The sequence below is a fragment of the Ruditapes philippinarum genome, unplaced genomic scaffold, assembly GCF_026571515.1.
Source record: "Ruditapes philippinarum isolate M1 unplaced genomic scaffold, ASM2657151v2 ctg9287_1_1_1_1, whole genome shotgun sequence".
NCBI lineage: Eukaryota > Metazoa > Mollusca > Bivalvia > Venerida > Veneridae > Ruditapes > Ruditapes philippinarum.
In genome coordinates, this window is record NW_026855211.1 from 17,539 (window position 1) to 85,928 (window position 68,390).

At 32.0% G+C, this 68,390-nt stretch overlaps 2 protein-coding genes, 1 long non-coding RNA gene and 1 pseudogene across 3 annotated transcripts in view; 2 read left to right on the plus strand and 2 right to left on the minus strand.

Moving 5' to 3' along the window:
• Positions 1-17,953, plus strand: part of LOC132742508 (uncharacterized) — a 22,207-nt gene extending 4,254 nt beyond the window's left edge. The window contains exons 2-3 of the long non-coding RNA XR_009627436.1: positions 15,119-15,215; positions 17,804-17,953. This is a non-coding gene — a long non-coding RNA (uncharacterized LOC132742508). The remainder of the gene's footprint in view (positions 1-15,118; positions 15,216-17,803) is intronic.
• Positions 17,954-31,380: 13,427 nt separating this feature from the next.
• On the plus strand, positions 31,381-37,648 carry LOC132742509 (uncharacterized). Its single transcript, XM_060730947.1, has 4 exons — positions 31,381-31,584; positions 34,753-35,643; positions 36,127-36,268; positions 36,826-37,648. The coding sequence occupies exons 1-4, from the start codon at positions 31,381-31,383 to the stop codon at positions 37,086-37,088; spliced, it is 1,500 nt and encodes a 499-aa protein (XP_060586930.1). The 3' UTR covers positions 37,089-37,648.
• Positions 37,649-37,701: 53 nt separating this feature from the next.
• LOC132742511 (uncharacterized) lies at positions 37,702-39,302 on the minus strand (annotated as a pseudogene).
• Positions 39,303-39,433: 131 nt separating this feature from the next.
• On the minus strand, positions 39,434-44,222 carry LOC132742510 (uncharacterized). The gene is made up of 5 exons (XM_060730949.1): positions 43,988-44,222; positions 43,468-43,636; positions 43,030-43,081; positions 42,418-42,523; positions 39,434-41,595 (listed from the first exon to the last, which is right to left on the minus strand). Exons 1-5 carry the CDS (start codon positions 44,019-44,021, stop codon positions 41,156-41,158), a joined length of 801 nt encoding a protein of 266 aa, XP_060586932.1. The 5' UTR covers positions 44,022-44,222; the 3' UTR covers positions 39,434-41,155.
• Positions 44,223-68,390: the final 24,168 nt, after the last annotated feature.

Sequence of the window (68,390 nt, forward strand, 5' to 3'; positions counted from 1 at the left end):
TTAATTTCATACACAGTTTTAGGCAAGGCAATATTGTTAGAACCCAACCTTTGATAATTTTTCGGGATATGTGTGTATATAATTTTATATACATTTTTCAGAAATGTTTGCTTGCTTTGTATACAATTTTATGTTATATTATAACTTTCATATCAGCATTGTTTTATATGTTTATATGTCATTTATTATTAAATGGCCATTTCACAATTTTATGTTAGTTTGATAACTTTCATATCAACATTGTATTATATGTTTTTCCGTCATTTATTATTAAATGGCCATTTCAATTTCAAAGTGTAGTTGTTATTCTTGAAAATTATCAAACAGAGAAAACTTCTTCAGGCAAAGATACAACAAATTGAAATGTTGACATAAATAGATTTATTAATAGTTTACTGTGTTATTATGTTAATAAACAAATAAATATAAATAATTACTGTATTACTTTTAAAATGTTTTAAACCATTATATTACTGTTTCTGCACTTTGTTTTACATTACACTATTACAGTTAACTAGAGTATCTAGTTAACAAGTCCAGCACACTGAAAACATACAAAATGTTACTAAATGCCTATTTACTTAATGTTTTATTTTTGCAGGGTTATTTTCCTTTAATTTACAATATATAATGTTAAAAACACATTAAATTATAATAATTAATAGTTTACATATGATACTTATTATTAAGTGGTTTTAGTGGCTTTTTATTAACCCTTAACTATGATATTAAGTTACATTAAAATATTACAGCTACATTACATACATACAATAAATAATTAATTAAAAGTTACAGCAATAACTTACACATAATAATACAAAATTATAATATATAATGATGACTTACCAATTTGTGGAATTGTATGCTTTAAACAATATTAAACCATTTAATTAACTTTACTTTAATTAACAAACACTTTACTTACACAGTGACTGGGTGCTGCAAATTATTAGATAAAGAATGCATATTATTAAGAACAATGTGCATGACAGAAAAAGTTAAATGATGTTAAAAAGGAATGCTATTTTTGAACCATTTTAATATTTTACTTAATTTTAAATACATGAAAATTAGGTTTTTAATTTTGCTTTTTTAGTTTTATTTTTATAATTTTTTATAAAAGATATTAAGTTTTTTGTAGACTTTATTTTTGGCGTGAATTTTAATGAATGAAATGCCGCAAGTACGGAAACGTATACTGACTCCCCTTATATGTGTTGCTATTTAGTTGATGTTTTTATCATTTTATTTGTCGGCAAATATTTATCAAATAAATCAATAACGGTCATTAAATGAGTGTTAAGAAATGTAACAGTCTATGTTCAAGAAAATTTATATTTGACTTGATATTTATAATTCGTATTTGTCAGATTTATTTAAACCGATACAAATAAAAGTGTGTTTACAAGACTTTAAATATTTCGCACAATAGATAACTCTTCGTGATGATGCAGATTATAAATTCTTATTCGCGCGATTAGTGTAGTGAGGAGAATTGAAGAAAGTGGAAAAGGTTTTAAAGGTATTTTATTCATTTTTCATTATGTTATGGTTACATCATGTATGAGCAGAATGAAAACTGTAAGACAGATTTTTCAAAACGTTTTTTTAACAATTTCTAAAAATATGTATTATGATACTATAAAAATACAATCACGGAAAGGGGTCGTTTTCGAGTAATCTGCCATTTTTGTTCTTGTCTGTTAAAGGGCAGTAACTTAACCCTCATTTATACAATTAGTAGAGGATAAAGAGACTGACAATGACAATTCTTTAATAATGGGTATTTGAAAAAAAATGGCAAAGATAAGGATATTGAAGCAAACTACTTTTCACTAATTACTAAAATGTTGTACATTCGGTTGACAGGAAATCAGCTACATAAAAAGCAGAACAATAAGACAATATGATTATCTGTTTTTGTAATAAGCATTTTCTAAAACAAGCTCAATGATTCCCATTTCTCCTCTTTATATGTTTTTGATACTCTAAAAATATTTCAAATGTCCTGTAGGCTATTTTTCATTGATTAAATTTGCCTTTCGGAGAGCAACGTAAGTATAATCATGTAATATATGCATTGATAAATTTAATTTCAATAAAATTCCTTTCAGGTGCCCTTCAGTACTGACAGTTCAAGATGTCCCATCTGTGACGAGAGGAACAGAGGATATTTGTATATCACGTGGTCACATCCTCTGCAAATTATGAGATAAAACACAAAAATCTAGTGGCAATAATCTGTGATAGTGCCCTTTTCGTCGGACAACCATCTAGAGCATAGGAAACATTCACTATTAAAATATCAGACAACAAGACATAATCATCATTCTCAGTTGAATTTTCATTACGATGTGATGTTCTTTGCAAACATTCTATTCAGTGCATTGCTCACTTTTGTATAATTTTATTGCACTGTTTTCATTTTCAATTTGTGTCAAAAAGTTAAAAGAAATTTTACAGCCAGAATAAACTTATAAAGATGAAACGCACCATAACACTTTTATATATAGATTTTGAGTGATAACCCTCTGTGTAAAGTATTTTTTTATCTGGAACAAAACTGAAAAAAAGGTACTTGATATATCAAATTTAAACTTCAAAGATTTATAGATCTTTTTAAAGAAAGGAAACTTTTTCAAGAACAATAATTCTTTTATGCATAATTTTGGATTTATCGAACATTGTATTTGTTCATAAAAGTTAACATGTTCCGGCCATGATTATGGCAAGGGAAAATATAGTTTTAACCCTGTCCGTCTTTATGTGCGTGTTCGAAAACCTTGTCCATCCAGTAATGATGTCATGCATGAAGGGATTTTGAAATAACGTAGCATAATTGTGTAGCTTGGTGACTAGGTTTATCATTTGCAAGTCCTAGACCCATAGTTTCAAGATATAATTCACATAAGTCAAATGGTCAAAGGTCAACAGTGAGAAAATGTTGCCTGACCCTTATCGCTGTCATGAATCAGGGGATTTGAAAATAACTTTGCAACTTGATGATAACCTAGACCTAGACTAGCTCCAATGTAAAGGTCAGACTTAGAGGTCAAAGGTCAGTAGTCAAAACATCGTGTCCGGCCGAAACTCTGTCATGTAGCGAGAGAATTCGAAACAAATTTGCACAAATCATATTGAGACGGCATGTGACTTGTAAAAGCAATACTTCTACCTCCAAGGTCAAGGTTACACTTAATCTGGGGATTATAAATAAACTTAGCATGAGGAGTCGGTGTGTCATGCGTAAGACCTAGAACCTTTGATCCAATGTAAAAGTCACTCTTAGAGGTCAAAGGTCAGCTGTTAGAAAATCTTGTCCAGCCAATATTCTTGTCATGTATCAATGGATTTTGAAATATATCTTTGTAAATAGTACACATGTGTAGCATGATCAAGGGATTTTGAAAAATGTTAGCGCATTTGTTAAAGATGACGAGATAGTGTGACAATTGCATGACATAGACCCCTAGGTTCTAGGCCAAAGATCACACCTAAAGCTTAAAGGCTAGAAAATCTTATCCAGTCTAAATGTCAGATGGCAAATGTGTTAAGCATTATGAGTCCTTGTTAGCAATTGTGACATTCAATAATTTGACAATACTTTACTTTGTCTTATCATAAATTTGTTATCCTTACTTATAAAGCGGGAACATCCGTGTCTTTCAGACACATTACTAGTTTTACTTTGTAATTTATCATGTTTATTTTTTGTCTACAGCTAATAAAGTTAACACAATTTATCAGGAAATAGATATCACTTTTAAGACTCCAAGAACTGTTTTGTTCAATCTTTAATTAATTGATACATGAGGATATTTATCCCACAATCAATATATTGAAGTAAATCAGAGTTTATGTTGTAAACATTATGATTTTCCTGGTCTAATTACATTAACTGATGATTCAGTGAATTTGATAATATGAGCATAAAGATGATTTCATTGTATTTTTTGTATTTTGAGATTGTAATTGTAATAATACTTTAAATAACAAAAAATTGTTAAAAAAGTATGTTAATGTTATTATATCTAAAATGGATGACCTTTTGCTTGACTGGTTGGCTTTTATATCATTATAACACTCTGCTATACATAATACTAAGTAGCTTTTTTAGATTTTAGAGTATTTCTTGTAATTTTGTTTCTAGACATTATTTATGATTTTATTTTTTTACCATATACAATTTACAAAATGACTTTTAGAACAAATAGCTATCGGTATTTATGCTAACATTTTTTTAATCTTATATTAACGCATGAACGCTAAGTAGACTCCCTTTAATGACACATCCTTTTCAACACATTAAACTAATGTCTATGTGTTCTTTAAAAACATGTTCAAAGGTACATACATAACATGTAAAAGTATTGATCAAATATTTTATCGTCTATAACTTTTACTATAAACGTTTGACAAAAGTTTTTAACTTTTTACAGTTTCGTAATAACATGACTTTGTGATAATTTTTGTATTGTTTATATCATTATGTGATATACCGTAGATGATTAATCATAAATGATAATTGTGATCCTTATTTCAGAATTTGATTTCATTTCGATGTAAGTCTTGTTAAATATTTTAGATGTAATAAAGATGTTATAAAACAATGAAAGAATTTTATTCTATTTTCCACGTTTCCCATATTACAAAGCTAACATTCACGTCAGTCCCTCTAATCAAGCTGCATGTTATGAAAAGACAATGGGATTGAAAATTTGTGTTTGCAAGTGGTTGCCATTTTGTTTGATCATTACTAATATGCCATTGCTGTTAGTAATTTACATATGTTGTATCGTTTGGTTCGTGTCATGATAACATTATGGCCAAAGAAAAAAGGTTGCCTTAAAAATACTGGAATTAAATAATATAAACAGAAGATTTGAAATGCTAAGTGCAATAACATGCACTTCATTCTGTTTGCATGATTGAAACTTTACATCAAATACAGTATTAAAGGTTAATATTAACACAATCTACAACAGAAACAACATACAATCCTGTAATAATTTGTTGCCCTTTCACTATTGTATGGTATTTTGCACTTACTCTTTTGCAAAGTCCTGTTGTTGTTTGGTTTCACTTTTACGCTCTTTCCCAACAGGTATTTCAGCTCCAATAGGCGGGTAGTTGTTCCTAACCATCGTTCCTGGAAGTGTACACCACGTAACTAACTACCTTCCTCGCGCCTAAACTAACCAAAGCAATCTCCGAGGATCGAACTTCGGCCGTCGTAGTTAAGGAGCTTACATTATTTCAGAAACTAGGGAAACATTACAGCTTTTAAACTAGGCTTTCATGATAATAACATGTCGCATATGTTGCAGTTCGATTAAGATATCCGTTCGCGAGGTTACCCATTTCTTGGGCTTGCCGGTTTGCAGGTAAATGGGCAGCGGTATCAAAGAGGCAGATATTTTCGAATCTGAACCGAAATATCATGCCAGGTGTTTCCGTAAAAACTAATATGGGGGTGACAGATAAGTCGTGTGTTTTCAATGGCGTCATTTCAGCACACTTCAGAAATGACCTCTGGAAATACATAACAAGAATGACATATATGTAAAATGAAATATTTTTCGCAATGAATGAGCGTTTAACAAAGTAATTAAAGACGCTGTATGCTTTACTTTGCTTTTAGTTTATGTCTTTACCGCTCTTACTTTATTTCCCAAAGGTCTTTTATTTTTAGTATACTTGCGTTTCCAAATAGTTATTTATTTACCAATGGCCTGAACCATTTTTTTTGCTCTGTTGCTTTTTGCAAATTGTGCAGTTGTAGTGATTTAGTATTCTGTATGGAAGTCAAAATACTACTTTGTTTACATTTTGCTACCTGTATGACAAATCAACTCACATTTAGCTCTGCTTTTCTCAAGCAAAAAGAATCTAATAGTTTCACAACCATTATTTAAGCATTATTCAATTCATATACACGTACGTATGCCTTTTCTAAAGAAATAAGCATTTATTCTTTTTTGAGGCATAATGTGCCTTTAAACAAAATTACCAATAGCTTAATAAAGGTTAAACCTATACAGCAAATTGTTACATATCGTAAGAATATATTAACGTATAGTTTACTTATATGGCATGTTCTAACATGAAATAAGTACATATAACATACATATACGTTTTTTTCTCACTTCTACATTGGGCATTTTAAGCTCACCTTACTATAGTAGGTTGTTAATATGTTGATGACAGTAACTGAACTTAGAGATCATTGATCATACGTTGAGTGAGAACGGTGAAAATTTCTGAACATGCTTAAAATTTTGGTAACTAAAAATAATTTGATCTGAAAATAGTTTATGTAAAGAACATAATGTTTTTAGTTCAAATTTTTTTAACCTGATGCCAAGTTTTTTCTGTTCGACAGTAGTGCCGCTGCTTTTATTTTCATTATTACTTAAGGTTTCATTCTTCCTTGCGATGATATATCTAGACTATAATAATAATTTGCCGTTGCACCTAAATTTCGTTACGTCAGTTATTCACGGGCCTGTATATACGCACGTATAGGGGGTTCCCAGAGGTGACTAAAAGTTTCAATAGTGGAGCAATAGGTAACTTGTTAACCCTGAACCAACCAATCAAATGCCTATAGTTTGTACCACTGTGCTTTATTTTTATAGAAAGATAATAAATTATTTATTGCCCCATGCATCATTGTCATACATTGAGGTTAAAGAAGTATGGACAGGGATGATTCTATATATTGCACCATCAACAACAACACAATAAATTAACTGGCAACTGTTGCCGTAAAGTATGATTGTCTGAGCTATGCACGCGAGCAAGCACAATAATTATTTTATATGGAATTATTGGAAATTAATAACAATAAAAAAATAAACGTATCCCGGAATCTGCATCATAAGTAACCGAAGACGATAGCGTTGGCTCTAAATGAGCTGTTGAACGGTCATTTTAGTGAACCTCGTAATACACTAGTCAGTCTATTTGGCTGTATACTTTTATGATATGTATATGTATTGTATTTCGTTTTAAAACCGCAACAAGTTAAACAATCAGATAAATAATTATATTATTTATAAAACGCCTAATAAAATATGACCGATGAACTTTCAGCATTTGAACCATGTGATGTTCCAGTAAACATCAATATCGGATCTTATCTTATCACTTTAACCGCGTTCCCAATTTCAGAGTGTAAAAACTTCATCAAATCCATATTGAATCCCATACAGCATCGTTTTCATTTCAATGTCTAAAATATCTATATCAAATGCAAACAGTTATTTGTCTAGCCTTATTTTTACTTTTAGGGTCAACAATTCATTAATACCTTATTACATTTTAAGTAACAAAATTCCATAAAAATATATAAATGAAGAGCTCAAACTATATTATTGAGAACAACGCTTATTCTATTGGACTCGTACACAGCTACAAAAGCAATATCATACACGGCTAGCTCCTCGTCCAATATAGATCTGACAGCCGTGTACACGTCCGATAGAATTCAGCATTGAACACAACAGTGTATAATATCCTTGACATAAATATAAGATAGTTATGATTATAAGTATTATGCTAAAGGACACAAGTACATTGTTCTATATTGATATATATTGAAACAGACTTTAGTTACAGATAAGCTCCGCCTCCATAGCATGCTACATGTAACATCACTTGTGTATTAAATCTTGGAATATTAAGACGTACTCTTGTTGTCTCTTCTAGTTCAAATTATACAATAGTATATTTTACTAGACATCTCATTTAAGAAATAATATTCATAGCTAATTTCAATAATACTGATTGAACTGTTTATAAATTTTCTCTACGTGACATAGTTTAGTTCTTTATTTTTTCAGATAGTCAAGATATATTACTGTGATAACAAAATACTTTAAACTCATTATTTTCAATAACTGTTATTATCTAACCCATTCATTATTATCATACTTCGGATTGCCACGCAACAATCGTCCAGCACGCGAGTTCATCGGCGGGTCACTTTGTTCCTGAGATGAGTTATTTTCCTCGAGAGGTAATTCAGGGGTACTTGAATTTGAATCATGATATAAGACTTGCGCATGAAATGATTCAATATCGGTTGTATCTTCCGGACTTTTGCGTAATACTGACCGATTTCTCCGATATATGCTGCCGTCAGCAAGTTGTATATGATAGGAGCGGTCACTATGTACTTTTACTATTTTCCCGCGTTTCCAATTTTTTCCTTTTTTAATGCGTACTGATTGATTCAAGGACAAAGGTGGCAAATATTTTGCATTTTTGTCGTAATTGACCTTTTGTTTGTCTTTCGATTTTTTCATTAGACTGCGCACTTTTGAGTTATTTACTAAAATGGGTACCAGTGCTTTATTTGTAACTGGCACAACGTATTTAGTTCTCCGGCCGATTAACAGTTGACTGGGAGAATATCCGCATTCAAGAGGTGTATTACGATATTCTAATAATGCAATGTAAATGTTTGTGTTTGTATATTTAGCCTTTTGCAAAAGTTTTTTGGCGATACCTACGCCTTTTTCCGCAAGACCGTTCGACTGGGGGTATCCGGGGGATAAAGTTCTGTGCTCGAAACCCCACTCTTTAGCGAATTCTTTGAATTCGGAGCTTGAAAATTGAGTACCATTGTCTGAGACAAAGACTTCAAGTATTGACAGTCTCGACATGTGTTTCTGAAGTTTCAGAATGACTGTTTTTGATGTTGTGTTTTGTAAATGGTCTATTTCAAAAAATCTTGAATAATAATCAATAGTCAATAGATACTCTTTACCTCGAAAATGGAACAGGGGTGGTTGTCTCGAAAAATTCTCGTATCTTAAAGTTGTGACTAAACTTACGAGATTGCTAAGGTATAACTAAGATGTCCTTATTTCATTGTCTGGAAGGACACCTTAACGATCTCGTTTCTCAAACGTTATTTACGACATCGTATATGCAAAGGTGACTTTGCGTAGTTAACGCATGACCCACCTATATAATGCATTAACTCGACTTTGAAGAGGCTAGAACTACGGTCTAATCACAGGAACTTGAAATTCTATCACTATTAACGATAATATGCGAAATATACCCCCTATATACTATAAAGTTTTTTATAGTTTATAGGGGGTATATTTGGGTATTATAATTAATATTGGTTATTTGATAGAATTTCAAGTTCCTGTGGTCTAATGTAAAGAAACCGAGGGGCGTGGGTTCAAGCCCCAGATGAGGCAGATTTTTTTTATATCTTTTTTTTCTTAAAATATTATTTTGATGTCTCTGGTATCACTCTTGGTAAGAAAAAAGTGTTTTATTTTAATTATAAAATTATAATCGGTATTTATTGGCTAAGTTATGCCAAATTTATTATCAAATACCTGATATTTTCAAAGTCTAATAAATCAAACAATAGACGGTAAAAGTATTTATATTTGACAAGACCAACCAATTAACATGTACTTTTTAGAAAATTTAGGCAATCTTTGTAAACAGGCCTTCATTTTGGTAAATTTTAGGGATATTTTGAACACGGCATTCCAAGTAGGAAAATGGTCAAACAAATATTTAAAATGTGTGAGGTAGGGTAACATTTTTATACATATTTCAAACATTTTGAGTAGAAACAATAAAAGCATAGCCTGGTTTTGACATTGATGCATACATATTTTTGCAGTATTTTATATCATAGTTGAAATAAGTTTCAAAAAATGTCTGAGTCAAGAAAATTGAGGACAATTTTTTTCTACAAATGAACTTCAGGTACTTGCAAGAGAGGAAAAGGATGTCAGCAATTTTTCTGAAATAATCACAAATAAAAAGAAAACAAACAAAAAATGGGTCCAGATAATAGCAAAGGTGAATTCTGTTAAGAAGCTGCACAGAAGTAAGAAAGAAGTGGAGTGACGTGTGATATATGGCATTATCATGAACAACAAATAATTTCTTATTAAATCCGTTAAAGTGAATAAAACAGCAATTTACAACTGTTTTCAACGACGCAGGGGTAACATACGCACATAAAAAAGATGACGTCCGACGTTATAAGGGCTGCGGAAAAAAGTAAGTCAAGTTTATTGTCATCATTGCGGTGTAATTTTTAGTTGATATTTGAAGCGAGAAATATGCAAACCAAAAGCAAAAATTACTTAGTATGTAAACTAACAACTTTACTGAATTAGAAAATTAAAAGGTATGCCAAAGGTTCGACAAAGCTACTTCAGTCATAGTGTGAGTGATGGCCTGTGGGTGATATGGATTATATTTCATTATTACCTGATACCTTATATAAATGTAATTTGGTATTTTTAACTGTTTTCTGAAATTCTAAAAACGTCAACGTTCGCGAACTGTTGACCGGTCAATAGTTTCGACTGTTTCCCTCGCGTGCTCTGACCTCATTGACGTCATAGTGGATTCCCTTTTGAAGCGCCAATCGATATTGATCATAAACCAGACGTGGCGTGACATAGTTAAAGTATAAAGTTAAATTATTAATATATGTGCAAAACTATTTTCTTGTTCTTTTTTTCTTCTGCAAGTACTGTTAAAACACTAATTGATCAGGTAATAAAACAGTTATTTGATATGTGATTTGGGAACAGTCAAACAGTTGTCCCTCGGTGTCGGGGATAGTGTTTTGAACTGTTGCCCTCGGCCTACGGCCTTGGGCAACAGTTCAAAACATTACCCCTCCACCTCGGGCCAATAGTTTGACTGTTCCCAAATTACATATGAAATAACTGTATACTAATATAACTCAGTTTTCACTAGTTCGCATTAAATAGATAGAGGATATTCAAGTTTTTCTATAAATACAGGATTTATTTTCATCGAGTGGTATGTAAATAAATATTTCATAAGTGGCGGTAGCCACGAGTGAAATATGAAAATTTTCATACCACAAGATGCAAATAAATCCTGTATTTAATTGAAAAAAACTTGAATTATCTGTTTATTAAATACATTTTTCTTTTTGATATTACAATTTGAAAGATTTACTGTTAAATTCTGTTTATTGGCTGAATTTAGAAAAAGTAGTCCGGCAATACACCAGTGAAAATACAGAAAATATGTTTCACTGTAGTGAAAAAATAAATTTTTTTACAGTGAAAATACGGAAATTGAAAATACGCAGTTTATTGCATCAATATTTCATTTCATTTATAAGAACATAATAAATACAGCATATTTGTTAATTTCGAGCGAATATGCTATATATATCCCAATAAAATTGCAATGTTTTTTCAGGTCCATATTCACGAAAAACTAACTATTCAGCCAATGACGCGCAGAAACAGACTCACGTTCAAAGAAAACGTCAGACGCTCACTTGCTGCGTGGACGCTCCGTAAAGAAACGTTATTTAAAATGTATAGTCACGATCGCGGCGTAATTTTTAACTTTTATTAAACAAAGAAATAATGACATTTGAATCGAGAAATGTGCCATTTAGAACACAACACTACAATCACTCATAAAATTAAATTGTTCGCCAAATCAAGTTCAGCAATCTCCTACGCAATGATCTCCCCTTATCAGTACAATCTAGTCCCAGTGTGAGCGATATACTGTGCATGATATGGATTTTATTTTACTGATAATATGAGGTTATTATACGTTGTGTTAAATACTGAATTCTAGCGCCTCGTCAAATATAAGTGCAATAAAACAAGAGTATTTTCAATGACATCTTCATTTCACACCATCAATGTTTTGACACAACTTTGTTTATTTGCGTACAATATGGATTTGATATGTATTGTTTGGACTTGCAAAATAAAAATGAGGCTATCTTGAGTTCATATGCATTTGATACAGACTCTTTGGACTGTAAAAACGAAAAGAGGCTTGATTGAGTACGATATGCATTTGATATGGATTTTCTTTTACTCTAAAAATGAAAATGAGGCTAAATTGACAAGATGGAATCCAATTATATTCGTTATCGTAGACTTACGACGCTGCTATGGGGTCAATTTTTTTACCGTAACTTTACGAGATGTTTAAGATACATCGTAAATTACAAACTCTCCGAGACAACCAGAAAAAATGCAACGATGACCTTACGTCAGTGTTACGAACGTCGTAAGGGATACGAGGCTTTTGAGACATCCACCCCAGGTCTGCTGCCATTTTTTTGGTAAGGTCTGTCGGGGAATTCTGTAGTCATAAGCGGTTCTTTTGTGTTTGCGTCGCGGTATGTTAGACGTATGCTACATTTGCTTACATATATTCTTTAATTTGCTTGGACATGCCTGGCCAGAATATTGAATCTTTAGCACGTTCAAGTGTTTTTGTAATTCCCATGTGACCTGTATGAACTTTCTGTACAAGTTCATTTCTCAAGATTTTCGGTATAACAATCGTATGACCTCGAAATATCAGGTCATTTTCTATGCTTATTTCTTAAGCATGCAATATTATTTAATAAAATTCATGATTTAAAATAAAAGAAGGGAGATGTTCTATATTGATATATATTGAAACAGACTTTAGTTACTGATAAGCTCCGCCTCCATAGCATGCTACATGTAACATCACTTGTGTATTAAATCTTGGAATATTAAGACGTACTCTTGTTGTCTCTTCTAGTTCAAATTATACAAAAGTATATTTTACTGGAAATCTCATTTGAGATATAATATTCTTGATAATATACTAAAACAAAACATACAACATACATGGAAGTCTGGTTATCTTGGAAAAGACATATATACTATTCTTGGCATGTGTATTCTTTAAAGACTTCTTCTCATTAAATATATTAAGCTTCACAGAAACGCAATTGACAGTGCTAAGATGTTGCTCAATTGTCTACCTATACATTAAGTAAAATTCAAATGAGCACAATAAGAAGAACATCTGAACATATTCACGGTGCCTTTACCACGTGACTTTTTATGGCTAGCATAATACAAATAACGAGCAACATTTTATTTCATTTTTGAATATTTCATTTTTTATAGAATTCAATGTAGAGCACTCTTATTCTTGTGATCAACACATTCATTGATTTTTTATTTAAAAAGTTATCATGGCAAAAAATTCTGGACCGTTTTCTGTATTGGTTTTTGCCTCTTGCAGATCACAAAACGTCACGTTGTACAGGCACCATGATATTGAAAACATCCTATCTATATACAATCTGCCTGTAACTATATCTTTCTAACCAATAATGCTTTATTAAATATATATTCAATATATATAACTGTAATATCCAATAATTATATTTCGCAAATTTTAAATAATACGAAGTTGAATTTTACTTAATTTAGCACAAACAAAAATAAACGCTTGAAACACCGGACTTAAACCGTTTCAAAAAAGATAGTTCTACTTTCACGTGGGAGTTATAAATGAATTTTTATAAATATCTGATAGATTTAGTCATTTTATATATGTTTAACTATATAACTTACGTGCAATTACTGAAATTGTCTTCATTTTGATAAATATAAGGGGGGTCAGTATACGTTTCCGTACATAATACTTATTTTAAATCCGTAAAACAAATAAAACAAATCATAAGCCCAATTATTCTCTATTAAAAATACTTTTTAACTCCCGCAAAAATCATCAAACTAAACACATTTAAAAAAAAATACAAAGCAATTATCTAAATGGTTAAAAATACAATTAAAGATAATAATTCAAAAAAAGTAACTAAAATTAACCCAACTGTATTTAAAGCACAAAAAAATAACCCTGTTACACAACTAACGGAGTGTGTCCTTTTATATAATCTTTATCTTGTAACACTATCTGAAGCACAATTATTTTAACATTCCTTCATCTTTGGAATACAAAAAGCCTCAATCAAATGTTTCATATATAATCTTTAAAAAGGCTTTCTACTGTGCTAGATTTTTCTGTCCTCATTATCAAATAAAAATTGTAAAATATGTTACTAAAAAACCTAACTATAAATAACTAATACATATAAATGAACAGAAAAATGTCACATTAATTTGAATCCAGCAATATTAACAGCAGATTGAGTAAATGATATATATTCAAGATCAAATAACAATGTAAATATTGGTCAAATATATATATCGTGTGTTAAATAAATTGTCTTAAATTCTGTTTTTAGCAACATGCAGGGGCTGAAGATATTACTAGATAAATATTTCAGATAAAGTAAGTTTGTTAAAATTGATATGTATTAAATAAATTGTCAAAAGTTATGTTTAAGTAACATATAGGGGTGGTCGCTATACGTTTCCGTACAAAAGATATGTGTATTTTTACATTGATACTAAGCTTAGATCACGAGCCTGTTGTCGGTGTAAGAATTTTAAAACTAGTGAATATAAAATATCGCAACTAACTAGAAGTTTTTAAACGGTTTTGTTTATTAGCAAGATCGAGTTTACTCGCAATTCAGGAAAGACAATTCTTGGTTTTCATTCGATATTTTTGGTTATTTATCTACGTTGTTCAGGATTACCCAGATTTTATGTTGCATATACATGAACTGAGTTTTCAACATTTACATTTGATTTTTTATTGGACATATTAAAATTTGAATATTTTTTTCTTATTATAATCAAAACTCTTTGTTTAGTTTTTAAGATAAACATTACGCAAAAGGTGTTATCGCATGAGTCAGCCACAAACAAGCGCATGTTTGAGGAGACAGTTATTTAATATTTCGTTACACATAAAATTAAACTGTATTGAGCCTTTGTACATCACAAAATTTTCGACAATTCAATATTTTGACTTATATTTCACATAAAGCGATATTGTAACACACGCACGCACGCACGAACACACAAAAATACATAACTACACATGCACAAAAAAGTGAACACGTTTTTACAGTATTAACACTTTCGCACATGTGATCACTTATGAAATATTTTCAATGTGCTCTTTATATTTATTATATATGAGCCGTGTCATGACAAAACCAACATAATGGGTTTGCGACCAGCATGGATCCAGACCAGCCTGCGCATCCGCGCAGTCTGATCAGGATCCATGCTGTTCGCTTACCAACCCTATTACAAGTAGAGAAACTGATAGCGACCAGCATTGATCCAGATCATCCTGCGCGGGCACGGATACGCAGGCTGATGTTGGTTTTGTCGTGACACGGCTCATATAAGTTATATTATGATTTTTTCAGGACAGTGTAAAGCGTGTTTAAATCTTCCAGAAATGCAACTGTGCCCTCTTTACAGCAATTATAGATGAAGCAAAGTATGGTAGCAAGTTATAAAGATGTAAGTTCACGTATATTCATTGTTGTACTTTGTAAATAAAATAAGACAATAACACGGAGGTACTGTCTGTAAAGAAGAGTTACACAGACTCATATATTCCCATCCGTACTGACAGCGTGTGTTTTATTTTTTCTCCAGGCAAAGGCAAAGTCAAATTTCCTTAATTACACGCATTTATTTTGACATGAATAAATGGGGTAAATTATAAATACATTGGTTCTCTTTTATATCTAATTAGAATCAATTCTCAGGTGGAATGATGCACACTTCATCAATGACGTCAATTAAGGCATTTAAGCATTTTGCTGCACATTTAAAAATGCTAAAACATCCATACTTTTAATATGCAAAAATCAAGTATATAAAATATAAGAAACAATTCCAACCCACACAATGGTTTAATATAGATGCACTGTGCATGCCATTTTATTATTTTGAATAAGTTTTCTTTTCTAAAACATATTACTGTATCAAAAAGATATGTATTTCTTTACAGTTTAATCACTTTTATAATTGAGCCGCGTCATGACAAAACCAAAATAATGGGTTTGCGACCAGCATGGATCCAGACCAGCCTGCGCATCCGCGCAGTCTGGTCAGGATCCATGCTGTTCGCTATCAGTTTCTCTACTTGTAATAGGGTTTGTAAGCGAACAGCATGGATCCTGATCATACAGCGCGGATGCGCAGGCTGGTCAAGATCCATGTTGGTCGCAAAGCCATTATGTTGGTTTTGTCTTGACGCGGCTCATATATGTTAATGATAGTACTTTTTTTATTAACTACGTGCGTAAGCGATAAATACGCCGCTTTGATAATGTGAGTGACGTTATATTTTCTTTTGTAGATGTACACTAAAGTTAACAACCTTTGTTCGAATATGTAAAACAGGGTTTTCAGAAGCGAATATAATGCAAGATTAGAAACAGAATTTAAAGACCCTTTCATTTAAGCGATAACAGTCAGGGAAGAGTTTCTTCCCTTACCGGATGTGACGTAAAAGGGGGACCGCATAGAATGTTAGCTTATTTGAAGTTAAATGCGTTAATACTGATCGTTCAACTATGAATATAACATGTAATAATTTACGCATGCATACATAAATTTAATATCAAGAAAATAGAAAAAATTAAAACAAATATTGAGATTAATTCTCGCTACGGTGTGAAACAGCGAAATTTCAAACTGTGTAGTATGAAGTAGTCATAGTACTTTTGCAGTGCAAGAATTTTTAGTGCAAACTTAAACTATAGTTGAAACAGTCTGTGCACAGTATCATGCATTCTGTATAAGTTTGCACCAAATTATTAAATAGGGCTAAATAAAGCTACATTTAAAACAAAATGAGAAGTTAATAGAAAATAGCACAGTATTTATAATCTTTACAATAAATAACACAAAATTTTCTTACTTGATTGATAATTTCAAAGCAATATTTTTGGGGAAAAAGGTGCAATCCGAATCTAGCTGTCTTGTATTGATAGTTACCACAACCTTACCTGCATTACGCCGAGAGTTGGTAAATTTGTTGATAATTTAATTAATATAGCTAGCCTGTTTGAATATAATAAACACAATATGATAGCTGTTTTACACCTGGATATGGACTTGACCACCTCGTCACTTAATTATTATACTAAACGCACAGTATTTGTGCGCACGTGAAACATATTGCGTTGAGACGTAAATGTTTCACGTGCGCACGTAATACTGTCGCATTCGCCTGTATTAATCAAAATATTTCCTATGTTATTTTATGCGAATGTCACATATGATACGTATATTTTATTATCTGAATTTGATTTCATACTATCAGATTAATGCTACAGGCAAGGGAGGATATTTTGATTATTTGTGAGAATAATCACTTTATTTTTAGTGATGGCACACTGTAATCTACACTATTGTATATTGAAGGTATTTATTCGTTGCTGTGAAATTGTGATGAGATAGTTTTTGAAACAATTGAAACTGAAACAAACAATAATCCAAATTTGTTAAGATTTACGTTTTTATATTAATGAAAGGTATAACTAGGTATTCCGCATTTTACTTAACTTGATATCATTGTGCAAACACGGATCTACATCTGAGTGAGTAGCAAATAAAGTTGTACGTTCGCATATCTGTACATTTTAAACCTTTTTTTCCAGAACGAATTGATTCCTCCTAACGATGCTAATATACATTATAAAACGATCAAAAAGATTATGTCAGCACTTTTCCCCAATACAATGTTATTTTGTACTAATATATTTTTAATCAATAAAATACTCTTTACATAGAACAAAGATACCATTATATTACATGTGTGAAATTTATATATTCGAAAAGGTTTTATAACAAAAAATATAAATTATCATCCGTCATAGATTAATCATTTTATTTAAATCCTGTGTGAATTTTTGCTTATAAATGACATCTTTATCCTATTCCTAATAATATAAAATAATTTGGAAATTTGCGTAAGAAAAAAAAATGTATATATGTATACGCTTAAATAAAATGCTTGTGTATAGTCTTTTTGAAAGTTGTTATAACTATTTCATGACACTGTTTAAAGAGGATTTTAAACTCTCTATTTTCAGATACACACATGCCGAAGAAGATTGTAATATCTGGAGAAAACATTTCCTTCGTCAAGAAATAGACACCGTTACACTGGTCTACGTAACATTCCTATTAAAGATGATTGATATATTTAAGTGCTTTTAAGAACAGTGTTTGAATGTCGAATTTCTGTGAATACGGATGTTTATGCCCCCACAATGTGGGAGCATATAGCGTTGCACTTGTCCGTCCGTCCGTCCGGCAGTCCGTCCGTCCGTTCTTCCCGAAATATTGTGAACGCAACTCCTCTTAAACCGGATGGCAGATTTTGCTTAAACTTACAGGGATGAACAACCTTAATGTGTAGATGGTAGTAAAGGAAGGAATTTTCGCTGCGACCAAATTTAACATAATTATGGCCCTTTGTTGATTTTTTCACTAGATACTATGTAGAAATTTTGTGAACGCAACTCCTCTTAAACCGGGTGGCAGATTTTGCTTTAACTTACAGGGATGAACAATCTTAATGTGTAGATGGTAGTAAAGGAAGGAATTTTTGCTGCGTTTAAATTTAACAGAATTATGGCCCTTTGTTGATTTTTTCACTATATACTATGTAGAAATTTTGTGAATGCAACTCCTCTAAAACCGGATGGCAGATTTTGCTTAAACTTCCAGGGATGAACAACCTTAATGTGTAGATGGCAGTAAAGAAAGGAATTTTTGCTGCAACCAAATTTTACAGAATTATGGCCCTTTGTTGATTTTTTCCATTATATACTATGTAGAAATTTTGTGAACGCAACTCCTCTTAAACCGGATGGCATATTTTGCTTAAACTTCCAGGGATGAACAATCTAAATGTGTAGATGGTAGTAAAGGAAGGAATATTTGCTGCGACCAAATTTAACAGAATGATAGCCCATTGTTGATTTTTAGTTTTCAACTTGTGGCACATGTAGTCCAAAAAATATTGACAGAACAGTGGCGTGTGGAGGCATCCGTGTCCTATGGACACATTTCTAGTTAGTTTTAATGGTTATTATTAAAACTTTCTGTTATAATAAATTTGTGCTATGGACTCATTTTCCTAAAATAATATGTGAATGTTAACACGAAAAAAATGATAATAATATCTTTAAAATGTTTTATGTGCGTAATAATAGTGGCTCATAAAAATCATTAAGATAAACAGAAAAGAACTTCAAGTTGGTATAGTTTGTTCTAGATTTAAACAACATGAAATCAGAGACATAGATAACAGAGATAGGCAACTTTCTAACCAGTTAAAATATCACGCGTTCCTGCTTAACTTAAAACTTGTAGCAAGTAAAACTTATTAACCAGATATCAAAATCAGGAAAATAATACATTTTCTGAAAGCTTATGCATTTTTCTATGGCTGCAGGTAAAAATATTTACAGATCCCATTTAAATAAGTGATACATCAATTATTAAAGGGCACTACCTATTAATTTTTGTTACAAAACTATTCATTTGACGAAAAAATGGCTCAGTGGGTATGTTCTGCTATGTTTTTCTAAGTGAAAGGCATGGAAAGTTACCAAATTTTAACATGCAGCAATAGATAAAAGATTTACCTTTCAAATGGTATATAATATTAAAGGATCAAATGTACATCCATTAAGTTTTATTTGCTACAAAATGTCTATTTTTTCACTTTTTGATAGGCATGAGTGATATTTCAATGGAGTATATAGGAGCTGCTTATCTCTGTTATCTATGTCTCTGATGAAATTCATAAAGGTTACGGCTTGAAAATATCGAAACATGTACATGTGAAATTCGATCTTTGAAGAAAATATCGCGGTGAGGATGTTCTGCACTGTGATACGTATTACATGACTCTGTATCGCAACATACCGGTATATCGCTATTCCGTTGCAACGCTACATTAATGTGTCCCTCTAGAATAAGGCTTACAACAATATATGACTGTTGAAGCAAAGACATGTTTATTTTGTTTAATATATGTATACATATTGAATATACATTGTATGTTTATGAAATAATAAATGTTTATGAGTGACTCGATTTGGTTTTTACTTTATTCTTTGAAATACTCCAATTGTGAAGATAAAGTTCTTAAGCATATAACTTTACAGTTCCCATTCACAATGTGTAATCATACATGTTCTATTGTACACGCCTGCATTTCGGTCATGTAAAGGTGTCACTTATATGTAAATGCATGCTTTTGATATTATCTGTACCTCTCGAAAATACAGTTCTGTATACCCTGTGTAAAACTAAAAAATGCAATTCCGTATATCCCAAGTATATATTGAAAATACAATTCCGTATATTCCCTCTATATGTATAAAATACGATTCCGTATATCTTCTGTATATGTAGAAAAAAAAACGATTCCGTATATTCCCTGTATATGTAGAGAATACGATTCCGTATATCTTCTGAATATGCAGAATGTACGATTCCGTATATCATCTGTATATGTGGAAAATACGATTCCGTATATCCTCTGTATATGTAGAATATACGGTTCCGTATATCCTCTGTATATGTAGAAAATACGAGTCCGTATATCTTCTGTATATGTAGAAAATACGGTCCCGTATATTCCTGGTATATTTATTGTATACTAGGGATAACAACCCCGATAAATTCCGCCTACGGGATTTTATTCTCCGTATACTTCAAAAGTACGAACAAATATAAGTACATGTATATGGGGCAAATACGGAATTCCGTATATGCCTGATGCATATACGGACTTCCCGTATACCCGATGTTCCCTATACAGACTCGTATACTTGGTCCGTATATTCGACAAATACATCCCGTACACGCCCGTATTTGCCAAAAATACGGGACCGTATATTCCCGTATATCAGTATATTTTTCGCAGTGTGAGTTGGCATATATGATATTAATAATAACTGATTATCAAACAAGCCATTTTGATTTTTGACCCAAATACCGCTCCATACACTTCAACATTAAAATGAGACATATTCACAAGTTTTTGGTTATACAACGGAGTTATCGATAGAAACCTTTGAATAGTTCCATAGCTATACACATGGTAACACATTTGGGTTTTTTACTACAACCCAATACAGTCCTTTAAAAAAAGAAGGCACATGCTTACTGTTCAGTCCTCTTGATTCGTGTTGCCAAAAGTGACTTCAATGTATCGCATTCTAGTAATGTTTGCTGAATGTAAAATACATGCTTTTGAATATTACCCTTTCAACGTTTGAAGGCACAAAATCCTGTCGATAAAAACAAATGTGGTTTGTGTCGTTTTATATGGGAAACATTCCCTTATGTTAATTCACCAACTTTAGTTTGCATATTATTATGCTCATTATCGGTATAAACGTTGTTACATTGTTACAATATATATTAACCAATTTTGCATTAATTTAATATCATGTGCTAGAATACGTTTTAACAAAATCAGAGGATATTCAAAGTCAACTGTAATGTAGTTGATGTATGTGTCATTTATAACTGTTTTATAAATAATTTGTAATATTTTTGTACCAGCAAGAGTTACCTCTCTTTATATTCTGCTTTCGTGTAAATTGGCTCAGCCTATTAATTTTCGTCTATTTCCGTGATAATTCCATTATGGCAAAATCGTTTACAAATGTTAATAGCGTTAGAATGCAAAAGGAAAGTGTGGTGTTGTCAACCTGAGAGTGTTAACTTGTGCAGTTACACTCTTGACACGTCATGATGCACAGCATTTAAACGTGTTGTTTATGTTCTATTGTTAACATTTCTACATGTCGCAAATTTGACGTTATACATTTCTAAATACAGTTTGCAATTTAGCTAAGTTGCATGTAAACAGCTTCCATTTTATCAAATAGAGATAATCAAAACGCTTTATACCAGTGCAGGATGTAACTCTCGGATCGATACTTAGATTTTAGAACCAAAGTATGCATTGTCAAGTTTCAAGGGCTGGATTTTTTTGTCAACGAATAGCCTCCATAAATGTTAAGAAGATTTGGGTAAAGTAGATAATTTTGGATAATATCCGTTCATATATAGAATCAAACGAAAACCATGTGTATTTGATATTCCTAACTTCACTTTTTTCATTTATGCTCATTAATAGCTATTTTCAACGTTACACCAATTCTGAATTAAAACTATTAAAAAATATCTTTGCAAACTTTAGTTTTTAAAGCAAAGTTTGCTCATTTTTAAGCATTTTTAAGGATTACATATAACTGTCTCTTGATGGACCGCTCACATACATTGAAATAACAAAAGTAAATGTTAATGTTGAAATAAATATTCAGTGTATCCTAGCATCTCAGTTAACCTCCATTGGGAGGTATTTTGAGGCATAGCTGTTATCTTCAGCGAACCCCCTTTAATGCATTTTACTTAATCAGTGACAGCTCTAAAATCTGTGTATACATGCTGTCAATAGCTGTTACTGAGACTTAATGACAAGAAATACTTAAAATAATATTTATCAAGTTTTGTAAGTGGTGGTTTTCTTAGAAATAAAATAAACAATGTATACGTAAATTGATAATCAACATACATACCCTTGGACTATCAGTATTGAAAAAAATGGTAAAAATGGGAAAATATTTATATACAGTGTTGTGAAAATAAAAAGCTATGTACGGAAAGGTACATACAACTTTGGTTTTAATTTTAATTTAAAGTTTAATTTTAAATTTTACTATTGCTAAAAGTTGTTCATTGTCAAAACATACGCTAGAATTCAGGTAACTAATGTTAAAGTAATTGTTACTACTAGGAAAGATAACAGCTGGAAATAGGTCGTATCAAAATCTCTAATATATGTTGACTTGAAATTTGAAAGTGGTAAAGCAGCTTCACTGTCAATTTTACTCATTCCTATGCAAACTGGAATCCCTTCTGTAACATTTATTTTTCTATAAAAAGAGCATGTCGAATATAGTCTTATCAATAATTTTTACTTCATTGTAAAATATTTAATATTTAATAACCTTAAACAACACCATTAAAAGTTAGATCGAGACAGTAAGTAACCTGGTGAGTTTTCTTTTGTTTTTTGTTTTTAGTTTCATTTTCTAGGAAATGTGGTATCTACGACGTTTCAAAACTTATAGGCCTATAATCATTTAAAGCCCGCTGATGTTGATTGAATAAAGGCATAGAATGGCAATCATGCAAGTGAATTATGTTTGGTGAATAACCAAACACCTATAAGTTGTAGTTAACGGAAACTACGCCGATGCGTGTTCTTGTTTCCTCGCTTTTCTTGTTATCTCAGACCAGTCGCTGACGGTAAATACCAGAAATGAGCGGATAAATACGTACATGTATATTTACGATGATGTAGTGGGCGGGGGAAATGGGTGGAGCTTATTTTATCTCCTATTGCAAAACTTGCAAATTGTGTAAAGCTGTATTATGCTGATCCGAATCATGATGGTTTGACAATGTAAAGCTAAAAAAATAACTTCTTTCTCTACACGAACAATTAGTATTTCCTATGTTATAATGAACACTTTGTACTGCTACTCTCAGAAAACAAGTTAATGTTTTGTCGTTTAACAAAATGTATTTTGTTTAAATACATGTGTTCAATGTTAAATCGACAAACTCAACCCAAAAATGCAACATTTGAGTTTACAAACAAAGAAATACATTTGTATTTTGTCCGTAAACAAACTGTATAACTCAGATCAACAAGGCTGGTTATTTGGCAACGAATAACTTCCATACAACCGAGATAATTTTGTATGAATAGCACAATTTCAATGATCAAACTAAAATTTATTCTATAAATTGAATATGATATCATAATGGAATGGAGAGTAATAAAGAATCCCTAAATTAAGCACAAAACGACAAAATTGAAAACGTTGCACGCTCGGTTTGATTAACCCTGTTCATTGCATATTACCATCCACGCTCCCTAGCATCGGCTTAAGCAATATTCAACATTTAATATGAAGTGGTTAAATTTGGAATTTTGAAACACCCGCAGATGTGGTCATACGGCAGTTATCGTTGAACTTTCAATGTGACACGTTGAAAGAAGTTTGTTTTAGAATTCAACAGGAATATTTTCTAATTATGCCCCCGAGCATATAGTAATTGAACCGTCCGTCCGTCCGTCTGTCCGTAAGAGGTTAACCTAGAACGGCAAGCTGGATTTTTCTTAAGTTCTACCTGTACCAATGGCTTCTAAGTTTACACACTTACTAATCAATACAAATTACATGATCTGGGCAAGTTACATAACTCTGGCTTTCATATTTACCAAGTTATTGCCCTTTTCAGCACTTAGAAAATGAATAATGGTTAACCTAAAACGGCAAGTTGGAAATATCTTAAGTTCTATCTATACTAATGGCTTTATAATTTCCACACTTACGTATCAATACAAAGTACATGATATTGCCAAGTTATATAACTGTGTCATCCATATTTTCCAGTTATTTCCCTTTTTTCACTTTGAAAATAGGACCTAGTCTGGTAAACCTATTTCGGCAAGTTGGATTTATCTTAAATTTCTCCTAATTGCTTAATTTCTTTAATGATATCTTTCATATTTAGTAGGTGGATACCTTTGATGGTCCTCTAATTTTTTGTGGAGTAAGTGGTTTCTAGGGTCATTAAAAATAAATATAAACATTTTTGCTCATACAGCCTTTATTTTTCAGTTGATGTCTTAGTTTAATACAAACATGCCAAGGGAGGTCCTCCTTTGGGTGTAGTAAGGGGTCATTCTTTATCACTAGGTATTATATACAAACCGTTCTAACCAAGCGGTATTTTAAAAAAATCTAAATTAATGAATGTTATATAATAAACAAAGGCAAAGGGAAGTAAAGTATTGGTAAAAAAGATGATTAATAAGATGTATGATGTAATTTCAACGGTTGCAAGAAAACTTAGTAAATAATCGTTTATACATAGCTAAAGTGCCTTTCAAATGTCTTTACAGCGAATCATTATTATACTTCTTTGGTGCAATAAGAACTTATTCTGCTGCCTTGTCATAAAGTTGACTAAACAGATACACTATGCAATGGAGTTTGGCGGTAATGGTTAATGCAATTTTTAGCTCGACTATTCGAAGAATATGAGAGGTATTGTAGTCGCCCCGGCGTCGGCGTCCGCGTTGGTTAAAGTTTTTCGTAAAGTCAAATATCTCAATTATTGCTTGAGATATTCAATTGAAACTTACAATACTTATTTAAAGTAACAAGGTACATCAGATTAACAAGTTCGATAACTCTGCCTACAATATTGACAGAATTATGCCCCTTTTTAACTTAGAAATTTTGGTTAAAGTTTTTTGTAAAGTCAAATATCTCAATTATTGCTTGAGATATTCAATTGAAACTTACAATACTTATTTAAAGTAACAAGGTACATCAGATTAACAAGTTGGATAACTCTGCCTACAATATTGACAGAATTATGCCCCTTTTTAACTTAGAAATTTTGGTTAAAGTTTTTTGTAAAGTCAAATATCTCAATTATTGCTTCAGGTATTCAATTGAAACTTACAATACTTATTTATAGTAACAAGGTTCATCAGATTGACAAGTTAGATAACTCTGCCTACAATATTGACAGAATTATGCCCCTTTTGAACTTAGAAATTTTGGTTAAAGTTTTTTTGTAAAGTCAAATATCTCAATTATTGCTTGAGATATTCAACTGAAATTTACAATACTTTTTTTATAGTAATAATGTACATCAGTGTGCAAAATTGCATAACTCTGCCTGCAATATTTGCAGAATTATTTGCCCCTTTGAAACTTAGAAATTTTGGTTAAAGGTTAAAATCTTCAAAGATATTTACTTGAAACTTTACACATGCACTTAGGGGTCATAATTGGAGGGTCATAATTTCATGTCACTGACCAAGTTCCATAACTCTATCTTGCATTAAGGCTGATACATATCCCCTTTTCTACTTAGTCTCTTGGTTAATGTTTACATGCAAGTTTTACATATCTCAATAACTATTAAAGATATTTATTTAAAACTTCACATATGCATTTAGGGTCATAATTGTAGGTCACTGACAAAGATCCATAATTCTATCTTGCATTAAGGCTGATTTTTCTCCCCTTTTTCAACTTAGAAATTCATGGTAAAGTTTTGCGTGTAAGCTGTTATCTCCATAACTACTGAAGGGTTTGTGCCTTTTTTGGGACAATTTTATGCATTCATAATAATAAAGCAGTGATTTACTTGATAAAACATCTTAATAACAAGCCTTTGTACCTTTTCTGTCAATTTTATGTATTCATAGGTAATTAGTATTAGGTAATTAGTATTATTATACTCAATAAAACACCCTTGGGACAACCTTCCGAATATTCAAGCCAATACTGTATAATTAAACTCTCTCTAAGGCCTATAACATGAATTTATAAAAAAAAATTAGCCCTTTTGTGAACTTAGAAAATTTAACATTATCAAGGCTCTTTTACTATCAAGCACTTAGAATAGTCGAGCGTGCTGTCCTACCGACAGCTCTTCTTATATAAAGGAATTGTCTATCATATAAGATTCGATTCGTTCCTATAATCAATGAATTTAGTTTAGTGAAATACAATTTCAGACTATCGAATTAGATGAAAAGCGGGTATATGATGACTGACGTATTTAGCAATATAAAACAGTACACAGTGACAACTGGTTCATTGCATAAATCCATGAATCGGTTAGTTATTTTTTAAAAATATATATTTATATGGAGAATAGTGGTATTTCTATGTTTGAAACAAGAAATGCAAAAAGTTTTTACTTTCTATGCCACCCCCCTTCAAACAAGTGAGAGTATATTGCATTTGTCTGTCTGTCGGCTAGTCGGTCGATCGTTCCGTAGACCAAGTGGTTTCTGATCAATAACTAAATAACACTTAGGCGTAGGAACTTCAAACTTTATATGGTGATTGTTCGTGACCAGACGATGACCTCTTTGGTTTGGGGGTTTAAGATCAAAGGTTAAGGTCAATTTGACTTGAAATGTCAAAATGGTTTCAAAATAACAACTCAACAACTCATAAGACTTTGACCTTTAAACTTCACAGGTGCATTATTCTTGGCCTGTAGATGACCCCAATTGATTTTAGGTCAAGGGTCAAAGGTCTAGGTCGCATAGACCTTGAAGGTGAAATTTGTTTCCGACCAAAAACTTGACAACTCATGTGCCAAACATTGGATCGATTACTTGAAAAAGGACCTGATTAAAGTAATGATTATTACCAAATTTTCAGTTATCAATAAAATTAATGATTAATTGTTTTTGGTCAGTAATTGATTAATAATTGGTAATCAAAACCAAAGAAATCCATTAATAATCGATTATTTTAAGCATTGTAAATGCATATTTTACTGATCAGTTGTACTAACCACTCTTTTAAGATAAACCTTCAACATTATTTCAAATTATATTCTTTCTTGGTTGCCTTTCATATAAAATTTAAACATGTTTGTGACGTCATATTTTGTTGTATCTGTACATTAATGTGTTTATTGTACTGATAGATGAAGAAACTCTCCAATATTTGCTTTAAAAGTATCCAATATTTAAATATTGGATACTTTTCCATCCAATATTTATCAAAATTATGGACAGTTATTTTTTTTTTGTACCTTTATATGTTTGAATATAATGCCTCAATAAAAATGTACTGAGACATTAACTTCATCTAATAACAAGTGGTAACTTCTAATACTTAAAAAACTTAACTTCTAAATACTTAAAACATATATACTTAGATGAACCTTAATTTTAAAGATTTTTAAAAATTTATGTTTAGTATTGTTTATATCGTAATTTATCTAATATTCGGGCTTTAGTTTCTTAAATTCTTAGTAACACAGAATTCATTCTTTATATGTCAACTGGAAGTGACTGATTGTAAACAAGAAAAATTTAACATTAGTTTGTGTGTGATTTTACTCGGAGACATTCTTATAAAACAATCATGTTATTATACAAACATGTCTTTCATATAAATATCAGTTTTACAAAAAGATGAATTCTCTACAATGCCAAATGTCTACAATTCATGCATTTATCATTATACATGTATAATGAAACGTACACAAGACTGTTGGTGGCTTAATTGATTATAAGGAACATTAGTAAGATATAAGCAATATCAAACATTTTTTTTCCAATGAAAATGATCATGTATTTTAATTTAGTATATATGAGTATATATACATATATATGGAAATTAACGACTGTGTTTCTTATTAACCCTTTCGCTGCCAGAGGGTTATTGTTTTATTGATCCCCTATTTGCCAGAGGGTTTTCTAAAAAAATACTATATTATTAATTAATATAATTATTATTATTATTTGTTATTAGTATTTATTTATGATAATTATATATGTTTCCAAATATGCTAGTATAATAATAATTATTGTTGATGGTATAATTTTCTTTATATTTCTTATTATTTTTATTATTATTATTAATTTATTATTATTATTATGCTTATTATAGAAACGGCTAAAGCCGTCCATATGGCAAATACGCCGAAAATAACAGGGACGGCTTAAGCCGTCCCTATGGCAGTGAAAGGGTTAACAAAGAAAAAGAACATTGCAAACGAAAATGTGCAATAATCGTAGATTTGTGGTAAATTGCTCTTTTCATTAGGATTATTCCCCTAAATTTATTACTACACTAGCCAATAAATTGCTCTGTTTCATTGATTTTTTTTTTCGAAATAAAGCGTTTAAATTTTGTGTTAGTTAAACTGTTAAATAATGATAAGCTGTGGAGTTGTAATCATATTTATGCTGGGGAAAAACATAAAACAATAATCACTGATGATAAAAATATACATACTATTACATTATTATTCCAATATGTATTATAGTCCCAAACTAATAACCGATAATGGTGTTTTAACATTTCTAGACAAACACACAAATGAGACATGGAAATTATGTTGTTTTTTTTTAATTCTTGTATTTCTTTGTCCCACTGAAAAAGAAATTTAATTCAAGTGTCCAATAAGTTAACAATGGAGGCAGGTAATTTTTGTATAGAATGCATGGATTGATACAACTATCCATTATTAAGACAATAGAAAACATCTTTAAAGTAAGAGAAACTCCTCAAACTGTCCATTATGTGGGAGAATAAACAAATCACGGCGCATAGCGCCTCGATCTGTCCATTTTCTCACATAATGGACAGTTTTCGGAGTTTCTCCTCAAGTAACATAAAGTAATTTTTATTACAGACAAGACAAAATTAAACATAGTTAAACCAAAGGGGATTCTGTATTTTTTTTTCCTTTCCCACTATATTTATAATATAATAAGGGATACAACTCGAAATTGCTCAATTCATGAAAAAGTAAATACAACGCAGAATACAACAGTTTTTTTCTTCTGATTAATGGACATTGATGAAAGAATCGATAATTTCAAAAAAAAAAAATGACTCACTTTGTTACATGGACACGATATTATTAAAAATAACACTTCATGTTTCATTTTTACACACGTTCGTAAAAATTTCGGTTTGTAAAATTACACGTGTAAAACGACATCTTATGCAAACGTATGCTCATATAAGAAAGTTTAATCATGTAATCGGTTAAATATCAATTATCCACCACCATCAATGATGCAATCATTAACTTCAGGTATAAATTATTGTTCCCTGCGGTCTGGAGACCGCAGGGTATTGGTACGCGTTTAACTTTTGAGGCATGGAGGAGCACGTGACCTGTTTTCGGTACATGGAGGAGCATGTGATCTGTAAACCGTACAGGATTGGTTAATTGACCTTTCGAAAACCTGGCTAAATACCGTTTGCCGGTACGTTACGGATAATCCTCTAGGGTCTCAACCCGGTACGGAATTAGACCGAACCCGTTGTAGTCTAGAAAGTAGTTCTTTAAAATTTTGGAATGGCCCAGTTTAAGTCATCTCTAGTTAGATTGGTCATAATTGTATAAGTGTATTTATTGCATGTGTGTAGTTTTTGTGTGTTATATGATGACTTTAAAAGTTATTTTTTGTGTATTCTCCAGGAACTCATTTGTTGGTGGAAGGATTAAAGATGTACTACCCACCAGCTGTCAGGAGTTTTTAAAGAGGTGAATTTAAACAGTGTTACAACAGAATGAAGATTTCTGAAAAAAGTAGATGGCTAACCTATTATATTTTGGGCCTCATTGGACTTAGATAGTGTTAATGTTTAAAGTTGAAGACAGTATATAATTCATCAAGAACAGTGGAATCCAGAATTAAGCCTCAAATTTGACTGATTTACTATAAAACAAATAGTACGAAAATTCACCGGTACGAGTCCTAGATAAGAAATAAGAAAAATTGGAACTGGTTGATATGGATGAAACTTTGCATCAGTGATGTGTTAATGAAAAGAAGTCAGGAAAATAAAGGATAACTGACAGGTTTGAAAATTTTAATTCAAATTTTAAATTTTGACATTTTAAATTGGGACATATGTTGTTATTGCTATCTCCCCTTCAAATGTAGATGTCTGCTACTGAGTCAGTAAGCAGGGAGAAGGGTACAGAGCTTTTGCATGAAAGATTAACCACATTTTATTGAATTAAAACTGTAAAGATAAATTTAGAATTAAAAAATGAAATTTAAATTTTGTAAAAAGCAGTTTATAAATTGATAAATTTTATTTTTGCACCATGTGTTTAGCAATATACTGTTGTGCAGCCGAAAAATGATAAAATTCATTTACAAAAAAAAAAAAAAAAAAAAAAAAAAAATAAATATGCATAATAATTTTCTTTTAAACACAAATATTTATATATATAATAATTTTCTAAAAGGTCATATTTTCAAAACAAAATATGTAAAATTTCAAAAATACGTTACAAATAGTATATGTTTCAATAACAAATGTTAAATTTAAAATTATGTAACTAAAAAATTAAAATGCGGCTTTTCCTCTTTGTCCAATCAACTGTGCTAAAAGTTTTATAATATATAGGTGATAAGGTCAATTAAGCTGTCTGTACTTATCATGTTGTTAAACCTTATGACTGATAAAATATCCAGGTGATGATTGTTGTTATAAATTCTATGTTGCTATGTTACATTATTTGTATTGAAACCTGATTGGTCATTTTGTTATTTAAGACACAAAAATGTTAAACATTCTATTGGTCAGTTAAAACGAAATCAATTTTAGAATTATTGTAAAGATACATGTAGAAAATTTAGGGTCAGTTAGATTTTGGATTTCCAAGTGATAACATTGTATTGTGGCTTTCCACTAGAAATAATTGTTACTGTTTTTAATATTAATTTGTAAACATCAGGATAACCTGTGTATATGTTATATATTATCTGTGGTATTCCACTAAGAAAGAAACATTAAAATATAAAACGGAACATTGTGTTGTGATTCAATCCACATTTAGTAGAACCATAAATTAGCGCATAACACGTGGCGGGAATCAGTGTCTTTCCCAACCTCTCAATTTAGCAAGCGAGACTACGAATTCAAATTCCCCAAGACGAACAACAATGAGTTTCACATATGGAATACCATTCAGAAGCGAAAAATCATGTGGACAATGTGGACTTTATCATAATAACAGACAGGAGAAGTGTTATGCAAAAATGGCAAGATGCAACAAATGTAATAGAATTGGACATTTTGCACGAGTTTGTCTACGTCCAGCAGTAAGTCAAAAGTCAAACGAATCAAAACTACGCGATCAGGAACGCATGACAACTTTCATCAGACGCAAGACAGCTGAATACACATTTCCATTTTACAATGAAGACGATGCCTTCTTTAAGAAGAACCAAACAAACAATTCTGTAAGTAATGTTTCAACAGCAGAATTTCAGAAGTTGAAATCTTTGACCGATTCAATGACTAAAACTATTTACGGTTTAAAAGCAGAAAATATTGCCCTTGTTATTAAAAATCAAAGACTTAAGGATTTTAATGAAAAACTACAGGATGAGGTTTCCCTAAAGAAATTAGAAATAAGTCAACTTAAAGAAACATTTTTTCAAAAAAACAACTCGCTAAAGGAAACAATTCGGGCTGACTCTTCAAAACTAGAGATAATGGACAAACTTATATTAGAATTTAAGAAACTTAATGGCGATTATGAACAACTGAGACTGAAACACAACCAGAAATCTTATGAAATAGAAATGATAGAATCAAGGAAAAAAGACGAAATAGATGACCTTAAAAATCAAAACCACAACTTAAGAGACGAGATTGCTCAGTTAAAAGACAAAACTAAATATCTATGTCGAAAAAGAGGAAACAAAAATCAAGACTTTTCAAGTACATGCGAGACCGGGTTCCCACATGAATGGAGAGGTCAATATCATCATGGAAGACAACAAGGACAGAGGGGACAATACAACAGAAATAGACATCATTAAAACTCTGTTGTTTACAATAAGACAGTGATAAGGATATTTATTATTAGTGAATGGTACTTACGCTTTTCAGCAAAATCGGTGCTTTATATTCAAGTATATTTTTCTGAAACTGAATATCTTATGTAAACAGTATTCTAATTTAATGATATTTATTTTTGTTATATAGTATTTATGCTTCATTTCACAGGAGTGAAATAGTCTTGAAGGAGGGAGAAGTGTTGTGCAGCCGAAAAATGATAAAATTCATTTACAAAAAAAAAAAAGAATAAATATGCATGATGATTTTCTTTTAAACACAAATATTTATATATATGATCATTTTCTAAAAGGTCATATTTTCAAAACAAAATATGTGAAATTTCAAAAATACGTTACAAATAGTATATGTTTCAATAACAGATGTCAAATTTAAAATTATGTAACTGGAAGATTAAAATGCGGCTTTTCCTCTTTGTCCAATCAACTGTGCTAAAAGTTTTATAATATATAGGTGATAAGGTCAATTAAGCTGTCTGTACTTATCATGTTGTTAAACCTTATGACTGATAAAATATCCAGGTGATGATTGTTGTTATAAATTCTATGTTGCTATGTTACATTATTTGTATTGAAACCTGATTGGTCATTTTGTTATTTAAGACACAAAAATGTTAAACATTCTATTGGTCAGTTAAAACGAAATCAATTTTAGAATTATTGTAAAGATACATGTAGAAAATTTAGGGTCAGTTAGATTTTGGATTTCCAAGTGATAACATTGTATTGTGGCTTTCCACTAGAAATAATTGTTACTGTTTTTAATATTAATTTGTAAACATCAGGATAACCTGTGTATATGTTATATATTATCTGTGGTATTCCACTAAGAAAGAAACATTAAAATATAAAACGGAACATTGTGTTGTGATTCAATCCACATTTAGTAGAACCATAAATTAGCGCATAACAATACTATAAATCTAGCTTATTTTTATAAGATTTATATAGAAAATGATAATTTTTAGAGAAATGCATCTTAAATTATGGATAAATTATGCATTGCAAGGAATTGGGGAGTGTGTGGTAACATATTGGTTACATTGGTAAAAAAAGTGATTGGCAAGCTCATTCCAGAGATCTCTAAGGGGCCCAAGAAGCACCGGCGATGGGATTCGAACAAGCACCATAGTAGCCTATTGCTCATATGGACCACACATTATATGTTTTGATGTTTCAGCAAAGGATTGATGCTGTAATTATCAGTATGTAAATATTCACTATTTTCTTGTATTTCAATGAAGCAGAACTGACAATTGAACAGGACAAATGTGATTTATAAAATTTGGAAATATAGGCATTTTCAGTGTAGTGAAACTTGATGTTTTGCTGTGTTGCAGAATGTATTTGCTATTAATATATACACATAAAATATTTTCTAGTCATTAAACAGTGTACTTTATGGATAATTGGCTCAAATGTTATGATTGTTGTTGTTGCTGTTGTAGCTGCTACATCAGTTAATTTAGGTTAGATTTATAATGTCTAAACTGCTATTTTCATACAGGCATGCATTTTTCAGCACACAATATTTATACAAGCTCTCCTGTTAGTCTGGTTCCCAGCTTCTATTGTAAACAAATAGAAGTCTGGCATTGACGAAACAATGGCCGACGCGATGATAGCTGTATGTTAACCAAATGTTTTTAAAAAGTGGTTCATCGGGATATTGTTGAATTTTTAATTGATATGTATATATAAAATTCTTAAAAATAACGTTTATTTTCGTGGAGCATTTTCACATGTTATTTTTTTTAAACTTCAATAAGTTGAGTACTTTTCGGACAAATACGAAGATTGTGATATTTCGGATATGAAATCATAAGTTTTCTTGTAAAATGATTTTGTTTTGTATTGTGATCAATACGAATGTGTGTTGGCAATATCCCGGCAAACGTCCCACCACCAACATTAAGTCTGATATGGTTTGTGTCAAACTTACAGAAAATACGGAATAAATGCTTATTCAGTTTTGATACATTGATAATATTGTAATGTTAACATTCATTCTGTAGAACAGTTTTACAAAAATTAGAATCCTCTGGTTTAGATGGTGGTGGGACGTTGCCAGGACTATGCCAATTATTAACTTAATTTGTTTGAGCCATTCCTACCCACCTCACTAGCGGATCCAGGGTGGGGGGGGCCACACCCGGCGCACGCCCCCCCCCCTAATGGCCGCAGACTTATGATTTTTTATGCCCAAAAACGCTAATTTTTCTCAATTTTTCCTCGCTCGCGCATCATTTTAAGCTTTATTATAATAGAAATGTGGCCCAAACGGCACAAAACACGCTTAAAATAACTTACTGCAATACTGTCAACTTTTAACACTTTCAATGATTTACCTAAGGCCAAATCCTGGATCCGCCACTGCACCTCACACACATTTATGAACATAGAAATGAATATTATTTTTAATTCAATAGAAGCTGATTGTTAGTATTTATACATGTATAGAATGTGGTACCCCCACCAATCTAATTAAAAATGACCTGGCTTTTTTATGTTTATAATAAAAGTGTCATGTCTTTTTTCTGTTTTCAGGATATAAGTAGCCAGTCAATCACAGATGCTTTGCATAACTACTCTACAGAGTTCAATTGCAAAATAACAAAAATTAAACCGCTACAGCTGCAAGCAATACAAACATTATTATCTAAAAAAGACTGCATCTGTGCACTTCCAACTGGTTATGGAAAATCGTTTATATATGAAATTCTGCCGTTTTTTGTTCCAAAGTGTCTTGTTATTGTTATTGTGCCTTTAAACGCTATAATTGAACAGCAAACGGTGAAACTCAGTGGACAATCATTTTCCTTGTCAATGAATATAGACACTATTGACTTATCAAATACCAAATATTTTTTCTTTCACCCAGAAACTGTTTTAAACTCTCCTGAAATAAACAAACTTTTTCGCTCATCTCAATTTCAAGAGTATGACAAGTTTCTTGTAATAGATGAGGCTCATTGTGTCATTGAATGGGGCAAAGAATTCAGGAAGGACTTTAAAAGAATATACCAATTGAAGTCTCTTGTAAGTTGCCCAATTCTTGCATTGTCAGCAACAATAACTAGAGCCGGGCAAAAAGAAATAGCTAAATGTCTTCATATGACAAACTTTGAAGTTGTATGTGCTAGCCCTGCAAAAGACAATATTAAAATGATTGTCAAGAATCGTCCGAGTCCAAACTCGAAGGGAAATACATCCTTGACGCCATACGATTATATATTTGTACCAGTTTTACAACAACTTAAGAGTGAACTTGATAACTTTGGGATAACCATAATATATTGCAAGACTATGAACTGGATAGGTTATGGATATGAATTAGCAAAGGAAGTACTTGGTGATGAATTCTACTCAGGAGCGCCATCAGAGAAAACAACTAGAGTTGTTATGTATCATTCATCTATGGAGGGCCCAGATGGAAAGGTATTATTTATTTTCAACTTTACAGTGAATTTATTTTGAAATAGTCAAATGTTATTGCCATTATGTTTTTTCTGTTAATGGTATTTTTATAATAATGTAATTTCAGTGAAGTATGGTAACAATTCACTTGGCAGTTATGCCTACTAATTAAGCTGCTAATAAGGAGGTTTTTTTGTAGTTAAGTATATGTATGACCTTTCCTAAAGCAGTTTTATAAGAAAATGCATTATTATATGGCTACTTTCATAGATTTTCATAGATTTTATAGAGAAACAGTGTAATGATCATGTATGCTTTAGGTGGGCTTAAAAGATTTTACACTGTTTCTATGAAAAATTAATGTGTAACAAGCAACATAAAACAAATGTAAACATACCATTTATCTAAAATTATTGTATTTTTTTAAAGATATAAATGATAAATAGTTGCAACTTCCAGTCAGAAGGATTCAAAACTTTTGTATTTTTTTAAAATGAATTTCAGCTGAAGAAACATATTGTCCAGACCCTACAGGAGGAAGAGTCAGCCATAAGGCTGATTTTTGCATCTGTGGCTCTAGGCATGGGCGCAGATTTGAGACATGTGAAACGTGTGATTCATGCTGGTCCTCCTACATCTTTAGAAAGTAAGTTACGGCATTGTAAAGACTTCTATTTTAAACAAGCAAGTTGTACTGATACCATTCTGGTCAAACACTGGATTTATAGGCCTCCGTAACACAGAAAGTTCTAGAAACTCCCAGATATATGAGAATGTACAGGTACTAAAGGCATTTTACTCATGTATTGAGAATTAAAAGCTATTGTTCATTTTACTTCTTACTTGTCTTTGGCTAATACAAATTAACCGCAGTACTAGAACCGTATTCTTGAAGCACCTTATGAATGAAATTAAAAAACCTTAACTTTAAAATTGCAATAAAAGTAACAGTTTCATTTTGACTTTATTTTGCACAAAGCATATATATTTATGGTAAACTTTACGTAGAAGTTAAATTTATAAATAAAATGTTCTCAAGAAATAACTGGAACCAAAAATTCTTTCCGTGAATCAAATTTTAGCTTGAGATGTTTTGTGCTTCTAGGTTCTCATCTAAAAATGGACTCGAGTGCTGTTCAGTAAGCTCCAAGTTTCCCTCACAATTAAGTTTACCCATAAACTTAGTCTCATTTATATTTGCAGCTTACGTTCAGGAGATCGGAAGAGCTGGAAGGAGTGACATCGATGCTCAGGCCATTTTATTTTTTAACAAGTCAGACATCGCATCAGCACATATGACCAGAGAAATGAAGGAATATTGTGTGAATACAAATACTTGCAGAAGAAGTTTGATAAACCAGTACTTTGGCTTTGAATCTGAACCAGAGAAAACATTCTTAGTTTGCTGTGATTTGTGCAATGGTGAACTTGGAATAGAATATGACTTTAGTAATCTATCAACTTAGCCTAAATCAGGTTCATTTTATCCATGGTCTATATGGTGGCCAAAATCATCATCAAAGTGTCATAAGGCTGCCATTTTAAGTGGATTTTCAAGCATTGTTGAAACACAAAGTTGTGCAACTTACTCAAATTTGTATTGTTATGTTGAACTGTGTAGATGCATAATTATGTAATTTGTATTTCATTTCTTTATTGCTAAGTTACATAATAATGTAATAACAAGATCTCCTTACCAAATCTAACATGCCACTCCAATGGGTCATATTCACAAAGCATCTTAAGTCAAAACTTAATATTATAAAAAATTCTTAACACCATTACATTTAAACTTTTGTTTTAAAATGACCTACTTTTGCATAAAAGAAATGTTTTATGAATGTATTTCACACAGATGTAATGATTTTCCATATAAATGACCTAATGAAGGAAATAAGGGGAATTGAAATTTTCACTTAAGTTATTTTTTAACTTAATGTGCTTTGTGAATACGACCCTGTGGACTTTACATGGTTTATATTGACTTTTTTTGTCCAATGAGTGAAATTAAACAAAACATAATGTACATGTATATATGGTAAATTTGTTTCAACCCTTTAAAAGTGACAATCCTGTCAATTTGTTCACCTTCCAATTTCATAATAAAATTTTGTTTGGTTTTGAACAATCCATTTTTGAAGTTCTTCTAAGCTAATCCTTTTTACAGGATTTTTGGGACAGCGCTTCATAGAAGCAACTTTTCTTCCACACACATGATAAAAAGGCCTTATCTTCCTCAAGTCCTGAATGATTGCCATTTCATCGTCAACTGCTGAGACAACTTTGTGCCTTTGAGCACGATGAACAATATTTGTTTCAGTATCAAAATTATCACAGATCTTTTGCATTCCAAAGAATGCACTACTGCGTTTCCGCATCGAAGACTCGGACTTGTTTGAACACATGGCTTTGAGATGACCTTTAGTCAACCTAACAAGATGCTCCATCTCCAAATCTGCTGGACTGTTAGTATCGGGTTTACCCCCTGTATTTACAAACAAGCCGTACAGACTGGAAAATGCCTGACTCTCGCTTAACAATGCAAATTGCTGACAAAGCAAACGGAGAATCTCTAAAGCATACTTCGATCTTGTGTTGTGTCCTTTAAAGATGACCATCAGTATCTTTAGTACAGCCAGTAGCCTGTCTCTGTCTGGGTGTTTGACAACATCATTCAATTCCATGAACAGGACACCTACTTGAAGCACAAGGTTTGCATAGTCAGCTGCAGTGTCACAGTCATGATGTTCCATGTGGATGTCTGGGTTGTCAGGGTTACACGCATTAAGAATGGTGTCTGTTATTGGCTCTACTACTCTCTCTAACCAGTCTGAGATTGAGTCACCATCACTTGGTAGGTCAATATTTGGCACTGTCTTGCAGTCATCAACGCCAAACTGTTCACATGCTGCTTCGACGATGTGTGCTTTCAAAAATGAAATAGCAAGTTCCTTGCAATGGTTAAAGTGGTTTTTGACGTCATTGCCGTTGGCATCTGTTCGCAGCAGGCGAATTTTCTGTGCATGTAAAGTACATGGCTCTGTATTTGCTGTATTATACAACAGTTGCCCCAGAAAATCGCTCTCTAGTAAGCTGATCACCACCAACATGTACCTGGGTTGGTTCAACGTTGGCCTTGTTGCAAACCGAGACAACTAGATTTTCATAGCTTTCAAGTATGTCTACAACATCTGAGTATTTTTGTTCATTTTTTGACATTACTGGGAGTGGAATCAGTTTATTTTTTCTGCTGAACTCGGGCAATTCAGCAAACACACTTAGGATTGGTTTGTTTGCAGTTTCTTTGGCGAATTTCATCCATGGGAAAAACTCTGCCATTACTCTTGCAATATGGTGTGAGACATTCTTTTTTAGTATTTGAATATCCTTTTCTTCTAACAAGAATGCTGAGACGGGCAGTGCTCGCAGGTCACATTGTGGTGTCTGGTGAGATAAGTGACTAAAGCTCAAGTTTTGTACAATTGCCATTGAACCAAACCAATGCTCCATATGAGCTGCATTCCCTCTGGATTTTCGCTCATGGGTTAAACCAACATAAAAATTGATGTTGTCCCCAACAATTCTAAATTTCTTTCCATTTACAATGGAATCAATTAATTCACAATTAAAATGTCCTGCTATCTGATCCATTGTGTATAACATGCCTGAATGGCTCAGTGTCACGCCCAAAGGTTGAAGTCTGTCATACACCTACAAATATATATGAGAAATATTGCATTTCCATTTGTGATTGCGTTAAATAATTCCACTTAAATGTGTTTGGAAATCTAAAAACAAACAAAAGAAAATCTAAAAATATTTTTTTCTTTATTTACTTTTCCCATTAATTTCATACTAGACATTATATTTATATTATATAAATATGTATATACAAACACTTAAAAGCTATCTAAATGAACATTTTGACTAAGGGCTGTTCCAGGGAAAACGGCATCCCCGGGGGGGGTGGTGGTGGAACGGAAATCAATTAAAATTCGGTGGGTGGGGGTGTTTCCTGGAATTTCCATATGGACTGTACCAAAAAAAGATAAAATTGTATTGTGGTAACCCCATTTTTAAGTTCCGTTCCACCCCCAACACTTTTTCCTGGAACAGCCCTAAGTAATATTTGCAATTGGTGACAATGTAAACGGACAGTTTTGATAAAGTGTTGTGTCCTTTAAAGATGACCACAGTACTTTCAGTACAGTTATTCTTTTTTTGGTCATTGACAACATCATTTATGAACATAAATAGGGGCCTTGTTCATATTACAGAATCATCAATAGAAAAAAACTGTAATAAAAAGATAAAAAATATAGATATTTTAACATGCAACCAAATAATACTACTTTAGTTCAGAACAAGAGCCGGTCGAACCGGGTAATGCTCCCCGAGTAGGTATCGGACACAGAAGTAGTTTGTCAAAAATAGTTGTTAAATCTGACTGCAAACAACCAAGTTATGGGCCAGACATGATTTTGCTGCAAGGTCATGCTGTGACAATCTCATTCAATTCCATGAATAGAACGCCTACTTGAAGCACAAGGTTTGCGTAGTCAGATGCAGTGTCACAATTATGATGTTCCATGTGGATGCTGTGACCTTGACCTTCAAGGTAGCGACCCAAATATTGCGTGCATCACGTCGTCTTAATATGGTGATCATTTCTGTGAAATATTTTCGAAATCCAACTTTAAATAACGAAGTTATGCGCCGGACACGATTTTGATGCAAGGTCATGCTGTGACCTTACCTTTAATGTAGCAGCCCAAATGTTGCGCGCGGCACGTCGTCTTAATATGGTGATCATTTCTGTGAAATAATTTTAAAATCCAACTTTAAATAACAAAGTTATGGGCCGGACACGATTTTGCTGCAAGGTCATGCTGTGACCTTGAACGTCAAGGTAGCGATCCAAACGTTGCTTGCTACACGTCGTCTTAATATGGTGATCATTTCTGTGAAATAGTTTTAAAATCCGACTTCAAATAACAAAGTTATGGGCCGGACACGAATTCGGGACGTACGGACGAACTGACTGACTGACTGACTGACGGACGGACTGACTGACGGACGGACAACCCGGCAACTATATGCTCCCCGAAATTTTTTGGGGAGCATAAAAATCATGAACATTTCTGTAATACAACCCTAAACACCAACTTGAAAACAAATTAAAAACAACATTTGCATAGTCAAATGCATAATAAAAAAATATACAATGCATAAACTTAAAAACAATAATAATAAAGTTTCCATAGATAAAACATGTGCAATGAACATGAACAGAATTCTTAACATTTGAATGCCCAAATTCACAAACTTTAATTATTTTGGTACTTTGCCACTTAACTTTTTCTGATATGTTGGAGTTTTAAAAATAAAAACAAATCCAATGTTTTAAGACGTATCTTATTAAATACTTCACTGATTTATACCAGATAAAGGGGAATGTCCATTTAAGAGACATTTTTTTCTAGTTTATTCAATCCAATTTTTTGATTAGTCAATAGTTTGTGGCATTGGGCTCTTAACACAATGTCTGAAGGCAACAAAACATAGTTGTGACACAATTTACTTTTTGGCTTGTCTGTTCATTAGCCAAAGTCATTGCAATGATCTTCTGAACTAAAGACAGCTCTTGGTATCTGGTTTTCATCAGCATTCCAAACACAGTTGATAAAACTGGTATAAGTTTATGAACACTGTTGGTATTCCCTATTTTTGATGTTGGTAGTGACACTGCCAAGAGAACATCAGCTAGCAATGGTTGTTGTTCAAGAAGTTCACCAATGAGTTCATGCCAGTTAAAATCAGTCAAGTCACAGAATTCCTTTTGGGCCAAAACACTTTCCTTGTTGCAGCATTCTTTTGCTGCAAATTCAATTTCATTCAGAAGTTCCACAATAATACTTCCTCGCAAGGGTGACGACAACAGGTGGGCTGCAACTTCATGTGAAGAGCTGGAACCTGGAAAATGTTGTTTAATACAGCAATGAAATGCACATCTGACACCTTAACTAAATAAATCTTTTATTTCAGTAATAACTCGAGTTTACAGATCAGCTGAGTATTTGCGTAAATATCCAATTAAAATAGCTAAAAAAGCTCTTTTTAAATCGACTCGACATGTTTCTTTGAAACAGATGTGTCCCCTGACATTGCATAGAAGTTGACAAAGTTATGCTCAAAGAAGAAGAATTTAAAACAGAACAAAGTAGAGTTACAGTTCTTGTGCACTGCAAATGTTAATGAAAGCTAGAGATTTCTAACATTTTCTAATCAATAATGTCAATTTATTATCCCATTTTTTACTTCTTATCTTTAAAATAATTATGCTGTGATACCAAAAAAGAATTGACTTCAGTCGATATAAATTATAACAAGAACTATCACTAAAGATGATTAATACCCCCACAACGCACATTTGTCACAGTATACACAGCCAAGATGGAAGTTATAAGCAGTTTCACAAAATTTGGCTAAGTTCAAGAGCACATAACTATGCCAACCTGGATTGATTGCATATCTGCACATCAGTGTGATAACATTCCAAGTTTCAAATGAATCACTCAAGAAATGTGGAAGTAGTTTGCGCCACAAGAATGTTCGTATATATGCGGACGGACCAACAGCCCGCCCGACTAACCAACCGACTGACGTGATGTCTCCAATATACCCCCCTCAAACTTTTGTTTGTGGGGGTATAAATATATCATTGCATAATTTGTATTCGGCTTAGTATTATATTTTAATATTATTATTTGTTAATTAAATTAAAATAATACTCACATAATTTTTTTATGATCTCATGTATGTCCTCTTCCTTTAGCTCTGAATAGGTCCTTAGACGTCTCAGTGCAGCAGTATTTAATGTCTCAGCACACTTGCTCTTTGTCTGAAATGACCATTATCAATATCAAATGGTAGTTTAAAGCAACATGAAATTTTTGTTTTGTTTTTTTACAAAAAGCAATAAGAGTGGTCCTCAAAGTACCATGCTCATTCTGTTTTTCTCAGTTTGTCTCGAAAGCTTATAACATTCAAGGTTGCAAAACTTCTCAACATACATGTAGGTAATAATCGTTAATAAAATAAACTTTATATAGAACAAGATGTGTTTGTGAAACACAATGCCCCAAGCAGTTACAAGCCAAAGTCGATTTTGCTCATATTTTTCTATCAAGGTCAAGGTTCTTTGAAAGTCAAGGACAAAAACAATGTCTTCGACTAGAGGCATAAAAAACATCATTATTGATGTACTGAACTTTGTCAAGTTAAAGTTCAATTAATTTATACTGCACAAGATTATTTGTGTGATGGCTAAGTGCTAGACTTTTAATAACTTTTTCTAACTAGCATTACTGAATGGGGGTTTAAAGCGCTTCTGTACATCAAACTTACCCCCTGCAGATATTTTCGTGGCTCAAAGAATATCCAATCTTGCTTGCTTGTCCTGGAAAAAAACGTTATTTAACTTTTAAGGAGCTTGTACATTTTTACACAATATCATCCGGGCAGTTATGTTCTTTAACAATACCAAGACATTGCATCGACACATTTTAAATTCTATGACAAGTATTTTTAAAAGTACAATTCATTTTCACAAATATCCAAAGAAGCTCTTTTAAACTATATGCCTCTGTCAAACACAGAAAGTATAAATACAAATATTCAGGATTTAAGTTATTACACATAACCAAATATGTTATCAACAATTTGTAAAACAAGGCAATAGAAGATCACATACTGATGATCAGTTATTAGATAATGTGTGTCAAATTTTAATGATGTATTTTGTTATGAACAGAATAATGAATTTTGAGATAAGAATATTCTTGCCTATTCTTTCTATTGAAAGACCACTCAGTCTGTGTTCCCACATCACAACCGTTTGTCTCCGGCAGCTGTGTAAAATCTCCAAAATCTTCAGCAGCTGAAGAGGTACATGCTGTGTTGCTAGATGTACTGGTAAGGCTCAACCGCCAAGCTGCCATCTTACAAGATTTTCCTTTGAAGCAAATAACACAAGTACACAATCGGGAAACACTTGCAATTTAGGAGTCTGGGAAAACCTTTAAAAAATCTGATTCTTGTGCATGAGAGGGGGCTATACATGTATATCACAAATAACTTGCAAAGCATAAAAAGCAACACCTAGTAAAATACAACAGATTATATTATGGCCTTTAAAATACTTGAGTATTAGCTGTACTGTATATGTTGACAATAGTCATGCCAAGCAAGTTTATGAGCATGGTCCATAATGTATTTATAATATAGCTGAAGAAAAATAGAGCCTAGAAAAATCAGACTTAATAGGACCAGACTAATGTTAGCAAAGCTTCAAAACATTGTTTACCTGTTCTGTTTTTTCCACCAAACTTCTTGTTCATGGCTGTCGCACAATTGTTCCAGAAACTATTTTCAGATTCTCCTCTTGTTGACGCCTGGCTGTATTCCCTCAAGAAAGACTTCTCATCAGCCGACCATCTATTATGCTTGATTCGTTCATCCTAGGTTTATATAAAATACGACATGTACATTTAACAAGTATTCAATGTAAATATTGAAATTTTATGGTTTATATTAAAGATTCTGTAAAACATAAAGGAGCATGGTCTTGTCTTGAATAAAAGAATAACTCAAAGTTATAAAAACTATTTGAGTTAAACTTATTAACCAAATCCATATCCATATAATATATATGTATCTGTATCAAGTATATATATTAATTAATAATATCACTGATAATGCATTTATTATATGCAAGGACATAATTTACGCACAATGTACAGTAATTATCTACTTCAGTATAGTAAGATGCTGTCACAAGCCACGATAAGGATATATGAAGATAAAAGTTATCAATTAAATATATATTGTCCGAAATTACACTATGTGTAAATTTGTCCGAAAAATATTCAACTTGTCAGGAATGTAAAATCTGATCATTATAAGTAATAGCTCCATAAGAACACTTTACACGAATGAAAACTACACCATTGATATTGACCAGAAAGTCAATACTATCACAATGAACCACCTTTTGCTATTTGCTCGTAAACTTACCGTTTCCATCGCCGCCGCCATTATTTGGTTTGTGCCTGACTCTTTGTTTAGACAAAGGGCAGGTAATCCAGACTAGCTCTCCTGTGTGAATTAGCAAATTTAGCCATTGATTAATTGATTAAGACATTATTTTCTTTCATTTTCAGATATCAGAATTACAGCATAAATGCCTCTTATAATTTTCTTAGGCATGTACTAGTGTTGCATATTTTTTCAGACCGTGCAGTTACCAAAGCCTGGGTTTGAGTACAGGACCTTACCTTATCCCGGTGAAGATCTATGGAAGGACTCCTTCAGCTCAGTTTGGCAGCAGCTTTGTCAGGACACATTGAGAAGGTAATAACTTATGTCTAGTTTGAAACTTCAGCTATTGACGGTAGCGTTCCCAATGCTCGGGCAATATTTGGTAGTTATTTTGATGTATATCAGGAGAAAATTTCTCTAATTCTGACTATATTAAGACTTCTCAATGATTTAAAGTGGGAGACGGTATGTGTCATCTTTTTTAAGCCTTATTTGTGTGAGGGTTGGCTAATCTTACTTTGTCAGAAGACATAGCCCATGGTGATATGGTAACCTCTTTGCTAACCTTAAGATTACCTCTGTTTGTCAATATTGATATCTTAAGCAAACAATGTAGGGTGTGTATGTTGGTTCTTTACTTTATTTACCATGGTATATAGGTAAAAATCATAATCAGTAAGCTTTATTACAATATTGAAGGAAAAAGTTATGAAAAAAGCACATTTAATTGTGATTACTTGTATTTTAACCCAAAATGTCATGCTCCAATTTAAAGAAATGGAGTTTTTATTACAATTTTTAAGCAATAAGGTCTTATTCTTTCATAAAAATAACTGTATGACATTAGCCGGTAACATTAAACTTTATTCGAAGAAAATCCATTGACAGAATAAAAAGATATGACAGATTTTGTAATATAAATTTTTGCGTAAAATTCTATTGGCCGAGCCTGACTTTTCGCATGAAGGTTCATATTTAAGAAATTGTACTGCATTAATGTAATTTGTTAGAGACATGTCAAACCTATATGATTGTACCTGTATAACACCAAATTACTAGGAAATGAGTATAAAGTTTTGCTTAACTTAAATTTTGGATTCATTTAGGTCTCAACCCGGTACGGAATTAGACCGAACCCGTTGTAGTCTAGAAAGTAGTTCTTTAAAATTTTGAAATGGCCCAGTTTAAGTCATCTCTAGTTAGATTGGTCATAATTAAAGTGTATTTATTGCATGTGTGTAGTTTTTGTGTGTTATATGATGACTTTAAAAGTTATTTTTTTGTGTATTCTCCAGGAACTCATTTGTTGGTGGAAGGATTAAATATGTACTACCCACCAGCTGTCAAGAGTTTTTAAAGAGGTGAATTTAAACAGTGTTACAACAGAATGAAGATTTCTGAAACAAGAGGGCCATGATGGCCCTGAAGTCGCTCACCTGTATATAGGCCCCTGAAGCGGGGCCAGTTTAAACCCCAGGGCTTTTATTTGAACAAACTTGGTAGACACCCATTAGAAGATGTTTCATGCTAAACATCTAAGGTCTAGCTGGTCAAGTTATTTCTTTACACATTTAGTTAAAAACAGTGACACACCTGGGGTGGGGCCAATTTTGACCCCAGGGCTTTTATTTGAACAATCTTTGTAGACACTTACTAGTAAATGTTTCCTGCTTAATATCTAAACTCTAGCTATTCGGGTTTTCTCAAAGAATTTTTAAGTTTTTGCTATACACATATAAGGAAAATCAATTTACCCGGGGCGGGCCCAATTTTGACCCAAGGGCTTTTATTTGAACAAACTTTGTAGACACTCACTAGAAGATGCTTCATGCTTAATATCTAAACTCTAGCTATTTGAGTTTCTTCAAAGAAGATTTTTTAAGTTTTTGTTATACACAAATAAGAAAAATGAATGTCCCCCGGGGCGGGCCAATTTTGACCCCAGGGCTTTTTTTTAACAAACTTGGTAGAGACTCACTAGAAGATGTTTCATGCTTAGTATCTAAACTCTAGCTATTTGTTTTTTTTTCAAAGAAGATTTTTTAAGTTTTTGCTATACACATATAAGAGAAATCAATGACCCCCGGGGCGGGGCCAATTTTGACCCCAGGGCTTTTATTTGAACAAATGTGGTAGACACCCATCAGAAAATGTTTCATGCTAAATATCTAAGCTCTAGCTCTATGGGTTCTTTAAAAGAAGATTTTATTAAGTTTTTACTAAATGCATATAGGGAAAATCAATGACCCCCTGGGGCGGGGCCAATTTTGACCCCAGGGCTTTTATTTGAACAAACTTGATAGAAACTTATTAGAAGATGTTTCATGCTAAATATCTTAGCTCTAGCTCTTTGGGTTCTTTAAAAGAAGATTTTATAAGTTTTTACTATATGCATATAGGGAAAATCAATGACCCCCCGGGGCGGGGCCAATTTTGACCCTAGGGCTTTTATTTGAACAAACTTGGTAGACACCCATTAGAAGATGTTTCATGCTAAATATCTTAGCTCTAGCTCTTTGGGTTCTATAAAAGAAGAATTTATAAGTTTTTACTATATGCATATAGGGAAAATCAATGACCCCCTGGGGCGGGGCCAATTTTGACCCCAGGGCTTTTATTTGAACAAACTTGATAGACACTCACTAGAAGATGTTTCATGCCAAATATCTTAGCTCTACCTCTTTGGGTTTCTTAAAAGAAGATATTTTAAGTTTTTTCTATCGGTTGCCATGGCAACCAGAGTTCTGCATGGAATTAAATTCTTTGAACAATTTTTAAAGGTGACCACCAAAGGAACATTCCTGTGAAGTTTGGATGAAATTGGCTCAGCGGTTTATGAGGAGATGTCATTTAAAGAAAAAGTTTACGGACGACGGACGGACGGACGGACGGCCGGACGGACGGACGCCGGACGAAAAGCGATCACAAAAGCTCACCCTGTCACTTTGTGACAGGTGAGCTAAAAAGTAGATGGCTAACCTATTATATTTTGGGCCTCATTGGACTAAGATAGTGTTAATGTTTAAAGTTGAAGAGTATATAATTCATCAAGAACATTGGAATCCAGAATTAAGCCTCAAATTTGACTGATTTACTATAGAACAAATAGTACGAAAATACACCGGTCCGAGTCCCTAGGGAATAAGTCAGAATAACACCTAATTAAAAACAAAAAACTATTACGTGATATTTTTAATTTTCTTTAATTATGTTTCCGTTTAAGGTGGAAAAACTTTATTGATGTGTTTGAAAATTATCAATGTTTCCTTAATTTGTATCTCAAAATGTTACAAACAATACATTGTTTATACTGAATATCTACAAAATTAAAATATTCGTAGTGGCATCTGCCATAATAAATAGAGATATTTCTGCATAAAATGGTAGGCCTATTTAATCATTTTCTTGTTTTATGTTCGACCTTCTCCGGTCGTTTCCAAATACCTTCTTCTATATTGATCGATTATTGTCAACTATATTCCTGATTATCCCCCCCCAAACAATGTTGAAAATAGTTAAATGAAATATTTTTATATCATTAAAAATGTTCCCCGCAGGAAACCATTTTACTTGTAACAATTTATGTTTGTTTTGATAATTTCAATCATCGGCTTCCATTTTGATGTTACCCGTATGTTCCAATGCGTAAACCCAACTTCTGTTAGTAACTGTCAATTCCATTGGCTAATGAATAATAATAATCCGGATAATAACGGCATATAGCCGCGACGAATAGCGGTTTTTTCATCAGCCAATGAAAATACTCGGAACATAAACACACCTGCAAAATGGACAACTTGACAGCCAATGTAAATATTGAAATGTTAGCTATTTCCTGCAATGTTACAGGTTTTAATGAAGTGTTTGTAGTAAAATTTGGGTAATGACTCGTTCATATATTAACTTCTACAATTACTTTGATGGAATAGAGGATATTTTATACAGTTTACACGTGTGAATGCATTTTACGAACCCGTGCTGGTAGTTCGAGACCACGACTTGTATCCCTTGTTTATATTATATATATATATATATATATATATATATATATATATTTATTATAATGTATATATATATATATATATATATATATATATATATATATATATATATATATATATATAGGATATTTGTTTGTTTGTGTGTAAGATGAAATTTTATTTCATCGAGTGGGCTTTTAAAAACAGTATTCTCACGAGTGGCGTAGCCACGAGTGAGAATACTGTTTTTTTAAAGTTCACGAGATGAAATAAAATTACATCTTACACAACAAACAAACAAATTTTCTTTTTATTTTATGCTAAAAAAAAAGTTTAAACGAAATATCCATAATATTAACATAAATATTAAAATCTGTTTTCCCATTGTTGAGAGCCCATTTCTCGTGCGAATTTCTCATTAAAAACAAGAAGTCTTGAGCTGAAAAATAAGTCCGACAATCAACATTAAATGACAGTGATATTATTTATTTTGTTAAAAAAATATGAATGATCGCTTGTTTTAATAATAAAACAAACAATTTCGTGTAGGAGAAAATTCCAACCATCCATCCATATTTCTGTTACTTTACTGCGAATTTATATTAGACCTGGCTTTGTTAAATGTAAGCGGCAGCCATTTTTTAAAGTTGTGTATTTCACGGAGGAAAATAATTGTGCTTTTGATTCAGAGGGATATCATTTGGAATTGTTAGTCATACACCTTTTTAAAAGAAAGAAAACATATTTGAGATTGAAACAGACAAAAAATAAGTGTTGACAGATGTTGTGAAAACATGAAAAAAGCAGCTATGAAAATGGGAAGACTTGAACTTGCTCCTCGGAACGCTGCGGGTGGTTTACCTTGTTCTACGAGCTTGTAGCTGTCATTGCCTTTTCAATTTTTTCATTAAAGCATACGGCAGTTATTACTCGATATGGATACTTTCATATGCCCAAATGTCATCAAGAGCAGTTTGCATGTGGAAGGAATGTATTTTTCAGACTGTAAAAATAGAAACAAAAAATTTTAGAGACGAAATTTGGTGATTGGAATTTGAATGAATAGAAGTAAGTTTTCTTCTTTTTATTACTTTTGACGTTTAAGGTATTTATCAATTTCAGCTTTGCTTTTTCTTTAAACAGCCTGACATTGTCAGAATTGTCAGCAAAAATAAAATTGAGGTACCACATGGGCGGGGGCAACGCTCGACTTTTTACTTTTTCTAAACGCAAACATAGAAAGGTTTGAACATATATTAACGTTTCCTTTTTATAAATTTAGTTGGTCTGTCTTGTCACATTAGTTTTGTTTATATATTTTGTATATATATATGAATAGAAACATTAAGCATATTTCTAAAAATAGCAACAGGACGCAATTTCTAAAAATAACAACATGACGCAATTTCTAAAAATAGAAAAATGAACAAATTTCTAAAATTAGAAATAATGACGCAATTTCTAATCAAAGTGCTGAAAGCACTGAATGCGACGGACATGCAACAGGGGAGACATTATGGCTATTGAGGAAAAACTAAAAGATATAACAGTCAATGCCTTTTAGTTTTATTATATTTTTACAGAACCATTTTCCATCTCAAAAAAAAAAACATATTGGCATTACTGCTAGTGATTTTGGAATTAAATGAATCAATTCAGTGCTTATTAGGTATCCATGAGAGTCGATTTATTACTTGTATGTAATGATTTTATTATACATGTCATCTAATTTTGCAGTGTTTTCCATAAGGTGTTCCATTAAAAACTCAGTTAGTGCTCACATGTTCTAAAATCCATATTCTGGACCCTTACCCATTCATTCTACAAGTTATCACCTTTAGGAGCCTTGTGAGAGAGTTGTAATACTAAAAATACCGACTATTCATTGTGCCTCCTATATGATATTGACTGTGATTATCATATAACTGTTACACCAAGAGAAAGTATTATGGGCTCACTCGCATATAGCGTTCATGAATGTCTATATTTGCAGCATATTGAAAACCGAAATCCTAGTTAGAATGTGGAGTGTACAGAAACAAACACAAAATGAAGGAAATTATTAATTCTATGTTTTATTGTTGTGTTAGAATAATTGACATATCAAAACTCTCTAAAAGCTTTCAAAGACAGTGTCCATCTCAAAAATACAACGGCATATAGTTAAGCTCATCAAGATCCGTAGAACAAATGCGATTGAAGACTATCATTAAAAATCAATTGATAAGAGTCAACTTGTACAAAGATAACTATCTATCACATGATTTGAGAGAGTTTCACCTCATTGTTTCTATATAGTAGTGAAACTCTATACTTAAAGATCAAATTAAACACTATAACAAATATCACTAGTACTAATATTATACAAATATAGGTTGTTTACAATGCTCCAGTACTTGCAACTCACTTTCTAATAATGTAATGTAGTACAAGGTATACACGTGATACAGGAAATATGATATATGTAATATGATTGAAAATTAGAGATCTGTGCATTTTACAAGTGCATTAATAATATTTTATCAATGAAGCACACAAAAGTGAGATTCTATGAACTATGTAGATTATACAGAAAACGTAATCTAAAGAAAATAAAAAACAATTAGACAAATTTAAACAAACTATATGTAAACATAGAACAATAACAATTTAATATATATAACAGATTTACCACAGTATTACACCAATGATGATTTGGTACATGAGCCACATTAAAGTACTCACTGAAGGTACGGTTCGAAGTCACAAAAAAAGAGGTAAAAATTACAACATACGCTCTACGAATAATATTTTTGTGAGCCTAGCGAGCTTTTAAGGACCATATTCAAACAGATATCAGTGATACTATGATTAGATATGTCCATTTGTAGTATCAAAAAGACCACAAATGTCGTACTCTAATAAACTAAGTTTTATCTACCAATTTATGTGCGCAAAAAGAGCGTTTTAAAATACCTTACCCATTATGCAAAAATATCGTGAGCATATAAATAAACACTAGTCACGTTTGATGATTCTCAGAGAGATATAACTAAAAATCGTACACTCTCTGAACAACTGAGATTTTGATTATACAAAGAGCACTCAAGCAACGAATAGCTAGAACAACCGTGAAAAAATCAGTATAATTACACAATACTAATCCATAAATTTACATAAACGTAAAAGTGAATGAATGTTGTATTGGTTATGTGTAATTTCTTTATAGATTCACATATTGTTATACTTATATATAGCAGAGAAAAAATCTCCTCACAATATACTATCAATATATTTAGAAGCTATTCATTGTTGTAATCCATTTGAGCTATTTTCTACACTATTATCATTATAGAATGGATATTAGCCTAAAACAAGTATCTTGGATTCAGCACAGACTATACACAAATTTACAAATAGTTTAAATTCTATGGTTTTAATTTGAGAGAGCATTCGTGTAATTATTAAATATTTAATGTATTTCAACTTTGAAGCTTGTACTAATTGGTTAAAATGTCATGATATCTTTAGTGTAAGCACAAATTTACATTTTGTCAATATTCAATGCAATGAGGTCTCATTTTTCATCTAGGTTCACTGTTTTTAGTCTGACACCCGTTTCAGAACAATACAACTTAGTAATACCTTGTATTATACCCGATACATGAAGTTTGATATGTAAGCATAAAAAATCACAGCACACACAGGAATGTTATTCAGAGATTTCTCTTTAAACTTCTGATCAAAGCACTGGAAAGCTACTGCTGTTAGAGAATTTAATCCTTTTCTGGCAATTTACATATGAATATTTAAGTAGGTACTCATTAGGCATATCAAACAATTATATATAAGAAATATTATCAATATATAGTCTTGTTGCACATTGTGAGATTATAGATTATGACTATAGTAATATATAACAATTTCAATCTCTTTAGCATAGATTAGATTACTTAATGTGAGATATTAATCAATTTTTACTCTAATCAAGATACTTGGGATTATTTTATTTCCGCTTATGAGAGTATTTAGTAAAGCTTGTTATTTATTACGAAGAGAAGAAAATACTATGTTAGAATCTCATAGTAATATCTAAAATTCTTATAATGACTCTGCACCCTAGGATTTCCATTTTTCCCGCTGCTTTTTAGCATATCATATGAAGTTCATGAAAAGATTTGTACTCACCAATCACAAAATAGTAATTTTATTGATAATATTATTATATCATTATTTATTACAATTTCCAAGCAGATATCCTGGATAAATATGCTCTTATTGGAGCCTCCGACTAGTTGTGGTCCAATTGAGCTGGTGTAACTTTTAATATGTTGTAACCAATACTCACTTGAAAGATTTTCTTCTGCGAAAAGAAATTGACAGTTCTTGGTTCTTATAGAGGGAAAAAAGGGAAATACCTGGCATAAGCACAAGCGCCAGAACTCTCTTCGCAACCGTCAACCTAATACAAGAGACTCCGACCAAATGCAAACACCACCAGCTGGTGGTGTACGTGCCCCATGCTGGCGTAACGGTTTGAATTTTTCACGCGATGTCTAAATTCACGATTTACAAAGCACTTTTAACTGTTCAAATGATAAGTATATTACACAAAATAGAGTAATCATACATATTCTCATTCATTATTGAAAAACAAAATATGAGTCTTGTGAAAGCTTGATATTAATTCCAATAAAAGTGCGTTCATACAGCACTACATGTACTGTTAACTGACACATAAATACGTAAAATTTCTGATCTATATTAGTTGATACTCTCTATTATAACTCTCTAAGCTTTCTGTTTTCTACAGATATTATATAAAAACAATATCACAAATGGTCTAGTGTAATGGTCATGGATTATATAGTAGACACTTTATAGCAATTGTCAGATGAAATTATAATGGTATTAGACCTCACCCTCATGAGCTAACAACCATTTGCTAACTATGTTTTATATACTTCTAACTCTAGACGGTTAAACGCAAGCATAATCTAAGACCTGATTGTTTTATCGACTCCTTATATAGCCTGATTTATCATGGCATTACTACGATTGTTACATAGTTTGTGAAATTGTTATGATAAAATAAAGTCGGGTTATTTTTCCGACTTATTAAAATCACGTGTGCGAGTGACTTGGTTCAAACTTTACTAAATGGCTAAATATTATCGGATGATTCATTTTGCATTATAAATAAGTTTAGGAAGTAGCAACGCATGATCTTTTCTTCTTTATAGTACTTTAATTTTAAAATCACTGTCTCTTATTAAGTGTAAGCGTCTCCTCTTCTGTTCTCTCTCCTGTTTTCATTTTTGTGTTTTATTCTTTTTAATTACACTTGGAAAGCCTGTAAGTAATGTTCGGTGTGTAAATTATAATAATGTCTATTGGTCTCATTGTTTTTTGGCTTTGTTCGTGGAGTGTCACTATCGGTGTTTGTATTCATTTGATGTTACCATTATCCTTTTTGGTGTCTCTCTTGAGACTAATATTATAGTGTAAACTTGCCAAAAGAGCTAACATATCAATACTCTGACACACTCGACTCCCGTTCGTTCCTACACACGCATCGGCAAGAACTAGAACAACAAATCAGTTCTATAATATAACAACTAAGACTTCAAAAGGATACTACCCGAATTTAAATAATAAGACAACTACACATGTTATTAAGAATCACTCCAAACACCAAATTTACTAACAGCAATTCAAAAGTAAAGTAGCCTTGGATAATAAATAAGTAATATACATGAATCACATTCACAAATACGCGAGTCACCTCTCTCTCTCTCTACTCAATCATAATTGGTCCTATATAAAAAAACAAAGGATTATTCTGTACATAAGAATAAATAATATGATTATCATTTTAAATCAATGAAAATGTATTAAGTCTGATGTCTCAGATAGTATTATAATATAAGTACAAATAAAAACTGAACTGTGTCGAGAGTAGCTGAACAAAAAAATAATATTATATACATGACGTGACCCTGTATTTATATAGTAGCATGTAAGTGAAGAAATTTTGGCAGAATTACATCTCACTCAAAAGTGCAAAATCTTAATCGAAAGGTAATTAATATCTGTTGAACATAAATAATCCTCTCCGAAGAATATATAAACACCGAGAAATGCAGTGAAAAAATCTATACAAAATACATAATTAAAATTAATACCCAACTCGATATAATAATGTCGCATTGTTCGATATCTTCTTTCGTGGAAGGGACTAGCAAAGTAAACAAGTAAACAGATAAAACCATTATCGTATATAAGTGAGGCAGTACCATGAAAGGTCTCAATACATCTCATTAACACAAAATATATTTTCACATAATAAAGATTTTAGTTAACAGGATATATTAGACACAGAGTAGTGCAAGGAAAAGTAGTTGGCCTGTCATAACATTAATACATAAGATGAATTGATGCAACTTCATAGTCATGGTGCTCCCAAAATTTCCAGCACATTCTTGTATCAAATACTCTATTATGGCCTCAGACTTATAAACAGACAGATGAGTGATTGAAAATGTGAGTAATGTAGCATATAAAAATAATTAACTTTAACGTCCTTTAACTCCAAAGTAGAAAACAAACTTACATTTATTCTGACTTTATTATACCACCACAGTGCACATGGATTGGTATATAATTCCATTTATAAAAATTCACGAATAATACAACAGAGCTTGCAGGCCTTAATTGATTTACAGTCTTAGTTTCGATGTATTTTCTGGAGATGTGATTTTTTGTGCTGTGAAGTTATTTCTTCAGTACAATGACTCATCTTAAAGATTGTGGTATGAATTGTAATTATATTAGCCTTCTCTGTAAGATTGTGTCTCTACTATGTAGCAAATAGTACTGGATACTATTTTATGCAAATAGATCTCTTAGTATACATATGTGGATTCGTATATTTCTTACACTCAGATCATGAATGCTAGAGAATATATCTTATAAATCACGAGAACAAGTAAACAGAATTTAAGATCCACCAGTTTATGAGTTCGCTGATATAGTGATTAACCTAACAAGACGCTTAAAGGTATTACTCCTGAACCTGGTAATGGTCTTTGAATATTTATAACTTATAAGTTGTAAGCATTCTGTTACATTAAACCACCAGATTGCTTGCAAAATCTTTTCGGCAGATAATTGGTTCACAAAACATGATTTTTCACAGTCAAGATCAAATGAACAGACTGTCATTTTCTTCCTTTACCGAAATTACAAACCAGACTGTCATTTTCTTCCTTACCGAAAATACACACCAGAGAAGATTCAAGTAGAGGCACGTCACTGACAGAATGTTTTTGATATGGAATAGAAAAATTTGCTAAAACCAATTTATGAAAGAGAAATCGGGGATGCTACTTATTAAATTATTTGCACCATAAAAGAGATTTATTTTACTCGTTTAGATATTTTCAAATTAAAAGTCTCAAAAAGCATAAGCCGTTAGCTGATATTTAAGTAAACCGCGACTTAAAAATAATTTACCTGTGAAACTGGAGTGAAATGTGATAGTTTATCGGTTTTTCTTCAGTGCCTTCAGCACTTTGATTCTTATATTGTAGTACAAGGGTTAAACTATATCGTTTCTCCAAAAAAATATTTAAATTCTAAACAAGTTTTCTAAATAGAATCATAAACAATTTATTGATATCTAGTTGAAGGAACTTTTCGTTGAAAAACGTGTCAGAGTTAATCGAATTATATAATGCACCAGTGCGTAACTTGGTAGTGCAAGGTAAATAAGATTACCAAACCACTCAGGGAAGCGTTAACGATGCAATGCCCATTGAATTACTTCAGTTCCTATTTTTTGGGGGGGTGAGGAGGATTGCCTCTTTATGGATGGGAATTAAAATAACTCAGATGACAATGTCCTACAATTTCAGATGACTTCCGTTCATAGAGTATTTTATTATTTATGTGAAGGTGTTTCTATGTAAATTATGTTGTGTGCGAGCTAAGAGAATCGGAAACCTAAGTTTCTCCAGATAATTTAATTATGGCTATTTTGGTATGAATATGATTGTAATGTGTTGTTGGTATACCAGAGTTATTTTCTCATTCTATCACACTCTATTAGCCCATAACTAGATTATGACCTTTGAACCTTTAACCTCGTTCGATCTTCGATCCTCAACTCAACACAAGATCAAATATTGGGCTCTGTTATATGTCCAGAACAATTTGCCACACAGAAGTGGAACACACATTCGAGTACTTCTTTACTGCCACCACACTCACTACTGAGAGTACGCCAAAAATGACTGTGAACTGCCAATATTGAACTACACTTTTATTGAGTGTGGTTACGTTAACCCCGCCTACTTCCATATATCTCATAATAATATCCAAAGATCATTTTACAAATCAATGGGTAAATTAGGCTGACTCTGTATTTTGATTTACAATATCCGGATCAATATATTAAGACGTCTCATTATTTTATTAGTGTATTATCAACTCTTGCTCGCAAAATCATTAGATATGTGAAGAGATCATTCACCCGACTAACCAATTATTGCATACTATTGTTTGATCCCTTCTAGATTTAGAAATGAAATACTCTGTAAATGCTCAATGATATTATAGATTGCTGTAGCCACAAATTATAGTGAAGTTAACTTTTCCGATTATTTTTCTAGTAAAAATGACTCTCCGTCCTAGACACACGCTCGAGTTTGATTTTTAATGATAACAAAGATAATTGCTACCTCGTTGCGATTATCGTGACAGACAGTTTATATCTCAGTACTGACTTTTTTCGTCCTATCAAAATAATCTGAAGTGGGTATATTTTAAAACATGGATAGCGTTAGAACGTGAGAAAAAATCAATAGACTTTACTCACTCCCACCGTTTACTCGTTGTTCCAAAATGTCCGTTAGACGTTATTTGCTCTCTACTCAAATATTACTATCCCATTGCAAATTGTGCGGGCGATAATCCTTATGTACAAATGTCATGTGAGGTGTTCAAAACCAACTTATAAAACCATTGATTCAACATAAGCATGAGATGTGCTAAAATGCACTTTTGCGATAATATTGTTCTCAGAGGGTTATGAACTTTAAAGTGTATGTGTATTATTTCATTCACTTACTAATTGTATGAATGTTGTGGGGAAATTTGTATACATTTGTGTGTGTTGAAAAGACACCAAATTCCCTCAGACCTCAGTGTAGCCCCTTTAATTTAAACAGTTGTATTATTAAGACATATTCATTTCCACACATTCTCAATTTAACAAATATAAGCTGAAAATTATAAGATGACACGACTAGTAGATAATATAACTTACTAGTATTGCAAAAATCTAAATAATATTCAGAAAAAAAGTTGAACTAGTATAAATTTTCTACCATTATTGATATGTGTTGTTTTTGCCAAAATATGTTATTCTTATCCTAGTTGTGAAATGTGTGCTGCTTTTGTAATATTAAGTGGGTACAAATTCCAAAACATATAAGTAACTACTGAGCACATGACAATCCCCTCAATAGACACATAGTGCATTCCTTATACCTTAATGATTTAGCATTGTTAAGTAGTAGTTTAAGTATATTTTTGATTATTGATATAATAATGGGCTCTAGGAATGCAAAGAGAATCAAGAATTAGTGAGCAAGTAGGTTGCCCTCAAGATCGAACTCTCCTCAGTGGTTAAATAACAAACAGACAATAAAGTATGTTTAGCACCTACAAGTGTAATTTACTAGAGCTATATGTACACACCTAAATAAGGAAGTGTGATATTTGAAGATTTATTAACAAATACATCTTAACCCAAATAATCAAGATAAAAATTTGAGTGCATCATTAAAAAACAATTCTCTCCCTCATTGTAACATAGCTGTCAATGTCCATCCAATAAACTCAATGATGAAAAGAAGGGTATAACCAAAATAAAATGAAAGGTGATTCATGTTATGAATTAAAATAATCATTATGATACTCTCTATGTTCCTTAGTTCATCAACACACATGTTGTCATATTTGAAATAATCAATTTAAGAAGACATATATATCATCTCAAATAACTATTTAATCTCTCTTACAATGTACGATATTTTTTTCCATTTAACATAGTTTATAAACAATTTATTAATTAAAATAGAGATGAATGAATAATATTAACAGCCAAAATAAGTGGGAAAGTATACAACATAAGCTGTCACCATGACAAAGGAGCATTAGAGAATACAGATGGAGTTAAACTTTATGACTTACACATATAGAAGAGATCAACATATTCATAACTTTTATAAAACAATTTAAGATAATGTTTTAAATGATTGGCAATGGAAAATCACATACTTAAATTAATACAAGTTAAGAAATAATTTCTATAAAGAGACGTGCAGAAATAATGTAATATCATTATTTAAACAAATTAATATTTGTTTATTCTTAAGATGTAGCACTATTACAGTTTGAATACAGAGTGCTTGTCAGTTATAACTTTACAATGTGTCTCAAAAGAAGTTCTGAAACACTATGTAAACAATGTCTTGTTACTCAATTCTGAAATCATTGCGAGTACTCGTTATTAACTTCTGCTATAGTTTTGCAATATCTCTTTAATATATGTATGTGTATAAGGAAAGGATAGAGATTAGGACACATGAAAAGCGATTTAACAAACATAGGTCCTTGAACTCTTTTAAATCTATATTAATATATGTAAAATTAATTATATAAATAATAATGTTTATTAAGCCTAACTGTAAAATTAATTTATAGTTGCTTGTTCAGAATATTTGCCTCATTATATAATATTTTTAGTCACACAATTTTGAATTTTGCAACCAAAAATTCAAAATTTTCTGAAAATAACATTGTGAAGTTTATGAATTCTTTATCATTGATACAATTCAATTACTTAATTTTCTCTGTAAATCATAATTTCTTTATGTCATCTCAACAGATGCATAAAAATTAACAAAAATATGAAATCAGTTACTGTTGTTCAAAATATGAAGGCGTTAGATTTTAATCTTGAACACTGGAAATGATAAAATTCGCTACTATCAAATCAATTGCAATTGTTACGTTTCAAATTAAAAACCTATATTAGAACGCTCATAACACTAAATGTGATAATACCCCCACAAGTCTGCTTCGGAAATGAGGATTTACTAGTAACAGAATACCTGTAATAAGATTGAAACATAGAGTTAATTTGGTTTGTGGGCAAAAAACTCACACACACTAATTGTTGTTCATTTATGTTCAATATTCCTTCAATGTTGTTGCCATTGATGAAGTTTAATTGGATTACCTGAATAAGTAAGAAAGACAAAGAAAAGAACAAAGAAGGCACAATAACTATAAATACTAAAGATAGATAGTTATATGTTCTATGTGCCACTGCACTTCCTCTATTGTGTCTATTTATCCTAATATAATGTGTTCTTGTAATTTCCAACCAGTAACGTTTAAGTTACTTGCTCAGGACAGGAAAAGTCTCATAATAAGAAAAGGCATGAAACTCTGTAATTTTTGCTACAAAAATGATTATGGCTCTTGTGACACATCACTTCCTTTTAATGTCCTTGAGACAACGTATGAAATTTACTTGATTCAAAAACTAGCTAGTATTTTTCAATTTTATGCTTCTGGACTCAAAGATAAAGTTAACAAAGCGCAAAACTCTGTATTTAGCTCAAATTGAGTCTCTGGTTCTATGTGCACATAGCACTCTCCTCCCTTATCTCGTTGCTTGTTGACCAATTGTATGAATGTTGTTTTGAATTCCAACCAAGATAGTTTTCAAGTCATGCTCTGGACAAGGAAATTAACAAAGGGCAGTAACTCTGTTATTAGTCAAGATGGAGTTATGGTTCTTATGACACTGCACTTCCTCTCAATGATGCTTTGACCATTGTATTGAAGTTATATATGAATTACCAACTCAATAATGTCTCATCACATTATGGTCCGGATCAAAAGAAAGCAATAGAAAATAGAAAGACAAAGGGGCAAATAACTCTGGAATTATTCAAGATGAAGTTATGGTTCTTGTGCACTGCACTCCCCCTTATTGTGCTGCCATTGTATGAAGTTGATTTTGTTTTTCCAACCAGTAGTTTTAAAGTCATTGCTCTGGACAAGAAAGAAACAACAGGCCAACTCTGTAATAAGTCCAAAATGGAGTTATGGTTCTTGTCACTGCAACTTTCCTCTCAAGTGCTGGACCATTGTATGAAGTTATAATGAATTGCCAACAATAGTCTTCAAGTTATTGTCCGGACAAAAGAAAGCAATGGAAAAAGTTAATAAAGGGCAATAACTCTTAATATACTTTGAATAGAGTTCCTCGGTTACTGTATGCACTGCCAACTTCCTCTCAATGCTGCTTCGACTCCACTTTTGTCATTTATGTCTAGTATTGAATTTCCCAATCCATTAGTCTCAAGTGATGGTCCGACAATAGAAAGAAGGCACAATGGAAAAAGCAACAAAGGGCAATAACTCTGTAATTACTTTAGAATAGAGTTATAGGTTTCTTGTGCACTGACACTTCCCCTTATTGATGTTTGACAACATTGTATTGAAGTTGTTTTGAATGTGCCAACCAGTAGTTGTTCGAATATGTATGCCACGGACAAGGAAAAAGCTTAACATATAAGGCACAATAACTCTCTGTAATTAGTCAAGATATGAGTTTATGTTTCTTACGCACTGCACTTCCTCTCAATGTGCTTTGACCATTGTATGTAGTTATATTGAATTCCAACCATTAGTCTCACTTCAAGTTATTGCTCCGGACAAGGAAAAATGCAACGGACAAAAAAAAACAATGAAAAAAGCAACAAAGGGGCAATAACTCTGTAATTACTTATCTAGAGTAGAGTTATGGTCCTCTTGTGCACTGCACTTACCCCTTATTGTGTTGACAATTGTATGAAGTTGTTTTGAATTACCAACCAAAGTAGTTTTCAAGTTATGCCCCGGACAAGGAAAAGTAACGAAGGGCAATAACTCTGTAATTAGTCAAGATAAGTTATGGTTCTTGTGCACTGCACTTTCCTCTCAATGTGCTTGACCATTTTGTATGTAGTTATATTGAATTTTCCAAACAATTTAGTTTTCAAGTGCACGTATGCTCGGACAAGGAAAATGCAACGGACGTCTGGACCGACCGACCCGACCGACCGACCAAACCGACCCGACCGAGCCGACCACCGGGTGACTCCTATATACCCCCCCCAAACTTCGTTTTTGGGGGTATAATTAGTTTTCAGTGATTTTTTTATTGATTTCACAAAGATTAGTTTATAAATAGATTTTTATACGGTGATGTACTGTGCCAGATCAGTCAGTAGATAACCTAATCACATGACTCAGACGAGACATTTTTATTCTAAAAATTGATCCAACTCCAGACCATTCTTTTTGAAAGACACTGGTTGTAAGGAGACCACAGTTGCAATCTCATTTTATAATCATACCAGTTACACTTGACTGTATGATAATGTAAATAATGATTGAAAAATGACAGTTCAGGAATCTGGCATTTTACAAGCATAATTAGAAGTGAACTATGAACATGAGCAATTAAAATACAGAAAAGTGAATTCTATAGAAAAAATAAAACAATGTAAAAACAACTATATAAACTAGAACAAATAACAATTATAATAGAAAACAAGATTTACAGTATTTACACCATGAATGATTGGATGAGCAATTAATTGAACAGTTGTATTATTAAGAATTCTATGTAGATAACACTGCATTAACAGCATGCCCATTCATGCACTACAGTGCATAATTCACACACAAAATTCTAGATGCACGCATAAAAATTGTAAGTAGGGGGTACATGCACGCAAAGTGATATCGTCATAATGAATGTTTGGTATAGCCTAATTTGCAAATCAGCTAAATGTTGTTGCCATCTACCAATGGTTAGGAACAGTCTAAACCCGGTCATAACTGCTTTCAAAGTCATCTCAGTCTGATTCGGAAATATTTAAGTCATGTTTTGATGTCACAAGTACTGTCTTAAGAAAAAAGTTTTGGATATTTACAACTTCAAAAAATTATTTTGTGTTCTCTTATGATCAGCAAAAAGTTATTTACTTTATTTTTTAACAACTACCTTCAATTGTGTCATATTGAGATTTGAAATAAATGTACATAATTTCGGATATACAAAATTTTGTTTATGGGTAATAATCGTATGGACTTAACAAGTGGACATGCTGATTAATTTACAAACATCAGTGATAAGGCACGTTGCAATCTCCTTTTATAATCATACAAGTTACACTTGACTGTATGATAATGTAAATAATGATTGAAAAATGACAGTTCAGAAATCTGGCATTTTACAAGCATAATAACATTAATCAATCAGCAGTGATCTATGAACATGAGCAATAAAAATAAAGGAAGTAAACAATATAGAAAAATGAAACAATGCATAAACCACTATATTAATAAACTATAACAAATAACAATTATAATAGAAAATCAGATTTACAGTATTTACACCAAGGAATGATTGGATTAGCAATTAATTGAACAGTTGTGATAAAATGATTCTTTAACTAGCTTAGAATTTTTTTTAAGTACACTTGAGTTGTGAAGTAAACATATGAATGGCCTAAAACAGATACTAAATCAAAAGTTCAGTTGCGGGAAATGTGAGAACTACCGTATTTCATCTCAAGTGTGCACCTAAGTTGGACTAATATTTAAACCCTCACTACTTCAATTACGTCACTTCCTTTCTTAGAAACTTGAAGTTCAACAGTTCCTTCATCTGTGATGCTTTCCAATGCCCTATCTGGAAATTGGTCACATAATAATTCAGCTGGGAGACACAACACTGAATCATCATCTAACAGCAGTTCAGCTTTGCTGTCCTCTACACACACTCCCACTACTTTAATGAGTTCTTCCACTAGAGGAGCTTCAGATTTCTGTAAATGGAATTGAATATTCAATGAAAGTTTGGCATTAATTAGTGATGTTCCGATTGTCGCCGATGATCACTTACATTTTTGGAGAGCGACAATAATCGATTAAAATGAATCCGTTCCGCGACGTCGCCGTAATTATTTTAACCATACCAAAGGGAGTTAATTAGTCTCTAGAACGCGCGACTTAAGGTAGCACACCACAGTAATGTAAGCCACAGCTTCGAATGGCCAGGGAGGATTACTTGGATATAGTGAATATTCTGGATTTAAATGACTGGTTGTCTTTAAAATGCATTTTCAGCATAAAATTTGTTTTTGTGACATCTAATATGATCACTGGCAAATTCGAAAACATGGCCAGAAATCACATGCTGTTGATTATGAATGTCAAGGCCGCCATTTTTTGTAAAACATTGGCTTTTATACAGCATGCACGGTAAAAAGAAGTCATTTTACAGGGGGGTACAAACTTTTAGCAGTAGCAAAAAATCTACAAGGTTGAGGACTTGTTTCTTTGTGATATTTTGCATGTATAGGGAGTTGCTAAAGCAGAGACGGTGTTCCTTTAGCCTGTATATTTGCAGATATTTTTTGCCAGAGGGCCGAAATGTGTTGTTTTTGGTCTCGGGCCACTGTAGATTTTGGGCTTCAACGGAATGAATTGCAAATTTTTTGACTGCCTGCCTATTGCAGATGGATAATTTCTTTGTAGATTTGCAATCTTATTCATATATGTTCTCAACAAAATGTGTTTTCTTTTTCCAGGTGTGTAGTTTGTATCAGAATTATTATTAGACGTATTGCTTGTAGGACATTGACGCAGAACTTGAAATTAACTGTGGAGTGCTACCTTAAGGTAAAATGATTTTTTTTTCAAAACCTTGTTTTTTCGCATTTAACTTTGTGTAAAGGCTCTACCATGCACACTGACCAAAATGATGGTGAAATTTCATAAAAATATTTGTCACAGAGCTTGAAAGTTAGGTTTAAAAAGGGAGGTAAACTCAAATACATGAAAACCTTAAATGTGAAATGTATGAAAGTGCTGTGTCTGCCATGTGTCTTAAGTCCATAATGACTACTTATTCCAGGAGAGACAGCTGTGAGAGAGTGAAAAAATTCACATATAGAGCTATTCGGTTCATATTTTCCTGATTTTCCCCAAACTTTTTTGGTGGAAAAAAAGGCATGTTTTTATTGCATTTCAGCTGATACATTTTTAGAATATGGCCATCGGGGGGTTTTCCCATTTTGATCCCAAAATTTTTTTGTGCAAAGGGGATATGTTTGCTTAAAATTTCATTTAAAAAGGTCCCAAATGGATTTTAAAAGCTAGGTTTTCGGGTTAGTTTTTTGACCTTTTTGAGTTGGGCATTGCGAGTTTGAATATCAAAAAGAATTTTTCAGGGGCCCCTTGGGGGAATTTCGATCCCCTGGGCGGACCAACTTTGTAAATCAAACCAATCTCAGGGGGCCATAAAAGTGCTGTGTCCTTTGAATTTGACTTTACAAAAAACCTTTTTTTAAAATGTGCATGCAAATTTTGGACTTTTTTACTGTCAGGTTTTAAAAAAACAAGCACATTTGGTGTCTGGAAAAGAACATAATCGGTTTGTATTTTTTAATGAAGCTGAACCATTTCTTAAACTGTATGCCAATTTGTGAAATTATTTTTTTTTGATATTAAATAGTTAGATAAGGACATATTTGAAACATTTTGATTGTTATAGATGTAATAAGAAACCAGATTGTGTACACTTTTAACATTGGGAATACCTTTCTATTTCTACATGTACTGAAAAGGGGCTTGCGAGGGCTTGAAAATGGGATGAACCCAGCATAGTTCATTTAAAGGCATAGATTAATGAAAAAAAAACAAATTCCCAGCCAAAAAATTTCATCATTTTGTTTATTGAAATATGCATGAAATTTGTTAGAAAAAGTCCATATAAAGGTCCATCAATCAATTGTTATGATTTGCCCCTTAAGGTAGCACACCACAGTTAATGTAAAAGCCACAGCTTCGAATGGCAGGGAGATTACTTGGATATAGTGAATATTCTGGATTTAAAAATGATCTGGTTGTCTTTTAAAATGCATTTTTCAGCATAAAATTTGTTTTTGTGACATCTAATATGATCACTGGCAAATTCGAAAAACATGGCCAGAAATCACATGCTGTTGATTATGAATGTCAAGGCCGCCATTTTTTGTAAACATTGCTTTTTATACAGCATGCACAGTAAAAAGAAGTCATTTTACAGGGGGTACAAACTTTTAGCAGTAGCAAAAAATCTACAAGGTTGAGGACTTTTTCTTGGTGATATTTTGCATGTATAGGGAGTTGCTAAAGCAGAGACGGTGTTCCTTTAGCCTGTATATTTGCAGATATTTTTTGCCAGAGGGCCGAAATGTGTTGTTTTTGGTCTCGGGCCACTGTAGATTTTGGGCTTCAACGGAATGAATTGCAAATTTTTTGACTGCCTGCCTATTGCAGATGGGATAATTTCTTTGTAGATTTGCAATCTTATGTCATATATGTTCTCAACAAAATGTGTTTTCTTTTTCCAGGTTGTGTAGTTTGGTATCAGAAATTATTAGACGTATTGCTTGTAGGACATTGACGGCAGGAACTTGAAATTAACTGTGGAGTGCTACCCAATGGACGCAAATGAGAGCCTTGAATTGTTTTCGCATCCAGGAAAGAAAACGAAGTCACTTGCTTGGAACTATTTTAAATTTAGAAAGGATGTTAATGGAAAATATCCAGCTCAAGTAACGCTATTTGGCAGCATTTGCAAGAAAGTGTACAGGAACAATGGTAATTTATTTTTGTAATGCTTTCGGATAAAGAATAATTCGGATATATTATTTTAACCCATGTTGTATCACGATTTACAATTAAATTTATAATTTATTTAATCAAGCAGACATACAATACAGTAAAGTTACATGGAAAGGGGCTTAGAGAAAAATAAACAAGGAAGTGCATTTAAATAAATATATGTTATTATGGTTATTGAAAAACCCAGATTTTTTTTCTCTAATTTTGCACCAAGTGATGAAAGAAATTAGATATTAAATAAATCTAATATAGAAAATTTAAGGTAGTAAGTTATATTTTCTTGTGACTTCTGGTGGGTACAGTTTGTATGCCAGTTTCATTTCAGTTATTAAATAATTCAGTATTGTATTTTCATATACTGGTCGGAGAGATAACTCTGACGCATAGATAACCCCGACACTTGATAAATATATAATTGTTATAGCTTTGTTTTTCAACAAACAAGCACATGATCACCTGATAGTATAGGAAACAGGACAGAATGCCCATGATTTTTTATAAATTTGATAAACTTTTTAATGTTTTTCAAATAACCTTAGAAACTTTTGCAGGCAAAAACTGCTTCAAAACGTTTCTTTTTACTATATTACAATAAGGTTGTTATAAATGTATGACCTGAGGCCACTGACTTGGGAAAATTTTTGAAAAATTGTTTAAATATTTACAAAAAATAGATAAACCATATAAGATGTAAAAATAAATTATTGATGCTGATTTTCCAGTCATTTTTTACTTAAAAATTTAAGTGTCGACTTTATCTACTGTTGTGGGGTAAAAAGACCATGTTTTGTATACCTCATTCCAGACCATAAAGAAGTACCAGATTCCATTTTCATACATAATTTTTGTAATATAATGTAAAGTCTTTGAACTGAACTTTGTTTAGGTTGTTCAACAATATTTAAAATATACTGGAAGATGATTTATATATGACAATTCCCAAAGTTGTGTTAGTCGAGTCAGAGATAAACAAGTACTTTGATATTGCGCGGAAAGAATCAGATAAAAGTCTTACATTGTTAGAATGGTGGAAGGAAAATGAGTACCAATTTCCTAGACTTTCTCGTGTTGCTAAAACAGTCCTTGCTGTACCAGCAAGTTCTGTTCCGTCAGAACGTGTTTTTAGTTTGGCAGGAATATCGTTACAAAAAAGAGAAACAGACTAAATCCTGAAAATGTTAACAAATTTATTTTCATGAATGTGAACAGAAAAATTTTATTGGTAGTGTAATTAGAAGAAGTTAGATTCAATGAAGACAAATTATCAGAATTCAAATAGTGGTAATTGAATAACTTTCCAAGATTCTAGTCATTTTTGAAGTTCGAGTAGTTTTCAAGTCACATGTTCATTGTTCACCTGTTTACTATTTACTTTCAAATTTTAGTGAAAAGTTAATGAATTGTACTTTACACTAAGAAATCCGATTGCATATAACAAAGAAGAGAATTGTTTTATTTATAGCTAACCTGAACACTAAGTTCAAGGTTAGTTTGTGATCATGTTTTGTCTGTCAGTCTAGGGTACTGTACCTACTACCTACCTGGAATTTCTGGACTTTTACTCAGGTTTATATAGGAATTTCTTTAAATTTTCCTTTTCAAGCAATAATGTCCAGAAGATAAAACTAAGTATAACATTTGTATAAAGTTAAAACAATGTTGAAAAGTGCTTAATGAAGTTAATGGTACAAAATATAATTAAGACTTTGGAAAAATATTCCTTCTCTGTTTTCTAGTACAGGCGATTAATAATCGGAAAGTTATCGATTATATTCCATCCGATTGAACCGATAATTGATTGGGAGAAATTTCATCCGATTTCCATCACTAGCATTAATTAATGTTTCTTATAATGTAAAATATGTAAAGAATGAAATTTGATTGGTCTATAATGGCATTTTTTTA

What these genes read in the sequence shown, in the direction of transcription:
- LOC132742509 (XM_060730947.1), top strand. Translation starts at nt 31,381, where the DNA reads ATGGCAAGATGCAACAAATGTAATAGAATTGGACATTTTGCACGAGTT. An exon ending in TGGAGGGCCCAGATGGAAAG is followed by an intron (nt 35,644 to 36,126) that starts GTATTATTTATT and finishes AATGAATTTCAG; the next exon opens with CTGAAGAAACATATTGTCCA. An exon ending in TCCTCCTACATCTTTAGAAA is followed by an intron (nt 36,269 to 36,825) that starts GTAAGTTACGGC and finishes TTATATTTGCAG; the next exon opens with CTTACGTTCAGGAGATCGGA.
- LOC132742510 (XM_060730949.1), bottom strand. Translation starts at nt 44,021, where the DNA reads ATGAACAAGAAGTTTGGTGGAAAAAACAGAACAG. An exon ending in CACGAAAATATCTGCAGGGG is followed by an intron (nt 42,524 to 43,029) that starts GTAAGTTTGATG and finishes TGGTCATTTCAG; the next exon opens with ACAAAGAGCAAGTGTGCTGA. An exon ending in TGAGATCATAAAAAAATTAT is followed by an intron (nt 41,596 to 42,417) that starts GTGAGTATTATT and finishes AACATTTTCCAG; the next exon opens with GTTCCAGCTCTTCACATGAA.